A 53634-nucleotide genomic window follows, 5' to 3' on the forward strand; every position below is an offset into this window, starting at 1 on the left:
TGATTAACATGAACATTTCAATATCATCCTTATGAACAGATCAACACTGTGACATCAGTCTTCTGTGTAAGGTGACCTTGAGTGTTTTGAAAGGCGCCTAAAATAAAATGTATTATCATTATTGTTATTACTTCTCTATCCCATTTTCAAGGCTCCAGACTCTTGGCCTTGTTCAAAACCTGTCAGAATTTTTGCTAAGAGCACGTGCACAGAACTAATATGGAAAATCTTGTTGGTTAAATTTAAAGTTTGTCTTTGTGGGTAGGATAAAATACACAGTTTTAATGTGGCTTTTTATTGGGAGGTTGTAAAGTACAACAAAAAACTGCCCGGGTGCAGTGTTCCCCAGTAGACGGCGTGTGAAAAACACTTCCTTTTTCTTCTACATTATCTTTCGAGAACAGCTGTCATATTTGTGAAACTTACTGCATAATAGGTTTTTTTTGCGTGCATGCACACTAAAATGTTAGACGGGGAAGTTTTTAAAGCTAAAATGGGGCTTATTTGTCCAATAATGGGCCATTTTAATGCAACCCCTCAGTTTATCTTCTGTGTAAAATATCCTGTTTTAGCTCACTTCACCTACCTTTGAGCCAACTTTCTGTCAGCTGGATGCCTCTCACAAGGGTTAAACAGTAGGTGGGCGGGGCTTCTGTGTTCTTAGTTTTATAGCTGCGATGACAGTAATCGTGTCCCCTCTAAATAATATCACACAGAGCTGAAGCGGAAATGTCTAAACCTTTGTCTCTTAACTAACAACTTGCACACATGAGGACACATTATTTGTGTGTGTGTTTTCAACTATTGTTCAGCTGTTTGTCTTGTGTAAATATCTGATCATGACTGCAACTCAATGCATTTCAACATCTAAGTTAAACTGGTGACAGAGTTTACAGAAAATAGGTCTGAAAAAGAGAACAAATCCCATGAACTTCACTTCTCTAGGTTAAAATGCTTTGTTGATGCCAGAGGTCAGAGAATGGCCAGACTGCTTCGAGTACATGCAGAGATGCAGAGGTGCAATCTATTTCTATGGCCTTATTAGTAATCCTGTATATATTTCCACTCACATTTCAGCAGAATCTGTCTTCTGCTGTCTTTTACCTCAGCTGCAAGTTGTAGAACGTGTTATCTGTGGAGATTCAAAGCTTATATATAAAGTGTGTTCAAGTCAAATAGTGCAGATCAGTACCTTTGACTTTCTTGTTTGAAGGAGGAACCAGAAGTGAAAATATGTCAACCGCTTTGCGTTTAGCATATTTTTATGAAAAGCAAGCAAATTACTTGCAGTACACTGAGGACTCACAAAGGTTTATGTGCGTACTTTTCCATAAATCTAACCTTCACACCCACAGGATGACTCTTTGTTTCTGTGTATTTATTCAGCACATTTTGTGCAGACACCTGATCGCCCTCTTTTGGATGCTGGATTACAGACAGCTTGTAAAATTCTCACGACCTTGTTTGGCTATAAACAGCAGTGCCTGAGCGTCATGGAATTTTTTTTTCTTTTCATGGGAGGAGGAAGGGAACAAATGGCAGTGGGTGATATTTGGGTAAGAAAGTGAACAGAGGTGGCATGCAGAGTAGAAAATGCATGGGAAAGTTAGGGGAGGCTGTCAGTGATAAGAAAGGAGGATAAGGACTGCAGATAAAATGAGAAACAAACTGAGTACCTACTAAATTCTTACTCGGGGAAGCTTACACTGAGCTAGCAGGTTGTGCTTTAATTGAAGGTTTTCTTCTAACAGGCTCCTTTATGTGTGGACATAGTTTGGATTTCTGCACCTTTTTGGTCCAACAGTATTTTTCTTTGTCCTTTAGGTGAAGCCGAATATTAAAAATAACATTCAAAATTTAGGAGTTATTTAAATTAAGCTGATCAGATTGTCTTTGCTTTAGTGGCATGTTTACAAGGTAATAAATAAACCAAAAGGGTACAAAAATATTACTCGAATGAAAGTAAACTTCACAAATAAAAGGTAAGGACAGTCAGGAAATGTTTGCACACGAATAACAAAAAAACATTAATTTTGAGTCTGTTAATGCTTTAGCATGAAAATGAAGATTGATTTAAATCATTTCAAGATGACTGGAGAGACATCCTGTGATTGATCACAGAAACATTCAGCCCTACAGTTTCAAACGCAGCACACAAAAACCACTTTAGTTTTCCAACAGAGTAATTTATTGTAAAAGCTGAGCCATAGTTGTTACAGATCTTAGTAAAGTACCACTAAAAGCACAGACTGACGCACAGCCAGCCTGTTAGTTTACAGAGTGACAGGAAATGGCAAGACATTTTTTATCTAATCTACTTTCTTTCATAACTGTGCCATGTCTCTTTCTTCAGTGTAGTCTATACATTTTAAAAAAACAAATACAAAAAACCTACTTAAATACATTTTCTATAAATAGTTTATATTTTACATTTTCTCTACAAAAAAGGAACATTATTACCACTTTAGTCAAATTGACAGGAACGTATGCTGAATGAGTTGGTCCTCTTAAATAAAAAAAAATGTGAATATCATTTGTTTTTCATATTAGCGAATAGTTGATGTGAGGGAATGTAAGAGAATGAAAGAATAAATAGGTTAATAATTTAGGTTTTATAACATGATACTGTTTCACTGAATCCCTTTGGAGCTGGACAGAGTACGTTATACTACAGCAGGAAATAGTCAAGAGAACTTTTGTCCTAACACAGTATCTGTGCAGTGTAAATGTAAACAAAGCTCATGTGTGGACCAGTTTCCAAGCTCATAAGACTAAAAAGTTTTGCTAAGAAAGTAGTTCATCATACTACAAGCATTGTGCTTTAAAAATTGCTTTTAACTAAGCGTTTTGATAGAAATCCTCTAGCTGTGATGCAGAGATCAAGTGCAGTGATGGTGGCCACCAGGTCATCTATCAGTTATTGATGTTATGATCCAGCTGAGCCACAATGGTGGACACCAGCTTCTCCATCTGCTCGGCCCTCAGCCTGCCCGTCTCCAGGACCTCTTCGTGGTTGGCCTTCTCGTGGCTGTCGTAGTCCATCACTGCGCGGTTGCTGATCAGAGACAAGGCGAAGCAGCGCATCCCGGCGTGGCGGGCGACGATCACCTCGTGTACTGTGCTCATCCCTGCATTAAAAATTGAAAAGGTAAGTTATAACACTGACGTTCTCAATATACTTAATTAAATGGCATAAAGCTTATGCTTAAACTAGAAGACCAAATATGAAATTATTGTCAGATTTTATTTAGTATTGTACATATGGAGCTAGTTTTGGGGGCAATCTTTTTCTATAGAGGGATAAGACGTTTCGTCTGTGTGAAGTATGCTGATATGTTGATTATTATTTTATCCATTAAATGCCTTTTTTGTGTTTTGCAGTCCCTAACAAGAATTTTCCTTTGCCTTACATCTGAAAATGGCCTATTCTGCATATTGCATCATAAAAGAAACTGCTTAATCGATTAAAGCTTAGTGAGAAAAATATTAAAGCAGCTCTTTAAGAAGTAAATTAATCTGATAAGACTTTCAACAGGCCTCCTAAAAGCCCAAGCACCAATCCTGAGCTCCCCATGAGTAACAGAGCTCTTCACCTTATCTCTCAGGGTAAACATGGATCTGTGATTTTATTCTTTCAGCCACGACACAGTTTGCAGACACAGATGAGAGTAGGAACCTCGATCAACCAGTAAACTGACTGCTTCACTTTTGAACTCTGCTTCACCCCCCATCCTGAACAAGACTATTATCTGAACTCTTCTCCTAAATAAGCAACTAATATCCATCCTAGAGCAAGAAATCCATCCTTTCTGACTGAGAACCATGTCTTCTGACCATTCCCTTGAATCCTTACTGGCTTATATGAGTTAGCTGTGACACTAGAGCCTTTGTTTCTGTCTCCTTGCTTAGCTAGTTTTTTTTGACAGTCCCTTTTGGAACTAGTTCTACCTGACTGGTACGAGACTACCTGCCTGTGTATCGTACTATAATGTGTATCAGTGTCTACACTGTAATAGGGCTGACTCCCAAAATAATCCTTTTGCTTTGGTAATCCTTTATGCCTTTGTGAAAACTTAATGTATATATTGAAATTGGGGAGATTTTGGATCAGATCAGATCTCCACTCATTCCAAAAGATATCTGCTTATAGTTGTGATGATTTGGGATAGGGACAATGTGAGGAGCATAGAAATATTAAAACAGAAGTCGATGTGTTTTTGTGTGAGAGAGCAACATTTAAAACTCACCGACAGCATCAGCGCCTAGCATGTGCAGCATGCGGCACTCGGCGATGGTTTCGAAGGAGGGGCCTCCGAGGACGCAGTACACACCTTCACGCACAAATTCACTAAAGTCCAGCTCTGCGGCCACGTCGTGCGCCAGCTGCCGAAGCTTGCGATCGTAGGCATCAGACATGCAGGGGAAACGCAAGCCAAACCTGAAGGGAGAACAGGAGTGTTGACGCAAAAGAATCTACACAACAAAAGACAGGAATCTACACAGCTATGACTCAATACTGAAGTTACCCAACAAATAGATACTCAGAGTTTTTTAATGTGATCATGAGAAGATAAAAAGCTCACAAAGGATATTTTTCATCAGTCAAATCGTCTTATCTTTCAGCATCTCTTACGGAGATAAGAATGTGCTATGTTTATTATAACAGACCAACATAAGCTGATCATAATTTTAAATAAATCACAACATCCCCACTTTGCAGTTGTTAATGTCTCAACCTGGCTCTGTGGCCAGCATTAATAAAGTGTCATACAAAGCCTCCAGTGTGAAGCCATCCTAAACAACGGGCATACTTGCTGACCCTAAAAATCAAATGCCTATTGTTGTTAAAGGTCTGAAGAGTCACAGTTTTGTGTAGGAGGGCTCAACAATGCACATTTGTCATGGTGGAGGAGGGAACTTAGAACAGCTCAGTTGTTTGCACAGTGACAGTGTAGCCCTCACTTGAAATATTTAACCAAATGATTTGGGGACCATGAGTTGCTTACAAACATTATATCATTTGTGATCTTTAGGAGGACAATAGTCAGTTATGATAAAATAAGTAACAGAATGAGCAAATTCTGTTACTGCAGCGCATCTTTTCTAACATTCATGTAAATGTGTTTGTACCAAGGTTAAACCTGAACAAACTTAAGTCCGAAAGGTGACTCTCTTGTGGCTCCAGGGCTACTTTTACTGTGACTAAATTTCAACCATGTGTACGCTGAGAGTGTAGCGCCGTGTAGCACCAGGGTGAGGCATTTTCCGAGGTCTTGTTAATGATTTTAGCGGTCGGTCTGTCTAAATGTTTATACTGAGCTAAAGAACAGCTCATTAATAACAGTTTGGTTTTAATTCAGAGGAAATCTTCTCCAACGCTTCTTGTTACACAGGTTCACATTCAGCCTGCTTTATTTATAACAACAGAAGTGCACAGCCCTTAGACTGATAGTGGACTGGTTGACTTTCCTAGCTACAGGGAAATGTTAACAATGACTGGAACAGCAAAATTTAATGCTTAATGTACTGAGAAAAAAATTAGCTAGAAAAGCTTCAAACCAAAAAATGCTATCTTCAATATCTGCTTCTACCCCTCCCTCACCTCCACCTACCTGTCATCATTGGGTCCAGACAGCGGGTTGACCCCAGCAAACCCTGGCATGTTGATGTGGTCCTTGATGACCATGATGTCCCCCACTTTGTAGTCCTGGTTGAGGCCTCCGGCTGCATTGGTCATTATCATTGTCTCTACGCCCATCAGCTTGAAGACGCGCATGGGCAATGTGATCTAGTAGGAATAAGTGAATAGAAAACACACAAAAAACGTGTGTTAACATTATAAGATAAACAAGCAAACCTCATGCAAAGCCAACACTGAATAACACAAGAGAAATTAAATGTGTGGAAGGAAACTGCTCTCAGTTATCGATTTGCCACATTCACCTTCATTTATTAACACACTGATGTAACAATAGACACAAAGAAATTTCCTACACTGATAACCTGAATACAGTTGTCTTCTCCCGAGAGCAGTTGACATAACAAACTTAGATCAATATTACATTTAAGGAGCCATCCAAGTCAGAGAGAACAATAATTTTCTCATTGTTTAGTCTCCATGCGCTCCACAGCAAAAGTCTGGGACTGAGTAATCTTCCAGAATCCTTAGAAACCTGAGATTTAGATTTGAGATGCTCAGCAGCTGTTTGTTTCTGCAAAGCTCCGAGCTGGCACTTTTTGTGGGAATAACTTTCTACTAGATAAACTGTTCCACTGTAAACACTGGACAGAAAAGCCCGTAGATAACCCTGTATAACCCTGACCAGTGTCTGAGGGGAAAAACGTTCCTGCTGAGTTTTTAAAATGTTTTTATTCAAAGCTTTCTGGAGTACAGACAAAATTTTATTCATCCACATTTTGTATCTGTATGATTGGAGGTATACTATGAGCAAATCTCTCTAAAACCTTGAAAAACAAATCTAAGTCGTCTCTATTGTGGGATTAGGTAAAACATACATTGGAATAAATATCTGCTGTGTTGTGTGAGGGACACAATCCTTTAGTTTAGCATTTTATAATACGGACTACAAGGGTTTAAAGTACTGGGACTTAAGTGCTGCTAACACGCACAAACCACAAAGCTAACATCAGGTGTGGAGTATCGATACAGAACATTTACAATGTTCAGCCATCCAGAAATGACTGTGACTGTGTGCTTCCTCGCCCCACCCCTGCCTCAGGTTTCCTTTTGTCCTCTGACTGAATACAACTTATTGACCCTGTCAGACTGATATGGAAGGTCCTCTAAATGGAAGAACCTGCTCTAGACCAGAAGACTCTGATAACAAAAAACCGACAAGCTTTTATTGCCCTTGTTAGCTTTTTGTCTCTACTCACCTTCTGGATGGGGTAGCCCTCGTACAGGTGGAACCTGCCCTGCATGCATACACATGGCTTCCCTTTTAGTGTTCCAAACACGAGCCGGCCAGCATGACCATGCACTGCAACACACACACACACTGTTAGACACCCAGTGCAATTCACAACACAGCCCAATCTTATGGCAAAGTGTGAAGTAGTCATGAGTCAGCACAGTTAGAAAGCTGGATTTGACAACGAATAAGAGGAAGCTCTAAAAGTAGGAAAAGTGGCAACTGTTATATTTTAACCCAAAACATGATCTTTTTCTACACCTAATACAGTATTTGTACTTCCTAATTCTAACTGAACAGTTTATATGGATTAACTCACCCTTTTTAAGAGCAGTGTAATGAAAATTCATGTCCAAGAATAAAAAAATCAGCAGATTAAATCTTATGACTGTTTCATAAAGTGCCATGGGACTGTGTTGAATCAAGGTCACAAGCACGCACGCACACGCACATGCACACACACACACACACACACACACACACACACACACACACACACACACACACACACACACACACACACACACACCAACAGTTGTATTTCCCAAACAGCTGGAGGCTGTGGATACCTGTACTCCGGGGGAAATTGGGAATATCGCTGTATTTGAAGATCTGCGGGTCCTTGATCATTTCAGCCAGACCTCCCAGGCCTGAACCGCACACGATTCCCACAATCGGCCGCACCTGTGTGTTTGACAGCAGCCAATCAGCTGTGGTCTTGCATTCGTCATAGCTGACGCTGGAAAGCAAGAGAAGAAAACAAAATACATCAGCCAAGTGTGTGGTCACATATGAAAACAAGAAGTTATGCAGTGTTTCAAAGCAGAACATGACCTAACATGTGAGGACACACAAACAAAGTCAGTTTTTATTTATAGTATTTATCTCAAAGGTCTGACATAGAGGCTTTAGTCTTCTTACACACAAATTCATACAGCATGCAGCATTCCTTTACCAGGAAATAACAGTGATTTGGAGGAGTATCCTGTACAGCTCCTGAGCTGAAATGAATGTCTTGAACAGACATGTACAAACACACTTAATATCCTGTTATTGTGCAAACATACAGTGTGTCACGGTCAGGTGGTTGAGTGAAATGCCTGTGTGATGTAAACAGTATGAAATGTTTCTCAACCAAACATCGATGCACTTTTTATTGTTCAGTTTTGTTTGTCTGTACATTTGAGGAGTCAATTCTCACATCAACACTGACGGTTTTCTACCTTCTTTGCTATGATCTCGCCCACCAGCACGACCCTTTAACTTTACTTATAACCCTGTTAATTTCCTGAGGATGGCTACGTTTTTTTTTTAACTATATAAATAATAAAATGTTGTAAAGCCACTTGATTACAGCCACTAGGTTGTTCCACATGAAATAGAACCAATGAAATAACATAAAACCTTAAAAACAACCCCCAAAGCAAATAGTTTAATCAAAAGCAAACTAAATATTGTTTAACCTGTCTGTGCTCGTTTCTACAAACACTTTATCTTTAACCGGATCAAAGTGAGCTGTTAACAAGCTCATCCGATATATAAGCCATTAACAAAGACTGTGGAAGTGTCTTATTAAAGCACATCCAAGCTGAATATTAGCATAAAAAGGGGTCAGCAAGATAGCATCAGAGAACTTGTTTATTCTGCTTATTACACACCAATTATTGCCAAATTAGCTTCACTGCATGCTTGCCCACTGGCCACCCCCCTCATCCTATGCAGTAGATGCAGAGGCCTTAACCACATATGGTAAGGCACTGATTTGTAGAGTGGATGCCTATCACCAATGGAAATATCACATGTAGTTTTAAATATCACGTGTTTTAAATCATTTCATTAGTGGTACAAAACATCCCAACCCTTCCCCCACTCACCCACCCAAGTGGAGCTATTGTAATTAAAATCACCACAGTGTAATTACCACAAGAATAACCAAAGACTCTGGGGGAGTTTGGGAGTTAATCCCGCCCTTTGAATCCCTAAAGCCCTTTAAAGACCTTCTTTTTCGTTCAGAAAGAAGCTTCACGGTAGTTGGAAAAATCGTTTTCCTTTTGATTTTGTATTTGTTGGACCAGCTGTGGCCCAGGTGGTAGAGTGGGTCTATTAATGATGCTACTTCGATCAGGTGTTTTAAGCAGGACAAGATTCAAGATTCAAGATCCTTTATTTGTCACATACATAGTTCTGAGTGCAACACGCAGTGAAATGTGTACTAAAAAAAGCACTATAATAATGGCAGTATATGCTTATTTTATATAAGGATAAAAAAACGATAATAATATAGAAATCGAGGGAAAGTTAAGATCTGTTCTTTTTTACTCGATCAACATTTAAAAAAACAGAATAAAACAAACAAAAATCATGTTCTAATTTTTCTGCTCAATCGTTTCCAATGTTTTCATTCTTTTCCTCTTTCAAAGTGGTACGTGCGCTCCGTCACTAACCCAGCCCACACTTTTATGTGATGGTGGTGGAGCCTGTAGCTGACTCACGGACACCTCATTGGGCCCACATGTGGTCAAATGAAACAAACTGCGACATGAAGAAAGCATTACGGCAACGAGGAGATTACAGTGTGTGTTCACTGTGAATAAACCACCTTCCTGTGCCAGTAATGGGACAGCGGGTTGCCGTGACGTCACGGAGGATCTCGTGTGGGGTTTTTCCACCCCATCCATCAGTGCCGGTGGGCACGTTGTAGCTCTTCCGCGCGTAATTGCGCTTTCAAAGACTGCGGAAGAACTCGGGAAAACTGCCAGCGGAGCGGAGAGATGTTAAAGCCCCAGGCAGTTTTATTTTTTTTATTTTTTTATTTTTTTTAAATTAGGACCACCGTAATTAAGCAGTTCGAGGATATTAGTTTCCTTATTGATGTTCGACAGAAGCAGCTATACACACTGAACAGAATAGAAACCCGGTGATGGACTACACAAAGTTAATCCAGCCTCCACACAGAAAACGTGTGATAGAGGTACGAGTATTTGGTATTTGAGGGAGTAATACATCATAAATACAGTCTGCCTACACGAGTTGTTCTAATCACACACAGATGTCTTTAATACGAATACAAAAGGAAAGTACGAATAGTTCACTCACCCAGAGATAAACTCGGACATGATGGAATGTGATTCAGATGGAGTCAGCAGGTTGTTCTGTGTTGGAGTGAGTCCTGTCGGTATTATCCGGGTTTCCTGATGTGGGACCGGTTTTAGGTTTACACCCCCACCCTTCTATGTCACTGCTGGCATAGCATGGCATCGGAGGCTGTGATTGGTCCACCCACAGGCGTGTGCCTCTGATGCGCTGGTTAACACAAGTAGTCATAGCAATCGGTGCTGCGTTCAGGATACAGCGCGTCGACATAAGGAAGGATGTGTGTGGACGGGAATTAAGACAAAAATCCACACGAGGCAGCCTCTTGAATAGCCGGGATCCGTCCTCTGTTTTTGTTACAAGAGGAAATTAGTGAGACTGCTCTCACTTTGACTGAAATACACCTCTAATACTTAAGAATGAAACTGAAAAAATAACTACAAATTATTAATACGCATTTGTCCAAATATACCAACTGTAAGACATTCTTTATTAATTATATATAATATTCCCTTAAGATGAGTTAAACTTGTTACCCTTTTATTATAAACCATTTAAATGTACTTACTTAGCTCATATATTCTTTATCACCTCACTTTATTAACTTTCTCGAGCTTTTATTTCGCGCGTTTTTGCACCCAAATAAAACTAGCTGCTGCGCCACAAGAATATACCCACTTTGGGATAAATAAAGAACAACAACATTTTTAATAACGGGATCAAAAACAAGCAAATGTTTCTGAGGGATATTAATATTATACTATTTGAAAAGGAGATGGAAGGTAAGATGTTGGGAGTTATTCTTTAGCTTTTTGAACAAGCATTAAAACTAAAGACGAATTTCCCACAGGACTTGAAGGCAGCACCAAACCCTATTCAAGAACGTAGTCGTGCTGCTTTTGGTGCTGATGCAATCGCTCTGCACGTGATACAAAAAGGACCATAGGTTACATAATATCCGGCATATTTTAATTTCTTCTAGTATTTACTAGAAATATTAGAAGGAATAAATTGTCATAGGGAAATGGTAGGGAAAGGAAAATCAACTTTCCAGCGTAACTTAGCCACACGTGGTAAGAGTACACTGTAAAATGTAATTCTAGATGTTTCTAGATGTTTGTTATTTTATATTTTACAGTGTAGGTATTTCTTCATATACTTGAAACAATGAAAATTTCTAGTTTATCATCGATCTGTGTTTGGAGGGATGAACTGATTCACAGGAAAACGAACTCAGAAGATTTTAAGCTGTAAGTGTTGAGATAGTGAGGGGGCGATTGTGGATCAAGTCTCAAGGTTGTACATTCCCATGTGGCAGTACTCAGCAGTGTGAGCTGCCCTGGCTCTGCGTGCAAATGTTACGCTTTTAATAAAGTTTTTATGAAAGAAAAAAACGGTTTTTTGTTTGTTTGTTTTTTTTTGTTTTTTTTTAAAGCAACAGCTTGCAATTATTTCCTAGAGATACAGTCATTTAAAAGAAAAAAAAAGTAAACCCACTTTCAATTCTAAGGTTTTATCTTTATATCTATCAGGACATTTAAAAAAAAGTAATCTGTCAAGGGGGGGGGGGGGGGGGGGGATGCATTTGGATTTGTTTTGTAAACACAAGACCTGGACACCTCGCGGTTAATGAGTTGACCATGACCTGCACTGTATACCAAAGTATTCTACAGTCAGACAGAGCTTGGGCCCTGCAAAAGGAAAATGATCCCAAGCACTGCAGCAAACTGAATGGTTGAATGGTGGGTTGTAATTAGTTTTTCACTCACTGCTTCAGCATTTTGCTGAATTTCTCTTTGATATATAATAACACTGTAATATATCATGTACTGTCAATCGTCTAAAGTTGTACTTAAATAATTTTAGAACCTGCTGAGAATTATTTTTAATTGTGTATGTATATGTACTCTTTTTAATGCCGTGTATTTATAAGATGAGTGTAAGTTTTTCAAGAGCTGAAAAAACATTTTTCAGCCAGTTCAGATTATTTTGTCAGTCTGCTATTTTCCTACAGCTGTTGCTGCTTACAGAAATGAACTGTCACGACTGGGGACCATTCCTCTGCTCATGGCTGAACATACACTTCTCAGGCATGAGGGGACACTTGGGTAAAAGGGCTGGGCGTCTTTAACATTAAAACGTTTCATTTTATTGGTAGCGAGGAGTTCAGCACTAAATCTGCCCTTGGGCTCTTACATAATGAAATACTACACTTCAGAGAAGACATACTGCAGATGTTGGTGGAGCTAGAAGAAAAGTATATGTTCCAAAATGGAGGATATATTGCTGGGATTTAGTGAATATTTTCCATGGGTTTTACCACAAACATTGGGTCTAAACTCCTAAAGATCATTGCAAGTCTTGCCCCAAATTTCACCAAAATCTAGTGAGCATTGTTTAAGCACCAGTCATTCTTTAAAGTGTTGACTAAGTAAAAATCCTAACTTGATGTTTTTACAAAAGGAAGGCTGAACACTTTTCCAAAATAATCAGGAATAGTCCTTCAAGTACAAATTAATTGGCAGCCCATTTGTAAGCATGTGAACATAACAGTAGCTTTAGTGAATAAAGAGTTTTAAAACCAGATTTTAAAATGACAGGTTCATACACGTATAATGTATGCATGCCAGAGTTTATGTGTTCACTATATCACAGTGTGTTATATACCTGCTTTGGCAGCTGTACAGAGCAGCCAGTGTTCTGTTACATACTGTTATGTAACTGCTGATTTGTATTCACACGGCTTCCTGACGTGCCAGCCAAAACCTGCTGCTCTCACTCTGAATATAAATTAGAAACAGGGCACAAGTGCAAGAATTCTGCTTTGATAACCCAAAGCAGATTCGAGCTACTGTTTAATTGTAGGTTAATTGTCCTTTGACGTCCTTTTAAGGAGCAACAGCTTCACAATGAATTAACCAGAATTCCAGATAATATTGAAGTTTATTATTTAGGCCCGGCCTTAATGAAATTTGTTACATGCATACTTTGTTTTACTCTTTTTTCCCTTTTACATCCTCCACAACACCCACAATCTCAACCCTTCATGTTGAATTTATTACACATTCATGTTATTTCCTGTTGTTTGTAGGCCTCAAACCTAACCAAGCTAACCAGTTAGATTTGATCTGCAGTAGTGAGGCATCCATGCTCATGTGGATATTTTATATACGAACACAGTCAACAGATAGGTAAAATACAAAATACTGAATGAATTAATAAATAAAAAAAATCAATATTAACAACTTAATTTAGCAAAGCAGAGCTATGATTTGTTAATTTGAGTGTTGGATCCTGGAACAAAGTATTGTTCTGCAATAAAAACCTTTTTCCCAGAAGCGGGAAACTCAAAGTCGGTACGCAAAGGCTGGAAGTCGTCAAGCACAAGGATGACTGGTTCAGCTGTGGCTCACCAATCAGCCTCTTAGATGATTTAACATTTCGGTTGAGTAACTTTCTACTTTCTGTTCTTTTACAGATAAACTTCCAAACCACGATACCAAGGGAAAGGATAAAACAAACTTGATCTTCTTTTGCTTTCTGTTGTTTCCTGTAGGGGTCGCCACAGCCCTCTGATAAAGGAAGAATGAGGCTGAACTGTGAAGCTGAAGAAACGTTTGCCTTTAACACACATTTATGTGTTTCAGTGTGTCTTTGAAGGTGTCCTACTGGATACAATGCTTATTCTGTAACATGCATTTCTTAACAATGAAAGAAACTGCGTCATTTTTTGTGTTCTGACTACAGACCTATGAGCTGACTTTAGCCCTCATGTTGTGTTCATTTCGTGTCAAATAATTTTGTGTTCCCACTTTATTAATCTCATTAATCTGATCTTATATGTCTTGAATTTGAGTTCTCAGAAACATAATTTCTGTCTTATTTTGATTATAAGAAATAATCGGATGAAACGGTATACTGTGTATTAGAGACTACTCTGGGTCAATATTATAATGAACATTTGTTTTGAAACCATTTAAAAGTTTTATACAGTCACATAATGTAACCTGTTGTGTTCCTGGTCAAAAGTGACCAGGAATGTTTTATTTGTGCACCGAGGAAAGTATCCCCAAACTACACTTGCTTCTGACACAGCTCCTGACCAAGACTGTAGGAGATGAAGAAATTATCATCTTATGTCCCTGAGACCTCCAATCAATCTCCAGAACCACAACCTTTGCTTGTTTCTTTTCAGGAAATCCTCTTTGTGGACAAAAGCATGGAATCTTAGGTCAGTCTGATAAGTCAACTACATTTTTTGGAGGTAAAACTTTTAAATTTGTCAAATTTGACCTAACACAACATTGGGGTTAAAAGCATCATGTCACTAATGATGGCAGTTTTGAATAGTTAGATAATCAACTTGTATTCCCATTATTTTGTCAAAATAAAGAAAATAATAAGAAGTATCATATCCATCCCTAAAGACGGGAGGCTTCGTGTTATAAAGTGGTTGTTATGGTTGCTTTCATCATCTTTCATGAAACCTTTAACAATGAAGTCACACACTAACGAGCATAAATTGAGGGTTGGTGCCTTTTGCCACCAGTAGGGGGCGCTCCAGCCTTAAAAGCTGCTGATTCTGTAGGAGACGCTGATGCTTCACCAGGTACTGATTTGGAATTCAAAGCAAAATTCTCATACTGAGCAACTGTGGTTCTAGCAGCAGTGCCAGAGGTATTAGAAGTGTTGTTTGGACACCAGATCAGAGAAGTTTTCATGAGGACTTGCTTAAAATTCCTTGCTCTTGGACTTATTCATACAATAATCTTGCATCTAAGGTACATTGCAGTAATATATATGTCTGTATATACATATATATTTCTGCAATGTATCTAAAGTGTTGTTGAGGAGATGAAATACTATCAGGTGTGAGTATTTGGGCCTGCAAAGAGCATAGCAACTGGTGGCCTGAATGTTTGCTGTAAACACATATAGTACCTTAGATATTGAGGTCATTACCCAAACTTCCTGTTCCTGTTAAGCACATTTTCACCTTAACTTTATCATATGGAAACTTGCTGTTTTTTCCTTGCAAGGGAAACAGGTCCCTATGATGTGGTTGTGTGAAGAAATAAAGGTCATCTGAAAATGAGTAATATGTGTACCACACACACACACACACACACACACACACACACACGCACACACGCACACACACACACACACACACACACACACACACACACACACACACGCACACACACACACGCACACACACACACGCACACACACACACACACACACACACACACACACACACATTTCTCAACCCTCACCGTAACCTAAACCACGGTGAGTTATACTATAATGACTTGTTTTTGATCTTAAAAGGGAGATCATTCTTCAAATGATCAATAGTAGGAAATACTGTCATATGTTTCCCATCCATCCATCCATCCATCCATCCATCCATCTTCTTCTGCTTTATCCCGGGCCGGGTCGCGGGGGCAGCAGCCTAAGCAGAGAAGCCCAGACCTCCCTCTCCCCAGCCACGTCATCCAGCTTATCTGGGGGAACACCAAGACGTTCCCAGGCCAGCCGAGAGATATAATCTCTCCAGCGTGTCCTGGGTCTGCCCCGGGGCCTCCTCCTCATATGTTTCCCTCTGCTGACTAAACCTGGAATTGCAGCAAGAGTCAAACTTCTGCAATTGGCCTTGCACAGCTACTATTTTTTTAAACAAAACATCAAACATCCATCCATCCATTTGTCCATTGCCTAAAGCTTATCTGAAGCTGACAGATATTGAAAGAAACATACTATGATAATGTATTTTTATTGTTATTATTGCGGCATAATAATTACATAATGCTGGATGCTAAACATAATGAATAAACCCTGAATTTGTAAGTCTGTCATGAATATTGGCAACAAGTTTTTTTTAAACTCTCTGTAACCTGATGTCTGTGTTTTCACCTTAGCGAGTTCACCAAGCAGAAGTGAGAACCGGAAGGAAGTGGGAAAAACAGCAAAACAGCAACTAAATGTGCAGAGAAAATCAGATAAAAGGCTGCAGAGAGAAAAAGGAGGGTGAGAAAAAGAGTTTCTAAAGAACGGAGGTAAGTTCACCAACACCACCACTAACAGCTAACATGAGCCAAGAGCACTGACTGACCCCACCACACACACACACACACACACACACACACACACACACACACACACACACACACACACACACACACACATACCCCTACTTTTCTTTCCTAGCATGCGCATGAAGAGAAAAAGTGGTAAACAGCTGATTTTTTTTAACAGCTTTTCATACTGAAACTGAATCATATACCTGCACGCATGTATGCCTCGATGTCTCGAGTACTTAGCACCTTGAGGTTTTAAATGATCAAAGTCATGCTCAAAAAGAGAAGACGGTGAGATCATCACTTTTTTTGCAGATACCATATTTGATGACATATCTTCAATTAGAATATGTTGATACTAATTCTTTTTAACTAAGCGAGAAAAAAATTTATCAGTAAGTGGTATAATAAAGATAAAGTTTTACAGTAAAAGGGAAGCCATATTTTTATCGTTCCCCCTTGCTTGGTCCAACTTCCTAGTCAAGTCAGAAGTACTGACTGTAATTTACAAGAAATTGAACGTGGGTTGAGTGATGCTCGTACAGGGCTGTGTTGGGGTAAAATTAGCACTGAGGGTCGACTTCACATCCAGTGCACAAACTTACATATAATTAGTGTGCTGCACAGCAACTTTATTTGAACAGATACTTTCCTCACATAGTTACATAGTTGATAAAGGTAGTTTCCGCAGCGCTTTGCACATAATATACCTACCAAAAACAGATAAACACTAGACTGCAGGGCGATTAATGCACAACGGCCGGTGCAGGTTAGCATGCATTAATTTGACAAAGTGAAATACTTGGCTAAATGCTCGAATGTTGTTGTGTTGTGATAACTGGATTTTCAGGCTAAATGACTTAGAGCTTGCTGTCACTGTGACCACAAAACAACCCTTGAAGAAAACTATTACTTCTACTTTTACTTCAAACTTTATAAACAAACACACACTTTATAATTCTTGCGCTCATACACTAATGTTGAAGTACAAGCAGAGATGCCCTGCAAAATGCAGGAACAAATAACCAACTAACTGCCACAAATGAGAAGAATAAACATTCATGCTGCTTCAGCCTACGCTTTGATTTTAGGATTCTTGCTCCTGCAGCTTTATAGACTTGCATGCAAAAACTGAATGCATAAGAAAAGCTCACACAGCGTGGTTTAATCTTATCTTTTTCCTTCCTCTTCAAAGGCCACACGCTTGCATCGCCATGATCACACATATTTTCCGTTTCTTTTGAATACGCAGAAAACTTTTACACAGTTTCACAGTGGTTATTTAGTTTCCATGGTACTGACTTCCTCTTCACATATGTGTCTTGTTTTTTTGGCGGTGCGGGGGTAATACAGAAAGGCTCCAGTGTTGCTTTAAAATAGAACATCTTGATGGCAACAATAACAACAAAAAAATAAAGTTCAGGACTGATCCTGCACTTTGTTCAAAGTGGACTCTTCTGCACATGTGACCAATGGTCCTCATTGACTATCCCTCTTTCTATTAAATAATGCTTTGTCACCCTCTCCTGAGCCAAACCATGGGGTTGTATTCACCTCACGGATGTCCCTCTTTATGTGGCGGAGCTTAACAGGATGCTCCGTACAGACGCTCTTGGACACAGCAAACGCCGGGCACAGAAGAAATGAATAGGGTGCTCTGTGGTTTCCCCTAAAAGAGTGTTTGTGTGTGCACTTGTGTGTGTGGGTTTGCTGCAGGGGGTGGTTTGTTAGGGCCATTTGTTGGCGCGTGCACATGTCCTTGTGTGCGTTTGTGCAGAATGTGCATGCGAGGCCCCGAACATGTGTGTTTATTTCTCTCTGCATGAATCTGGTGTGCTGCCTGTATGATGTATTCATGGCCCTTTGTGTCATTTTAATAAAAAAAAAAGGAAAAAGGGGAGACTGTGGGGAGTGGCGATCAATTATTACACCAATTACACAGACTTTCAGGACACAACAGGGATTCAGGAATGAGAGAGCTCAGAGGGAAAAGTGAGAGAGGGGCCTGTTATAAAGCCAAGTCCTGTCACTTTGGGAAGAATTTGTACCAGTGAGACCGGGCTTTGGGTCCGAAACAAGAGCCCGATGAGCCAATGACTGTCTCCATAATTCTCCTCAGCGGTGTATCAGTGTCGTGGGACGCAGGTTGTTGAAGTTACTCCTGCAGAGTTACAGTCCCAATTGTGTCCTGTGAGCATGAAAACAAAGCAGCCATGTGGACGAAAGGCTGAGGCTCCAGGCTCCTAACTCCTCTCTGTACGGGTCAATTAGATTGCAGCCTGCGCTGAAAAGGTAAGCAAATTAATTCTCAACAAAGTGCACTGGAAATACCAAAGAAATAAATCAGAGTCGGACACGGTGATCATTAGACTCTTAAAGTAATAATTCTCCATGGAATTAATTCTCCAGGACAAAGCGATTATAGTGTAGATGTAATTATATATTTGAGCTTATTAAATTGATTTGATTTTTTACTGCATGTATTGTTAAACCTAAAAAATATTTCAGAAAATGCTGACATACTGCAAATTAGATCATGAGAGCATTGCCTTGCACAATCAGAGGTTGCAAAACACAAAAATCCATGACAGTAGCATAAACGATCTTGAATATATCATTTACAAAATAAAAAGTTTACAAAGGGGACATTATTTTTTGTGCTGCATTTTGAAGTAAAGTTTCACAGTTCCTTAAAGTGTTTCTCTAAATATCTTGGTTTCCGGAAGATGATAGATAGACGGACATTTTATCAGCAATCAGTTTGTCAGCAATCATCAGTTTGTTCTTTCCATCTCTGTAAAACATACCACATAGAACAAACTTAAAAATGCTTTGAAAGCTGTGGATACAAATCGAGTTCAGTTCATTTCACAGTGTAAACCAGGCAGAAGGTTTATTATTGTGCATATTTGCTCCAGTTTATTATTTCAGTTTACCTAAAAAAAAAAGTCCAATGCTGGCTTAAAAGAGGTAAATCAACAGTTTTGGTGAAAATTTGTTCAACACTAGGAGAAATTTACACTTCTCTGCATCTCAATCGCAATGAAACTATAGCATGAAATTGTTGATTATATTTCCCCAAATCTGATCTTTAAAGAGGGAAAACACGTCTAATACATGAACTTTAGATTGTCAGTAAAAAGACGCTTAGAGGATGAGAAAAAAAGTTTTTATTTCTTAATGAATCTTATGTTATTTGGGAGTCTTATGAGATTCTGTTGAGGTGAAGTTTTTTAACAGAAGGAAAGAAACAGAAATAACAAATAAAATAAGAAGGGGGAGAAAAGTGTGTGTGAGTGTGTCTGGAAGGGAGGGAGGGGGATTACTCCTCACTCCAGAATACTAATGAGGGCCTTTTGTCACAGATCTTTCTCTCTTTCCCCTTCTGTCTGTGTGCTCTCATTTTCCCCTTTACTCATTTCTCCCTCTCTTTCATTTTCACACACACACACACACACACGCACACACACACACACACACACACACACACACACACACACACACACACACACACACATGCATCACTTCACAGCACATTCCCTTGACTTTCACTCTTTCATTCTTTCACTCAAAAAACAAAAAACAATATAAGCTTCCCCACCTACAAGCCTAATTCAGCCAAAATGTACTGATTTGTGTTTACATTGTGATGACTTGCTTTTCTTCCATCAGTGAAACGTTGAGTCCTCACAATGTGAAGACGTATTTATACTCATACAACATGGCTGGTACACATGCATAGCTGTGCACTTGTATTTACATGCATACAAAATGACACACCTACAGTCACATAAAAGACACATGTAATTTCAATCCTACTCTCACATAATCACACACACTCTCACACACGCACACACATGGATGGGCACAGAGTCGTTTTTGTCAATGGCGCCTTTTGTTTCTTTTATCTGAGCTCGCAACAAAGCATTCCTGTGTACACAGAGGGGAGAGAGATAGAGAGAAGGAAGGAAGGCGAGAGAAAGAGGAAAGGAGAAGAAAAGAGAGGAAAAGAGAAAGAGGGAGATCAGGAAAACATCCACCGCTCTTTCTGTCAGACAAAAGTTTTGATTGAGTTCTTGGATTCGGCTCACTGAGGCTGCAGGTACAGTAAAGTTGTAGCGCTGCCATGGAGATGGAATACATCCTGCTGGAGAGGTTCGTTAATAGTTTCCCTCTCATTTACTCCCATTTACTCTATTAGTTATCTGATACATGGCTGTAGTGGAATTTGTGAGCGTATTCGTGTGTGCGCGGCTGACAGGGAGAGGGCTGTGTAAGAGGGTGATGCAGAGTTGAAAGAGTGAAGTTTTCAATTGATCCATTGTAAGTGCAAAGCCTTTGAATGGCTCACAAAAGTGTGATGTAATTAAAGCTGATCGGTTATGTAATCCACGATCAGCAAAGGAGCTATTTTTGATTTATGCTACGAGGCAAAAGTATATGGACACACCTGGTCTAGAGATAAGAATGGTGAATAATATTTTCACATCTGTGCAAAAAAGTAAAAAAATGTTTGCAGAAGTTTAGAATTGATCAAAAACACTGACCTCAGCCCTATTCAATGCCTTTGGCATAGATGCTGGCTACAGGCTGGGCCGTGACAGAGTATAATAATTAAGTCCTTTACTGCACTTATATGCAGTTCACCGGAAATTTATTTGACATTGCAGACGAGTAAGAAAAGTGTTTCTAAACTCATTTGCATGCAAACTTCCTCAAAAACATCTCTGGGCCTGTTGTCTCGTTGCAGATGTTTGTGAACTGTTACAAATTTCAGCAAAGCGATTTTTCATCTCTGAACTGTTTATATGAATTAATTTTATTTCGCTCAAATTTTTAAGGGGCAAAATCTGTTATTTAGAAAAAGGAGAGAAATTAAGAGCTGATTGTTTTTCTTTCCTATACCTTTTACACATTTTTGTTTTTATTGTGAACATCCAAGTAGGGTCCAAACCCTAGGCTGAGAATCCAAGTAAATGATCATTTTCATTCATGCTATGAAGATGACACATGTAAGTGTCCCTAAATTGAAACATAGGAGACAGCAAAACAGTCCCCAGCACAGCAGCATTATGAAGGCTGAGACTTTTGAATGAGGATGTTTTAAAGTTTTGCTTTCAGATTCTGTTTGGCAGTCTTGCCATTAATTCCTTTTATGGAGAAAAACCCTCAAAACTTTGCTTTGTTGTTTGTGTGATGTGATGGTGATTACACCAGACCTCATTTGCAAGACAGCTGAAGCTTGCCCAACTTATGCTTGCTCAAGTAATTTACATTGTCATTTTCTGAGGAAGTTAGTCTGTCAGAATTAAACAACTGCTTTAAAAAACAGCTGAAAACAGTGTCAGTTTGACTAGCTACAAGAATAAAATGCTGTTAAGTCACAAATTCACAGTGTTTTTAGTAATATGTCTGTCACACTGATCATTATATGCAGAACATAATAAACACAATTTTATTACAAAAGATTTCGGTTGCATTGCAAGACTTCTTCTTACTTGTAATACATCTGTAATACATCTGAGTACTACTTCCACCACTAATATACGTTTGGAGCTCACCGATGCTTCTGTCATTGAGTGGGATCAAATCCCTGAAGCCAGGCTCCAAAATTTTATCAACAATCAGGAAGCTGGAATAAGATTCCCAGTAATCACAAATTATCATGTTAACAGGTGCCCACTTACTTTTTGGCCTGAGAGGAACATGAAGACCAGAGAGCTTTTATACCCTTTTACATGAGAGGTAGAATTTTACATTCTGCTTTAATGAACGTGAGAAGTTCTCACAGAGTGATCTTCTGAGGATCCAGAGTGTAAAACACCCGAGAAAAGACTTCACAGGAGTCAAGTCTCAGGCTGAACAAGGCCAAAGCGCACAGAAAGCTAAACTGGCCCTTTCCCTATCCATCTCTCACTGTCTCTTGCTGTCTCTGGTTTCCAGTCAGAAGTTCACTCTTTGTCCACTAAAGGTCTCCCTGATCAGAATCAACAGTAAGCTTTTAAAATAAACTTTATCTTGATAAACGTCTGAGTTTCCAACAAAGATTTTGACCTTAATTGACTCTTTCAAGTTTCTTTTCTGTCCTTTGGATCACAAATGAGTCTCTGTGTGGGTTGTTTGTTGTGTCAATGAATGCATCCTAATTACTGTCTTCTTTCTTTCTTTCTTTTCACCTTCTTCTTCCTTATCTCCCTCTTTTGTGGCCTATTCTCTCACTTGACCTCCATCATTTGTTGAACGTAAGTGAGCATGTCAAATTATGCAGGAGCTATGCTGACTGACATGAATTGTGTCTAAATGTACTTTCATCTACACATTCATGCAAACATACCAAAATATAAAAACTGAAAAACTGAAATACTTGCTATCAGATCACGGGGACATTTGAATTTCAATTTGTCTTTCTAAAGACAGAAATAAACAGGTCTTTTATGTTAGATGAAGGTTAGTCCAAATATGGGACTAAACATTGATTAGCAGCTGTTTCTCTTCCTGTTTTTCATCTCACATCAAGTATACCTCGTTCAAACCTGGTCTTAATAAAGATCTAACCACACTAACAGATGTGTGAGCTTGTACTTCCTCTTATTAAGTCTCTCCTCTATAGCATTCACCATCATGTTAACTGACACAGAGTGGAGCTGACAGCTGATAGTGATGGAGATGCTGTCAGTCTGAAGAAATGCATGAATTTCAAAGAACATGCTAAAGGAGTTAGCATCTATGAGTCAGAAATATCTGTCAGAAAGCTATGTGACATTTTGCTGATGTGTTTGAGGACATACAGCCAGTGTTAATCTGGTCTGAAGCATGCTACATACTTGTGTGTGTAGTTTATCTTTCCATCACTGGTCACATGTTTGTTAGTTTGCTTTTTTCTTTAGTACTTTACAGCTAGTGATTCACAGGCACAACATGGTGAGAAAATGTTTGACTTCCATGCGTAACTATACTTAGTCACTGAAATGTACTATTTGAAACCACATTTTAATGACTCACTCTACCGTTTAACCACCATAAAAAGCACCAAGCAGCCCACCATAACTGAAAAACATGTACAGACTATTCTAAAGAAATAATTTACACAAGAGGAGAGTTCTTTATCTTCTATATGACACAACACATGAAGCTGAAACCCCTTAAGTTTTGAAACAGGTGAGGAAATGTTTGTTCTTCCTGTTTCAGGTTTTAGTTTCAAAAATCACAATCAAAAGAAGAACAAAGCGCCCCTTTTGGGGCACACAGTGACGGCATATGTCACTTCTTCATGAGAATATTTCAGTAAATTTCCAAACACCAAGAACGCCTATTTACGGAAATAATGGGCAGGGTACAGAAATTTAAAATGTGTTAGTATTAACTTGCCCTTTAACGTATTTTTCTTTTATTTCTCACATTTTTTTAAAAGGTGTTATCTGTTGTATATTTTTAGGGTTTACACAGTCTAATGCATCCATACTATAAGAACAGCTAGACGGCACTGGCCTTGCCTTCTCATAATCCTTGATTTCCTGGCCCCATACTGTTGGCAGGGTGGCACTTGTCATTGCTGCTAAAATATTCATGCTTCAGAAAAATTTCCTTGAGCCATGATATTGGAAATGAAATATATGGTACATGCTAACATGTGTATTTATTCATTCTTCTGTCAGAACTATGCACTGAATATCTGGTGTTCTAATATTAACACAGTGAATTTTAGTAAATTCCACAAACTATTATTACATTCAGTCGGTTTCTGTTGGAGAGTGACTCATGACCAGAGTGGATTCCTGTCTGAGCGAACTCCCAGAACAGTTTCACCAGCTAAAGCACTTCCCGCAACAACATGTGTGGGTCTGCATGACCTTTCATCTTTGTTATTCTGTTATTAAAAATTATTACCAGGCTGAAAAACCCCCCCACATATTAGAAACGTAGTTTAAATGTGTTAATGTGAGAGCAGATATCTGCAGGGAAGTTACTAACACCTGCAGCTAGTCATAGTGGGAAGTGTGTAAAGTCTGTACACAGGAAGTCACTGTTATCAGATTGGTGGCTCTACTTAAATGTGAAACTAAAGTTGCTCTAACATAGAAGTGACAGATGTCACACTCAGCTTGTCTCTTTTCAGCTAGCAGGCTTACTGTTCTGAAGGAACTCAAATCATGAGCTTTTTTAAAAATCCAACCAATTAACTTTGTGCCTACACCTAAAAAGAAAGTAAAAGCAAAGTAAAAAGCACAAAACCACAATATGCAAAGGTTTCCTGCAGCTTACACCACAGCTTACACCTCCAGACCCCTAACAAGGATTTTGCAGATCCTGTATATTTTAAAGCACAACATATTTTGCGCTCCAGGATGAGAATGTGTACTTTGTGTCAGAAAAATGACAAATAAAAATGTCTTATTCCATTTTTTTCTATTTCCCAGATGACATCTGCCACACCTCCTTCCTCTCGTAGCTCCTCGCCACATAAAGTTTGCCACTCACAGACACAGACAGATGTCTTAAAACCTTTACTTGGTGGTGGCATATCTAGTGGGGGAGGGTCTCTGAGGAAGAGGAGACGTGTCCTGTCCAAAGATGGGCGAAGCAACGTGCGCATCGAGCATGTCAGCGGACGGAGTGCTCTGTACATGCGTGACCTCTGGACAACATTTCTGGACATGCAGTGGCGCTACAAGTTCTTCCTGTTCACTGCCACTTTTGCAGGGACCTGGTTCGTGTTCGGGGTGCTGTGGTACCTGGTCGCACTGGTCCATGGAGACCTTCTTGGTGAGAAAGCAGGGAGAAATTTAAAAGAGCAAAGACCAGGCCATAGGTTCATACTGACACGCCTCCCCGGCCTTCAGTTTGACACATGGAGTCATTCTAAGTGATCTACATGCGGGTTTTCAGTTAAAAGTTTCAACTGACATTAACAATCATTCACTATTACACCTGAAAAATGTGTTTCAGTTACATAATTAGTAACTGAATCATACAGAAAGTTTCCAGTTTTGACTTCAAATCATCTGCACAAAAAGTACCTAATCTTCCTGCGCAGGTTTGTGGTTTATTATGGGTCGAACACAGGAAATGTCTGAAAAAATGTCAGTGCTGACTTTAAAACCCCAAATTATTTATACATTTGAGAAACACTAAAACTTTCGGGTCAGTGCAAAAATATCTAACTATTCAAGTGTTTCAGTTGTCTTCCACTGACGGTTTAATACTGACTTCCTGCTGACTTCCTGTAAAAAGCGAAAAACCGCTGTGCTGTGTGTGTGAGTTCAAACCCATTCAAACTGAATGCACACAGTCATTGCATAAACTGAAACAGGTTTGCTAAGAAGCCTCCAGACTTCAGGTGTTCATTGCTCTTTACACATCATGACTTCTTGCAGAACCTCAGTCATGTCTGTTTAGGACATTCAGCCTCAATGTATGTGCAACTGAGGATTGCAAGAAGTGTGAAACAGTTCTCATTGCCTTCTTCACACCAAAACAAAGAGACTACATAAAAGTGTGAAAACAGCCATAATAGTGAATATAACCGTGACTAAGGCAGTGTGTTGGTGCACAGCAATACTATAAGGGAAAGTGGAGCCAACAAGATCTCCTGTTCAAATGAAATGAAATCAAAGTTTATTTCTATAGCACATTTTCAAAGACCGGAGTACATCAAACTGTTTCACAATATGCGGGTAAAATTCAGGGCAGAGCATGACATGTAAAATAAGGTACAAACAATACAATTACATAGTGCAATGCAGCGGGTCAAAGTAAAACTAATTTGCTTCAAAAGCCAAGTTAAACAAGTGGGGTTTTTTGGCGAACAATTGAACGGACTCAGCTGTACGGACATCGACTGGGAGATTGTTACAGAGTCTAGGGAAGGCCATAGCAAAGGCAGGGTCACCTCTGGTCTTTGATCAAGACCTTGATTGCACTAAGAACAGTTGGCTAGACGATCATAGTACTGTCTTAGGGTTATACAAGTTGAGGAGATCAGTTAGGTAGCTAGGCACCAGGTTATTTAGAGTTTTAAGAGTAAGCAAAAGTATTTTAAAATCACTACGGTATTTAACGGGGAGCCAGTGTAAGTTAGCTAGGACAGGGGTGATGTGATCATGCCTTCTCCTGTCTTAGAGCTGCCAGTGCTTTTCATTTTAATTGCTCTATATTTTGTTATTTGTTTGAATTTGAATTTAATCATGCATTTAATAATGCATTTTCCTTACAAATATGGAACCATTTAAGAGGCTTTCCAACAAATCTATTGCCAAGAAGCATTGTTAAACAAAAAAAATAACTAACCAATGTCCTTACTTTTTGTGCTAACCAGGATGCATATGCAGTGAGGGTGAATGTTATAGGAGGCTTGTAAAGAGATGCAGAGGTTGTTGTTTCTTTTTTTACTGAACTTATCTTGCGGTTAAAGTGAAGTTTTAGCTATAATCTGACAACTATATCATATCTTTATTCTATCTTAGTTTTCGTTTAACACATGCTTCTCCCCCTCTTCCACTCGTGTTTCAGCAGACAGTGTGTTTAACAGTAAATAGAAATATTCCTTTTTTAGCCAGACTTTAAATATTCTGGTCTGTTGTTCCATAATAATGTGTATAAAACTAAAGAGTAAATAATAATAAAAGTGTTTATTTGTATATTTTAGGATTACTTAAAAGAGCTTTTGATGCTTTTTTAAACATGTTCCTCCAGAGTTTGACCCTCCATCAAACCACACGCCCTGTGTGATGCAGATGCAGACGCTTACGGGGGCTTTCCTCTTCTCCCTGGAGTCCCAAACAACCATTGGATACGGTTTTCGCTGCATCACTGAGGAATGTCCAGCTGCCATAATCCTTCTCATAGTTCAACTGGTTATCACCATGCTCATGGAAATCTTCATCACTGGTACCTTTCTGGCCAAGGTAGCCAATACATGAAATATCCATGTAAGATGCAATGAAAAGAGACAAGTGCCTTGTATCAACAAAGCCATGCAGGCCTTAATTTGTGTTTTGAAAACATTTTTTAAAAAAAGCAGAAGTTGTCTAATCTTAAACAACACATGCAGAGCAGCATGCAGCACACTGCAGTGTGCATGTGAGCTGCAGGTTTACTCAATAATTTTTATTACATAATCATTAACAAAGATGACTCTGACCAAGTTCCTCCTGATCAGGTTGCCCGGCCAAAGAAGCGTGGTGAGACAGTGAAGTTTAGCCAACATGCTGTGGTGTCCGCCCACGAGGGCCGACCCTGCCTCATGATCCGGGTGGCCAACATGCGCAAAAGTCTCCTGATTGGGTGTCAGGCAAGTATGCATGCAGATACTGTAAGTATACAGTAGCTGGGAAAGGTTCCACTTGTTACGGCTGGTCTAGCGGACCCAAACGCAACAAGAGGAATGATCCACCCCCAGTTCGACCCCAAGCAGCGCATCACACCATAAGTTAAAATAAGAGATGGTTTATTTACAAGAACGAAAGAAAAATGGTTTTCACAGGAGTCACTCAGGCATCGGGGTGGACCCACACCAAAATAACAAACAAAAGGAAACAAACTCAGAGGAGCGACTGCTTGCCTAGCCCCAAAGAAACATAACCAAAGGACAATCACTTACTTCCCTGACTAACAAAACATGAGAAAACTGTGCCCAACTGAAAAGGCAATCCACCCCTACTTCCTCCTGGATTCACAAAACAACACAGGGCATGTCGCAGCCCCAGCCGGTTGGGGGTAAAACCGAGGATGGATGGATTGCCATCCTCAACCGTGCCGTTTTATACTCCATGTAACACACTCCATACGTGTAAAGACAATAAAAATAGGTTTAGAGTTCATAATTTGTAGATTAATGTGAATGAGAAATTTGTCAAACTGGGAACCAGTTGAGCTAAAGCAACATGTGCACAATATTCCTATCAGGTGACTGGAAAACTGCTCCAGACGTCTCTGACCAAGGAAGGGGAGACGGTTCGTCTGGATCAGAGAAATGTTCCCTTTCAAGTGGACACTTCCAGTGACAGCCCCTTCCTCATCCTGCCCCTTACCTTCTACCATGTCATCGATGACAACAGTCCCTTGAGAGCCTGGGCAGCCAAGGGTGAGTTTGGTGATGAGAGCAGTAGAGTCGGTGGGTGGTGTCACAAACTGCATCAGAATGCCTTCTCTGACATTGACCTTTGTGTCTCATTCCTCTGTCATGCAAACATCTGGCCCTGAAAAGTTTCTAGCATAATTTTACCTCCTTCCAAGGTGCTTGGAGGAAAAGGCAAATGATTTCAGCAACACTTGTGTTATAGAGAAAAACATCATCCCTCATTCCTCCCTTTCTGGTGTATGTGGAGGCTTTAACAATAGGCCTGCTTCCCACAAATTGTAGTTAGTTAATAAGCCTAGTAATGAACTGTTAAAAATAGCTTCAGTTTCTGAGAAATGTCATGACTAGGTTTACAAAAATTGAATTTATGCAGAAATAAATTTCCTCTTTTTGGTTGTGAAGTCAGAAGATTAAAAGAAGAGGTTAAAAAAATGAAGCCACTAACTTGATGTTTTACATGTTGCTTGATGCTGTATTTGTTAATGTAGTAAATATGTCACATTTTTCAAGGGTGTCAAACTCATTTTAGTTTATGAGCCACATTATAGTTATTTCTTGATCATCTATTAAATAGAGCCTAAATAAACCCACCAATTTTAAAAACAGATGAGCATTTGGAGAATTTTAACAGTACTTCCAGCAGAGACAGTTTTCATAGTTTTGTTTCATTAAAAACGCAACAAAACTGTCTCAGTTCTTCCATAAGTGTCTGCAGTCATCTGAAAAAAAGAAATGTGAAATGAAACAGCATGGTCTCTGATTCCCAACCAGACCATGAGTGATGTCCTTTCAGTAATTAAATGACTGTAAAGCTGATGACAGTTCTGTCTCTGCCTCAGATGAAAATTACGCAATTACTCTTACAACGTAATTCTTCGGCAGCACAATGTTTTTTAGGGCACAGAACAGTGAAGAGGCTCCAAATCATCAGCCTCCTCTGTAATTTCCAGTCGACCCTGTGGAGGGTCGATTGGCCATGGCCATGGTTCATTTTCAAGACTTAGTTTGACATATTTTGTATGTCTATTACTTCTTTATCTGTATGGACACTTGTTTTTAACACCAGTTTTCATCTGTATGAAGATTCACTAGATGAGCCAATGTCCTCATTTTAGGTTTGACAGCGTTTTAGTAGGTAAAGGTGAATGCTTGGACATGAATTGAACTGCGGTTTGGGGAAGGCCTCGAAGGGGACTGTCGATGGCTCCCGGGCCTGGCAGATCCCCATGTACTAAATAGAAGTGAAGAAGTTAAGAATCGAAAACAAGGAGGGAGGTAGGTAGGGTGGGGCACGTAAATGAGAATGAACAGCTTGCAGAACTGAGGTAACCTATATAGACGACAACCAGAAGGAGCGTGTTTGGAGGCGTGGTCCCGCTCATGAAATTCCGATACATAATCTCCAATTAAAAGAAGAGACACACAAAATGCTCATAATAACACAAATTAAGAGCACTACTAGTGGTTAAAAAAACCCTTTACTGTGAGTCTTTAAGTTAAATATTTTTATTACTTTCTTTCATCCATTTTGTCCTAAGGATATTCTTTAACTTTAATGTGCCATTTCTTTCCATTGTATGTACCTTCTTCAGGTGGTGGCTGGACTGACCCAGAATTGGCTGACTTTGAGTTGCTGGTGATCATGAGTGCCACCGTGGAGCCAACCTCTGCCACCTGCCAGGTTCGCACCTCCTACCTGCCAGATGAGATCCTCTGGGGCTACGAGTTTCCCCCTGTAGTTTCCCTGTCTCCCTCAGGGAAATATGTAGCGGACTTTGCCTTCTTTGACAAAGTGGCCAAAACCAAGACCACTCCCATTTTTAAGCCATCCAGCCCCCAGCACGGGTACGAGAGCAATGGAGGGGGGACTGTACCTGAGGCGACTGATCCAGAGAAGATTCGTCTGGAGCAGAGCTACAGGGAGCAACGAGGAGAGGACCGAGGTCGGGTCAGGGACGCTCCTCTGAGTGTTCGCATCAGCAACGTGTGAAGAGTTTGTTTAAACAAGAAGGTTTAAAAAGCAACAGAAGACGTTGCCAAGTTCAGTGTAAATAACAAATTAGTGAAACATCATATCGATGAACAGAACAGATTAATGTTGACTACTGTATGAACATGTGGAGTATGTTATTGTCATATGCTTGCTGGGTATGACATATATAGATACACTCTCTTGACTGTATTCATATGAAGGAATAACGTCATAACTGGCATAACTACAGCTCTTTAGACCTGATCACAAAGTCCATTCACTTCACATACACTACATACAGTTTGAACTCAAAAAACTACAAAACAAATGATACAAAAATCAAGTTAAGAAGTTGGAAATCTCAGTGGGCACTAACCAAGTTACAAAAAGGTGTGAGACAGTGGTGTTTAATTTTCTTTTTTTTTCAAAAGTAGAGCAGAATAAAGAGTGGGTTTGGAGACGTTATTATGACGAAGTGAGATGGAAACACCCGCCCACTTAAGTAGAAGCGCTGAACCGTGTATAATACGCCTAAAATGCATGTAAATGTGTGGTTAATATACATACCACGTTACATGTAAACATTTATGTACAAAGGTCATATGACTCTGAGTTTTTGCTGTAAAACACATCAGCCATAAAAGCAGTTCATTCTGCCTCTTGCAAACCCCTCCCCACCCCCAATTTTCTCTAAACGAGTAATGTATTTTTATATTTCCTGGTAAAAAACCAAACATGTACTGTAATATCTCCAAAAGTTGATTCTGTTGATCTGGACGTAGCGTTTTGTGAGAGAAACGTTTCGTCACTCATCCAAGTGACTTCTTCAGTCTCAGCTGACTGCAGGTTTCCCAAATCTTATAAACAGTACATTTGCATAATGACTGAAACCAGCCCACTGAAGGAACAATGGGCTGGGAGGTCAGTTCCTTAATCATAATGACTGAAGAAGTCACTTGGATGAGTGACGAAACGTTTCTCCCACAAAACGCTACGTCCAGATGAACAGAATCAACTTTTGGAGATTTACTTTCATGGATGATTGAGAATGCATCAAGACATGTACTGTAATAGTTCAATTAAATGTAGCACTACAACTGAAAAGTAGACAAAGTTGATACATTTTGTCTTCAGGATTCAGATCATGAGGCAGTGTGACCTGTATGTTGGTAATGGTGTTTCATGATTTCTGTCATGCGTGACTGCTGTTGCTGCTTCAGAACATAGCACTTTATGTATGTGATGTAAATTTGCACCTTGAAAGGTTAAGATGAATGTGTGTTAAATTCTGAGTCTACTGAAAGCACTCAAACACTGAAAATAATTGAATTGTTAGTTTTATAAACATATGATTAATTTTTAACAAATCAAACTGTAACTGTTTTATATGTCCCTGTAGCTCTAATAATATTAATGTGCCCAGATATGCACAAACATTAAAGGAACTCTCGTTTATGTAAAAAAACAGTAGCCTACTGTTCCTTGAACACTTCTGTAATCTCTTTGTTGAACTCCCTTATTTTTTTTTAGTGTAGAAATCACAGACAAAAACTGGAACAATAGGATGAATACATGGCAGGTGAGCGCTGAGATGCAAGAATAGTAATAGTAAGAAATTAAGTAATCCATGTAAAGTGTCTTTAAAGACCAGCTCAGTGATTTATTCTTATATTTGCTTTTCTTCATCCTCCACTAGAACAAGCCACCCTGGAAACGATCTCTGGAAGAACTCGCTCTCTAGGAAAACTCATGTGCTATGTAGACTTTCCACTGCTTATCAGAGAATTCTCATCTCCTTTTGCACTTTCGTAAACATTTTTAACTTTGTCTTTGAGCCTGTTGTGAGTCTGCCAGTTATCTGTTTATCTTTGACAGATATGCTCTTATTTTAATTAGTTTATGAATCCACATATAGGCAATGATAAACAGCATTTTTCACATTTGATGTACATAACTAAAATGATTGTGTATAGGTCATAGTCAGCTTCATGCTCATGTGGAACCATCTGTTTAGACTGTAAGACTTAAAATGAAACTGCAATTGAGGTGTCACGGCTAGCGAGGCAAGCCGTGTGGAGTGAGAGAAGGACCCAAAGATGCAGGCACTGACTTAGATGAGAAGAGGGAGCTTTATTGACACGGGGTGAAAATACAGAGTGACACGGAGGTGGTGAGGACAAGAACTAAGAAGACTAAGGAGACACGGCTGAACCTAATTGGCATGACAAGACAGGGAGGCTACAAACTAAATACACTGACATTAGACACGGACCTTCACAATAAGACAGGAAACTCAACTCACATGCAAAGACACAGACACAGAGTCACAGGCTTTACACAGAGACCTGACTAAACTGGAACAGAGGGAACACACAGGCAGAGACACAGAAACAGAGAGAGCACAGAGTAAGATGAGGGGCAAGGGGCCCAGGATCTGGAATTACAAAACCAAAACACAGACAGCAATGATGCAGCAAATAAATAATAAACAACTCAGCACACTGGGTCACAGACCCAGGACCGTGACATGAGGTTTAAGTCTTACTGGTACTATGTTAACCTCAGCTGCATCCTACTGAAACCCTAATATCAATGTTGGGTCTGTTCCCACAAACCCCGCTAGTTCTAGAGACTTATTCATCATGAAAGAAAAACAAGGCAACAGCGTTCGATCGATTACTTGCGCAAGGGAGGCCTTTGGTCAAGAACCAGCTCTTGGAGCTCACGCTCCTAACCTGTCTCCAGCCCAAAGTCCTTCAAAGAGCAGCTTCCCTCGCAGCTATTTATTGAGAGACAGTTCACACAATAGTTTACAACACGTACCTCCCCTCTTAACCCCCCTTGGTTACAAAGACGAGGCACTGTGTGTGTTTGTGTGTGTGTGTGTGTGTGTGTGTGTGTGTGTGTATGTGTGTGTGTAGGTAGGTGTGTGTGTGTGTGTGTGTGTATGTAGGTGCCCTCCTGCTGATCAAAGGGTCATAAACCCTAAAAGCAGGGGGAACATCCTTGGTCATAAAGAGGGTAGTCTCCCCCACACCCAATGTATGGTTTACCATAGGTAACACAGTGAAACCATACAAAGGGCAGGAAGCTCTACCAAACATCAAACAGACCTCCACAAGGATGTTCCCTGTGATAAAACACTTCAGCCTCACAGTTAAACAATGTAGAAATGGATGGCAAGCATAAAAATGACAAACATTTAAGAATCCACTCTAACAATCACTTTATCAGCAAGTCTGTACATATGTAACATATCTCCTAAACACAGCTTTGCTAACATGATCATTTGTCTTTGGTCCAGTCATAAAGGGGGCGGATCTAGTTAGATGTCTTTGTCTCTCTTTGATGCCATTTGTGACACTGACACATGCCAAAGATACATTTGTATAGCTCAAATCACTTAAAAATAACCTTTTTATTACTTATTTTGTAAAAAATCATGACTGAAAAGCCTCTTTAAGCTATTTATTACTCACTGAAACATTTCTAATAAAAACTAAAAACGCTTCATTGAGCCAGCACAGAACAAAAGAAAAGGAACCACAAGGGTGGTCTGAGATAACGTTATGCTACTTCCTTCATTGCTCAGTTGAGAGAATCATGACTCGTGGTGTAGTCCTGCTTGCGCTGTTTTTGCTCTATATTATAGAATTACAGGGTAAGAACTTGCTATTTTTTTCCACAGCTACTGTGTTGTTATTTTTAAAGACCTTTTAGCAATAAAAATCAAATAACAAAAATTACTATGTTTTTAGTAATGTCGGTATTTTAGTCATGATGATAATCAAATTCAATATTATGCAGTTAAATGTAGTTTCTACTGAGATGTTCAGTTAGTAGTGTGAATATCTGCTCACATTTGTTGTTGGGGGATGGGAGGAACAAAAACAAATTAATACTGCTTTACTAGGATAATCTACTCAATATTAACATTGTTTTGTAATAATACAATGGTTAAAATGTAGTACTTAATGTACTTTAAAATACAAAGTAGCGATACAAATGAATCATGGAACACTTGTAGGTTATATATATTTGGTAATACTGTAAATATAAACAGAAATTTCTTTGAAAAACTTTATGAGAAGGAGACACCGCTCTCCCTCCCGCATTGTCGTTGTCGCGTTTTAGTCAGTGTGCCGCTTATGCCAGAATGCTGGTTATTATGTGTACTGTATCTTATATCTTCTTAAGTTATGCCTTACAGTTGGTATCACCCTGAGACTGCGGCATCACAGTAATTTGCCTCAGTGTCGTGATCTTCTCTTGATCCATCACTTACCTCAGCTAACTTGAAGCAAAAATATATTTATGATGATGCAAACTGAATTATAAAGAGCCTTAAATACAATTTGATCAGTCAATGTGTATCATAATCTCATTTTAGAGATATTACATAAATCTTCTCAATGCAAGAAAACAATGTCTAAGATTTTGCAAGTTATGGCATTAAATTAAATATGGAGTTATAGTTAATGTTTACATAATCTATGTTACTTTGCACCACCGTCCAGTCATTTGCTTTCACAAATCCTCAGCTAGTCCGTCATTATCAATTATGGGACAGTATTTTCTCCTCTCGTTTCATAGAGTATGACTGCAGTGCACCTATTGTTAAAGTTAAAGGAAACACTAAAGCTTCCTTTCCTTTGCAGCTGAACAGTTGAAACAATTCTTATTATGTCCACTACACAGATACTCATATAGCTCACTTCACTCATTTTGGAACCTTCCTAAGCAAAATGGACTATTCAAAATTACCCAACATGTTTCTTATTTTAGTAATCTTGCACAGATGAAATAAGGCAGTCCTAATTTTTTTTAAATGAGCACATTCCTGGGTTACTAAAGAAAGTAATCCCTTTCAGTATGTATCTGGTTGAACACCATGTTTAACCAGATGCAGTTTTTTTTGTCAAATATTTTAAAAACTAGTTTTGTCATGGTAGTTTAACTAGTTGATATGATCTTCATCCGTAGATTAAAAATAAATGGGTATCATCTTAATAGCAATGAAAATAAATCCAGTGTTTCATATATAAAGTAAACATGAACGTAACACAGCAATACCTATTGCTATATTCTGATAACTGTGGTAAGATGTTGTTATTGGCAGTATTGGATGGTGAGGTCTAACAGGACAAGCACAGAGGCCAAACGAACATTCACTGGTGCCATTTTTGTGTTATAGTGAATCTCTGCAAATGATCACAGAGCTGTTTTACAACAATTTGTAATTATTATTATTTTTTTAAGGAAGATGACAAAGTAATCTTTAATTCGCTAAGCCTTCAAGAAAAAGATTTATGAGTTTAATTGAAGCCACCTTAAAGGCCTGTGATACATAAAACATAGAATAAGATAAATTGATCTTATTTAAAAATAAAAACAAAAAAAAAACTGAAGCAATAATTAATGGTAAGACTTATGTAAACTGTTTTGTAGGGATGGAGTCCAAAAAACAGTAATTCCTGAGGTTATAGCTCAGGGAGATCAATGGGAGAGAAGCAGTCTAAAACTATATGAGAAGTTAATAAATTTGCTGAACAGCCATGGGAAGGCTGTGATAAATAATTTTTTAATTTTAGTATTTTATTTATAAAGATAGTCATAAATTCATTACAGAAGTAATACAAGGCTCAACAGAGCTCTGACTCTTTTCAACGTTGTAGCCTACCCAACAAAGAAATTTGTAATCATTTCTTATTTTTCCAGCTAGATATTTTTTGTTTTTCACAGTAAACTAGTTTATCAGACAACGGTCTTCCAAATTACTGGAAAGCCACTTCCTTTTTAGGTTCTTACTTATAAATTGTATGAATGAATCAATCAATCCTGGATCCAGAGTATTCTGGTATAGTCAGTGAGGCTCCAGCACCATTAATAAGATAACTGATGTCTGTGGGAGTAAAGTTTTGGTAGCTGCTCTGCATTTTTCCGGCATATAACAATGAAAACAATCAAAGTGGAATAACTTCCTTAAATCAGATTAAAACACTTTATACTTTTTGTTCATTCATTTTAAGGGTATTTTGTTTTCTGGTTCATTGTCTGTGGTTTGTGGTCTCTGTGGGAATGGGATCTTGGTGGGCATTTCACGAGGACATACATGTAAGTAATGCTGCATATCTGTTTCCCCCCTCTCAACTCTGCATAGATATATTCTGGGTGGTTTCCTAGACAAGACTGCTTTTTTCAAAGACAAAAAGCAATTGGATGTGACTATACAATAATAAAAATAATCAAACAAACAAATAAATAATAATAAATAATAATACAAAGCTGCATTTGATTTAAGAGGATTGTTATTGCATGCTCACTATTCTGATGTTCTGTCATGGTCTCAGGCTTTTGAATTTTTCTGATATCATATTTCTTTGGTTTTTAAAGTGTGATTTATGCTTGAGTATGATGAGTATGATATTGTTTCTTGGTGCTTCTGAGTTTGTTATTTTTCTTTTGTCCTTGGTTCCTCATTAGATGATGTTGATTTCCTTCTGTCTTCAGTCTGTCCCAGTCTTATGTCCGTGTTTTGCCTTCTGTCTGTGTCAAGTTCAGTGTCTGGGCCAGTCTTGGTCATTTTCTGCTTCACTTTGGTGACCTGTTGTCGCTTGTGTTTTGTATTTAGTTCTACTTCCCAAATCTAAATTTCTTCCTGTTCCCTGGTTATTCTGTGTATGTGTATTGATTTTGTCAGTCTCCCTTTGTGCATTGTTGTCATTCCTTGCAGCATGTTTCTACCTTACGTTCAGCAATAAAGCTGCCTTTTAGTTTACCTCTAGTTTTCAACTTCTGCATTTGGGTCCGACTCTGCCTGCCACACAGTGAGCACTGATGTGTTTGTTTTTCTGTTCTTTTAGGGCTCAAGCATGTGTATCGGCTGCATGGACAGGACTTACTCTTGGATGTAAATAAACCTCAACTTGACCCAAAGACAGATTTTCACTGGAAGTTTAATTCCACATACTATGTTGGTAAAATCAGTTATGGAAAAGATCCAATATTGGATGACAACTATGAAAGAAGGGCTAAGCTCTATATACAAAATTACTCTTTGCTATTAATGAATATACAACGAAACGACAGTGGAGATTATATTGCAATTGTAGTTAAAGGAACAGAGAAAAGAATAGCTGAATACAAGGTCATTGTTCAAGGTCGGTTTCTTTTTCATTATTATTTTGAAATGTTCACACATCATAGACCGGTTTTAAATACTTACACACCTCTTGTTTCCCAGATCCAGTGACTCCTGCTGAGCTGACAGTGCAAGCTGTGTCCAAGAGCTCAGACTCCTGTAACCTCACTGTGACCTGCAGCACAGTGGACTTTAACATCAGCAGCAGTTTTAGATGTGATGGCAAAAACTGCTCTCAGGCAGAGGAAAAGGATTTGAATGCCACAAAAATGTTTTCCTCTCTAATTGTTTACCTGCAGCAAGACACCATTTACTGTAATCACAGCAACAAAGTGAGCTGGAATCAGACCATGAAGGTGCTCAAATCTTACTGTGAAACAAAGACAGGTAAGAATAAAGGTCATAGTAATAGTAACTAAAATTACCACCTTTTCAAAGGCCTTTCTTTGTGGCATTTGCATGTTCTTCCCATGTCTATGTGGGTTCTCTTAATTACCCCAGCTTCCTCCTACAATCAAAAGACATGTAATTACAGTGGCTTGCAAAAGTATTCGGCCCCCTTGAACTTTTCCACATTTTGTCACATTACAGCCACAAACATGAATCAATGTCATTGGAATTCCACGTGAAAGACCAATACAAAGTGGTGTACACGTGAGAAGTGGAACGAAAATCATACATGATTCCAAACATTTTTTACAAATAAATAACTGAAAAGTGGGGTGTGCGTAATTATTCAGCCCCCTGAGTCAATACTTTGTAGAACCACCTTTTGCTGCAATTACAGCTGCCAGTCCTTTAGGGTATGTCTCTACCAGCTTTGCACATCTAGAGACTGAAATCCTTGCCCATTCTTCTTTGCAAAACAGCTCCAGCTCAGTCAGATTATATGGACAGTGTTTGTGAACAGCAGTTTTCAGATCTTGCCACAGATTCTCGATTGGATTTGGATCTGGACTTTGACTGGGCCATTCTAACACATGGATATGTGACAAAATGTGGAAAAGTTCAAGGGGGCCGAATACTTTTGCAAGCCACTGTAGGTCGGTTAAGTTATCTGGTGATTCCAAACTGAATTTAGGCATGACTGACTGACTGTTAATGGTTGTCAAAAAAAAAGAAAAAAGAAAAAGCAAACTGTCACAACCATATATACGTCATTTTATACTGTAGTGATCAGTAAAACATTTGCTCATGTTCTAAATCTTTTTTTTTTTTTTTTTTTAAATAAATCCCAGTACTGAATTTGGTCAGAATTTCTGTAATATAATATTTTACTTTCTTCACAGTTGCCAGTTTAGCCACCATAATTACAGCTTCAGTGTGTGTTTCCTTGTTGACTGTCTTCATTACCTTTGGAACATGGAAACTCCTAAAATGTAAGTTCCCGTGGTGTTTCTTTTCAGCAACATCAGTAAACATACGGTTACGGTGTAACCTTGGTTCTCTTAGTGAGAGACTATCGCTCCACACCGTTACATATGCCATATGTACGGGGTACGACCCCCATTGGTCAAGGGGTGTGGATATTTCTTTAAGACACTCCGGCACGCCCGGCTACACCCCACAGCTTACGTATAAAACAGCTGTGCGGACGTGACACCAGTGATAGTTTGATCGGAACGCGTCTCCGAGTGGCCTCACCGTAACCGTACGTTCTCTAGCATATTGAGACTATCTCTCCACACCGTTACATATTCCATATGTACGGGGTAACTCTGTAAGACACCCTGCGAGGAGACAGTGCACCGCCGACAGTGAAGGTGCCGGGACTCAGTGACAACGCACCAATAGAGACACCACCCTGGTCAGGGCTTCGCAATGCGAAGGCCGAGCCACTGGGTGGAGGCAGCAGTCTGCAGATGCTAGACTGGCCTGAATCGGTTGTGCAGGACACAGGACCGCAAGTGATTGGCCTCTCAAGGTCAGCCCGGGAACCGCGAGGCAGACCGCCAGGGACGCAGCACACTGAGCTGCCAAGTAGCATCCCGCTGGTTGCATAGGCCTACGACATGTGGGCAATGCCAGACAGAGAGTCGGCGCTACAGGCTGGAGAACTCTCACTCGCCACAGCAAGGTCCGACTAGCGTGTACGCCGGCGAAGCGGGCAACACGCCAGGAGAACACAGCCAGCAACCGCAGGTGAAGCTTGGGATGTGACCCGTCCATCCTCAAAGCCAAAGCCACCCCGAGCTGTGAACTCGCAGTGAGACACTCGAGGTCAGACACATAGCCCCAGCTACTGGGCGTCCCCGTGCTGGCCGTGTAAGTCCGTGACACACAGGCAAACCCGCGACTCGCAGGTCGCCCCAGGGCCAAGCGGCACAACACACTTGCTGGCTGGCTTATCAGACACAGCGAGGCCCGGCCAACATGTAATGGGCAAAGCGCCTGCAGGGAGCCTGGCGCTGCGGGCTGGAGAACACTCACTCGCTGGCTGAGGATCAGACACAGCGAGGTCCAGCTGGCACGTAAACCGGCGAAGCACGGGCAATACGCCAGGGGAACACAGCCTGCAGCTGCAGCAGCAGCAGCAGCAGCGGCGGCTTAAGCTGCAGTCAGAGTCGAGAAGCCGCCCCACTCGAGCAATGACAGGAGCCCTGCTGGACGTGTGAACCGCGCACTGCGGGCAACATGCCAGACAGAACAGGCTACACTAGGCTAGAGAACACTCACTCGCTGGCTGAGCATCAGACACAATGAGGTCCAGCTGGCGCGTAAACCGGCGAAGCGCGGGCAATACGCCAGGGGAACACAGCCTGCAGTTGCAGCAGTAGCAGCAGCAGCAGCAGCAGCAGCTGCAGCGGCGGCGGCGGCGGCTTAGCTGCGATCAGAGCCGAGAAGCCGCCCCAATCGAGGAACGACAGGAGCCCTGCTGGCCATGTGAACCGCGCACTGCGGGCAACACGCCAGACAGGACAGGCTACACTAGGCTGGAGAATGCCACTCGCCACAGCGAGGTGCGACTGGCGTGTAAGCCGGCAAACGCGGGCGACACGCCAGGGCAACACAGCCTACCAAGCCACTCGAACACAGCAGTTGGCTATCGCTGTGACAGCAGCCCGCGATATGCGGATGACGCCCCAGAAGGGAAGGCGGAGCCGCCAGCTGGAAAAGTCAAGTCACAGCAGATCCCTGCCTGGCACTAGGAGTGACACAGTGCCAGGGAGAGAGAGCGTGTTGCAGCAGCTCGGCCACTCAGTGGATGGCCGAGGTAGGACGAGGCCCAGGGCCTGTCCCAGGAGTAGAGCAGCTGACCTGCACCATCCACGACAGGGGAGGTGCTGGTGGCTCAGGCCACTGAGGGCCCAAGTGGGAGCAACCCAAAGTTCATCACTAGGGCATAGCAAGCACTCTGCGGTGTCTATAGACAGGGGGCCAGCAGAGGGGGCCTGATGAGACACTAACGGACAGACAGGAGGTGTCAGTTCACTGAGCGGGCACCTGCTGGCCATGTGACCCGCAATACAGGGGCAACCCACTAGACAGAGAGCCAGCGCTGCGTGCTGGAAAACACCCGACTGACGTATCAGACACAACGAGGTCCGACTGGTGTGTGAGTCGGTGAACCACGGGCTATACGCCAGAGGAAAACAGCCCTCAGCAGCAGTACAGCTGCAAAGACGTAGGGCCAAGGCAGGGATGCGACCTGTAGGGTCCATCCAACCACGGAGCCGCCCAGCAGTCTGCAGACGGGGGGGGGGGGGGGGGGGGCTGGCAGTCCAGCCCGCTGAAGGCCAAGCGGGGACTTAACCCAAAGGTCTGCCCCAGGGCTAAGCGGTCGCTAGTGCTGTCCGCAGACAGGGGAGCAGCAGGAGTGAACTTCGAAATGAGACACTCGTGCACAGCGCTGCAGGCTGGAGAACACTCACTCGCCGGCTGAAGAATCAGACACAGCGAGGCCCGGCTGGCGTTTAAACTGGCGAAGCGCGGGCAATACGCCAGGGGAACACAGCCAGGAGCTGCAGCAGCTGATATGCCAGAGAGAACCCAGCTAAAAAAGGCTGGAGAACGCACACTCACCGCAGCGAGGCCCAACTGGCGCGTAAGCAGGCGAATGCGGGCAACACGCCAGGGGGAGACAGCCCGGAGCTGCAGTGCAGTCAGGGACTTGACTCGCCGGGAGTGGCAGCTCACTGAGCGGGCCCCTCCGGCCACGTGGACCTGCAGCATTTGGGCAACGTGCCAGACAGTGAGCCAGCACTGCAGGCCGGAGAGCTGTCAACCGCAAGCCGAGCTGTCAGACGCAGCGAGGTCCGACTGGCGTATGAAGCCGGCGAAGCATGGGCAACAGGCCAGGGGAACATAGCCTGCAGCAGTGCTGGCCACTAGGCCCAACTCAAAGGATGTCAGGAGGGAGGAGGGCGGCTGGAGGACAGCTGAGCCTAGGCGCAGAGTCCTCCCCGCCTCAACTGAACACGGCCATCTCCGCACGCCCGCATAGGCCCCTCAGCTTCTTCATAGCAAGGTGGCCGCAGGGTAGACAGGCAGTTCCATCAGGCAACCCTGGTCGGCTGACCGGAGCCAAGCGACACGCCAGACAGGCTAACAGGCTGGAATGCAACTTGCAGGTCGGCTAACGATTAGCTGGCACGAACCGTAGCATAATTTCCCACTGTTTATTCCCCACGGTGTTAAGCAGGCCAACAGCGAAAGCTTGGAATGCTGAAGCAGTATCCCCTCTGTGTTAACACACATAGCAGCCGAGCTGCACAGTGCCAAGGCGACTGCGTATGCTTGAACGCTGAAGCCGTGTCCCTGCTGTGTTTCCTCACTGTAGCCGAGTTACTTGCTAGCCGGCAGCTGCACAGCGTGGTCCGTCCGGCGCATAAGTCTGTTTTTTTCAAGGCGATATGCCGGGGAAGGGGGACCAACCAAGGGAAAGCAAGGGCCAGCTAGGGGGGAACCAAGCTAAGGTATACCAGGGGAATACCGGGGAACACCAGGGCATACAGGGGGAATACCGGGGCTACCAGGGGAAAGGCAGCGCCCACGGAGGATGCCGAAGCACGCTCCTGACGGACGCACATTCATACAGCACTCTCAAGGCACTCACTCACTCACTCACTCACTCACACACACACACACACACACACACACAACACAAGTGGAGATCAAACGATCACCGGTGTCACGTCCGCACAGCTGTTTTATACGTAAGCTGTGGGGCGTAGCCGGGCGTGCCGAGTGTCTTAAAGAAATATCCACACGCCACGACCAAGGGGGGGGGTCGTACCCCGTACATATGGAATATGTAACGGTGTGGAGAGATAGTCTCGATATGCTAGAGAACTGCTACTACTTAAAGTACACACAAATTACATTTTGAATTCAAGCATACACTTTATACAAATACACATTTGTCATGTGATTAGGTAACTTTTAAATGTGTTCATTTGATCTCAAATGAGATTTAAAAAGTAAATTAAAAAGGAATAACAATCTTAAGTAAATAATAACAAAGCCATAATAATTATAAAACAAAGGTGGACAAAGTGCTCAGAAGGAAATTATTAATTTTCTCTTTTTCCTTCCCCCTTTGAAAAAAGAAGTCAAAGACCACTGGAAAGAATGACAGGGCGTGGCTGGGAAAAAGGTCCCCAGCTGTGCCAGTGTACTTGTTAAATTATAGACTTCCCTGGTTTTAGTTGCTATCCAGTCTTTAAGTCTGACGTCATTAGCCGTTTCCGGGTCCAAACTCAGCTTCTGGTCCCAGCTTCTGCTTCTTTTAAAACTTGCTTTTGGTTAATTTTTTGGTTTTATGTTTTAACTTGTGTGAAGCACTTTGTGATGTTTGTCTTGAAGGGTATTTACAAATAAAATTTTATTTTGCTTTACAAAGTCAAACGAACACTGCGGCATCACTGAGAGTTACAAATTGTCTAAATTCTTTCGTCTGTAATGAAATGATCAGTGTGGCTGCTTTACCAGATGGAACAATGAAGTTAACATCCAGTCATCCACGAAAACAGAATTTATGAAGTTTAACAGAGTTCAAAGTTAGTGTGCTAGTTTCCATCTAAAGAGGAGAACAACTGAGATAATTCATCCACAATATGAGGTTCGTCATTAATATACTGCTGCATGGGTTGGGCTGTAGTTACATCGTAAAAACAAAAACAACAACAACAACAACAACTCAACTTTAAAACCTGCTGATGATAAATAGTGGTAATAAAAACTCACTGATCAATTGAACAAGATACAAAGAATTAAAATATGTTAACAACACAATAGCCTTAATAAACGCAGAGTAGTTTGGACCCGGAAGTAGGGTTCATACGTCATCACTTAACAACCGACTGTTTAGCTTAAATAGGATATTTGCCACTAGACTTGAGCAAAGACCGTTAAATCAGAGTGTGACCATTGTAAAAAATTGGATCCGCTACTCTTGGTCAACAGTCACTTAATTTCCGTGTGTGTGATACAGAAGAAGTCAGTGACCTGCCACTGCGGCTAACATCTTGGTGTCATGTTTAGGCTGTATGCAGGTATGGAGGACCCACAGTGCAGACTCTGGAGACAAATTGGGCGTTTCTCAATATGCGTACTTGTGCGTACTTGCGTTCTCGTGTACTCGTGATATGTCATCAGTCGGAGACCAAGTACTGTTCCAATTCGAAGTACACATCACGCCGAGAACGCGAAAAAGTCCCGGATGTGTTCTCGATCCGCCCGTTTTATCGAGCATGCATCGGTGTAGACTTGGGACAGCTAAATATCCCAGAATGCATTTCGTCCAAAACTCAACAGCAGACTCCCGGCACATCGTTTCCAACCCCCCCCCCCCCAAACCGCTCGCGGACTTCTCACTACTCAGGTTAAAGAAACCCCAGCAGCTGTCTATAGTATTGAGTGTCCACTAGAATAGAAATAAAAGCGTTCTAACATCTCACCTGCTTGTTTTTATTAAGGTATGTACACGTATGTACATGTACACTATTTTTATTAATAGAGGTTTCACTACTGAGGTTAACAATGATATATAAGTCACTTAGATCACTTCTAAATGTTGATGTTTGGTTTATTTCAGTGTTTTATTTGTTCCTGAGTAAACTGGTTTGGCTGTGATTAAAGTTAAGCTTCATAACATGTTACTTACAGTTAAATTAAGAGGGGACGGCAGTAAAAACTCCGGACCTGTGACATCATCACGTACGCTGGTGTTCCGACTGTACAAATCACGAGTCCGTGCTCGCGTACTTGAGAATTGAGAAACGGCCCACGAGTCCGTGCTCGCGTTCTCGGCGGGTACGTACTCCCGTGCGTTCTCGGCGGGTACGTAGTCACCGAGAACGCGAGTACGTACTCGCGTACTTGGGCATTGATAAACGGCCATTGTGAACTCAAAAGGCAGGCTGGAACACAGCTGGGGCAAATCAGGGCTGACGAGACAAAGGAAGCAAAACCAGATACATTAACATGAGACACGGACTTTCAAAGTAAAATAGGAAACATAGCACAGAGACGCTGACTTGACAAGGGGATAAAGCAGACAGGAGAGACAGCAACTATGGATCACAGACAGAAAACCAGAAGACTAAAACTCTAACAAAACCCACATAGAGAACCTACACTTAAAATAATCCAGCAACCCATAAGACAAAGAACACGGACTATAAAGAAATAAACAAAATCAAAGAACCAAAAACACAAAACACGGGGCAAAGACCCAGGCACCCTAACACTTGGGGCTTTGTCAGTCACTTGTCTCCCCCAGTCAGAAGCTTCTACTGGGGTGCATCTATTTCTAACAGTAATTATGCCCATTCATGTTACCAAAGGATGCCACTTCCTTCACAAACACTGTTTAAATAAAACTAACTTGTATAAAGCCTTTGTAGGGCAGGCAGTATTTCAGTTATTTTCTATTTGCCAAAATTTGTGTCCCCTGTGCACCACCTGTGTGTACCAAAATTATCTGAAGAAGAAAAAAAAAAGGAACAAAAAAATATTGTTTTTATTAGCTTTAAGTCGTTTAAGTCATTACTCATTAGAAACAACTGAAATTTGCACTGCCTATGTAAATATGCACTTTCTTAATATATCCTTCTCAATTCCAAATTGAAAAGTTTAATATTTTGAGATATTTATCAGTCTGGAGATTGAGTAAATGATGATCAGTAGACTTAGTTTTAAAATTAGCTGTGAACTGTAGGGATTGAATTGGTGAAACATTTTTGTAGATGAATGACTTTCAGGGTTTTATGGATCTCCACAGCAGAAATGAGTCCCTTGTCCCTTGGAAAGGCAGTACAGGACTGAAAAATTGGCCATTTGCTGGCAAGATTCTGGTTTTAAACGATCTTTTGTTATCTGCCTACTCTTTAACTCTCCAGCATTTTTCAATATCAAGGAGCCCACTTTAAAAAAGAATGGTGTCATGTTTGTTTATTTAAAGAAGGATGTTTTGGACTTTGTTCATTATTAGACTCCATTAGTTCCAGATAAACCTTTTCTGCATTATAAATGGATATAATTCAAACTACTCAAACATTATATAAGAGGATAAATGTCGGTGCTGAATTGATATGTAACGTATACTCTGTAAATACGTGGGAATAATGGTGCCGTCATCACAATAGTATGCAGCTGTTTGTTGTTGTTGTTGTTGTTGTTGTTGTTGTTGTTGTTGTTGTTGTTTGGGAATTTTGGGACTATGACAAGTTCCATAGGCATGTTTCTAAACACTGCATTTCTTTCTATCCAAGAGTGAAAGCTGTAAAAATATGAAAATCACTTTGCCTGCAAAGAGGGATGAGTTTTTTCTTTTTTTTCTTCTTTTTTAAAGCAGACTGATCTGTTTACAGTCTACTGGCAGAACAGGGTTGTATCAAAGTTCTATGCAACAATGAGTTAACATACAAAATCTGGAATTAATCTTATTCTGTTTTAGTCCACTATATCGCTTCTGTTTAGCTACAGCAAGATAATTTTTTTGTGTAAACACTTTAATAAGGACATAAAATTTCCCTTGTAAAATATAAATTTCAAGCAAGTCAATCTATTTTTTATGACTGACTTACAGATAAAGGTAGAAGAGGGAACCAGGAAAATACTATATATGCAGTTCCTGAGGTAAGCATTTTTTTTTTTGAAAAAAAAGAAAAAACTGTCCCACTACAGCAAAACTGTACAAACAAATTATTTAATTGTGAGGAATTAAATTATTGAAAACAGATTTGTTTCTGAACAAAATCCTTTTAATTTTAAACTGAACTGAAATCCACACTTCTGGATTTCATAAGTCTACAACTACACATGAGCAAACATTGTTTCACAAACTACTTTCTAAACTCAACCCCATCTTTCTACACCAACTGTTCCATCTAGTCTACTGATGCAGATCCAACCGTATGCTTCTTGCCACATTTAGACATCACTGTTTGTGATATTTTCTTCCTGGGTTATTGTTGTATAAACATGCAAGATAAATTTTAAATTTCCTTAACAAAGCACTTGTGATTTATTTGCAGGAGATCACGCCAGGCCAGACTCAAAATCAGACTCCCTCACGACATGAATCATGTAATTCTCCAACATCTACTTATGCTTTGGTGGCGTTTCATACTGGACAAAAATCTGAAAACATCCCTCAGCCAGAGACGGTGTATGCTCAGGTTGACAGAGCTGCAAAGCCCAATTCTACAGTTCAACAACAAACACCCAGACCTGAAGAAAACCAATAACTGTATTTATAATGATCAACAGTGTTGCCTGATCATATGTGTAAAATGTGGATGTTCATGTTACTGTGATCAAGAGAGAAACATGTTAATCAGAAGGGAAATGAGTCTGTTCACTCACATGTAGCTCAGTTTAGACACGAGAGGCTGGTTGCTGAGTGATATTGTGGTCTAACTTAAAGGTAGCTGGATATTTCTCTTAATTTGAATTAGCAGAGAAAGTTGGCCCTGTTTTTATTCTTTAAAAGTCTTGTTTTTGAGAAAATTAAATGGTCACAGAGTTTACAGACATACCAACAGAGAAGGTAGAGTCAGCTGAGAACCAATGAGTCTATGCACATACAGGCTATTTTGCAATATCTACAATATTTAGTGTGCACTGTTGTTACATTAATAACATTAAATTCAATTTGTAACAGAAATCTAATGCAGTTCTCTTTAACTTTAAAAATGCTGTAAGATGAACCAGTCTTGAAAATGTGAAACTATCTATAACTGGGTAAAAATGGCAGAGTTCTCAAAGAGGAGGAGAATACATGAACAGTACATGTAAGTCTTAAAAAATGAGATGCCAATTTATAAGGATGCATTTAAACTTGAAACTATTCAAAGGCAGATAAGGTAACATCCCTTTTATCACACTGAGCTGCACACGTAATCATACAGATAAATACACTAATAAATTAGTCTATTTGGAATAAATTACCAATGGCCATTTTTCCAGACTTATAAAAAATGTCATGTGGTTGTGAAAAAAGAGTAACCGTACGTGTATAGTCTGTATGGGCTTTTTTGCAGTTGTGGCAGTGATGGAGAAAACAGTAAAGCAATTTTTTCTTTATTTTTTATTTGTCTAGTCAGACTGACTGCTGTAATGATGTGTTTTCTTTGTAGAGGTTGAAACAATAAAGAGATGAACATCAAGCCAGTTTGAGAGACTTTAATACATGTATGTGGGTGCCTCTAGCATGCAAAAAGGAAGAACAACATGACACTTTTAACTACAGTATATAGTGGCTTGCAAAAGTATTCGGCCCCCTTGAACTTTTCCACATTTTGTCACATTACAGCCACAAACATGAATCAATTTTATTGGAATTCTACGTGAAAGACCAATACAAAGTGGTGTACACGTGAGAAGTGGAACGAAAATCATACATGATTCCAAACATATTTTACCAATAAATAACTGCAAAGTGGGGTGTGCGTAATTATTCAGCCCTCTTTGGTCTGAGTGCAGTCAGTTGCCCATAGACATTGCCTGATGAGTGCTAATGACTAAATAGAGTGCGCCTGTGTGTAATCTAATGTCAGTACAAATACAGCTGCTCTGTGACGACCTCAGAAGCCACTGTATATAGTGTCCATCCCCTTTGTCCATACATATCCGGGAGATCGTGGCACCTGTATGATAACTCATATCTCCTAAAGGTCACTGATCACATGCTTCCCACTTATCTTTGGATGTCTGTAAATGCACCTGAAAGTATATGTCACATGAACCACATGAAACCAGATGCATCTAACACTAATTATGAGTGCATAGGTAGGTGTGTGTGTGTGTGTGTGTGTACACTTCTCAGTTTCAATTGGATTCAGTTGTTTCTTCACAGATGTGAGACAAGCCTCTGTGTTCTTTTTGATCAGCTGTGGGTTTCTCCTTGAACTCTCCCATGGATGCCACTTTTTCTCAGTCTCTTTGTTTTGTTGAATCATGAACTCTGGCCTTTACTGAGACATGTGAAGCTTGGAGATCTTTAATGTTGTTCTGGGTTCTTTTGTGACCTCTTTGGTGTGCTCTTGGAGTAATATTGGTTGGCTGGTCACTCCTGGGAACATTCAGCTCTGTTCCAGGTCTTCTCCAGTTGTGCATAATGGCTTGAAGATATGCGTAGCTTATTTGACAGTTTAGAAATGTGTTAGGTAGGATGTAGAATTATTGTAGAGACACTGACACTGCCCTTGATGTAATAAAGGCCTGAGTGTGTCATAAACATAGGAGTAGATTTCTAGGAGACCCTCCCCCACTTCAGCTGTGAAAGTAAGACAAAGAGAAGTTGATGCTGAGTGGAAATTCCCCAGGGGATACCTGAGTGGGGGTCTCAGTGTTTCTTCTGCCCTCAGCTGAATGTCCCTATCCAGCTTATGCAGAGAGCTAAACATTAACTGGCTTCAGTAAACACTCAGGAAACCGTGTGGCATTCTTCAGAGCTTTACTGATCCATATTTTTCATTTTGTAAAACTGTAACAACAGAAACAGAATACAGTGTATTCACTCTCCATACAAATACACAAAGATTACATTAAATATTGTTGACTTATGAAAAGAGTCACTACACAATCTCAGCATCAACACTGCACCCGCGTAGCATTTCAAGAGATACAGCTAACACCACATGCTGGTATGTTTCATGCTAGCAGGCTAAACAAAGGGCTAACAGCTAGCTTGTGCTAGTAATGTAACAGACTCGCTAAACACACAACAAACTCATTACTTTGCTGAACAAGGTACTAATAAGTGAGAACAATCAATCGTTTTGCCACACTTACAGATTATGCCTTTTCAAGAGCGCCAGATGCAGGAATTAACAGAGACACAGAGAAATGGACCTTCCCTGTCGAGTGCTGGGAGGAAAATCACTGCTTGCGCTCAAACATGGTGCTACCCTGTCAAACCACTAGATGGCAGGCTTTGACCAGACAAGATCAGGAATAAACATATTTTTCTGACATGTTGCTACAATCAATTACAGAACGGATGATTATGACCTGCTATATAACAAACTTATAAAAGGCATATCTTAGAAATAACAGGAGGGACAGAATAGTGTTTGTAATATGTTAACTGTGTTTGTATGTTGTCTAAAGGAATTTGGTGTGGCTTGGGTGAGGAGATTACTTTTATGACCGGCAGGAAGTCACATACACAGAGACACACACACAGTGCTTTAACTGTGACGCACCCACACCTACATGCACACTCACTCATGTGCACTCACATAGACATACGGGTACGCGCACACACAGGCACTCACGTGCTCGTGCATACACACACAGACACAGAGTTTGCAGCACACCATGGGGGTTTTATGATGGGGTCGCTTCTATAAAGCTGACTGTAACAAACAAAGGAATGGAGATTTTGCAGAGTGACACTGGCCTTGCACGTCTTCCCTTCTAGAAGATGCATGCTTAAATGAAGATGAATAAAGATGAATAAAGGTTTTGTGCAAATGACTACTGAGTCTCTGGATGCCTGAGGAATAAAAGAACCAGGGTGAAACTGATTTCGTAACACTCTCACTGTGGTTCACCGAGTCTCAAAGTATTAAAATGACTTTGTAACCCTTTACAAACTGATAGATGTCAGTGAATTTGTTTCTTAGGTATTTCTTTAGATCATGGTATGATTTATTGCTTTTTGAGATCTTAGCCTGCTGCGGTTTGGGAAACAGCTTCTATTTAAGTGAATCAAGAGGTCTGCCAGTAATCAGGCCTGAGTGTGTTTAGTGACACTGAATTCACCTTTCCAAAAGTTGCATTTGATTAGCAACACCTGGCTGCTAATTAACCTCTGAATTCTTATGGACGTAATAAGAGTATACTTGTTGACTGCATAGAGTCCAGTGAAAACTTTCTTTTTCAGATGAATATATACTTTTCTACTGAGACCACTTACACTTACCCTTACATTTACTTACATTTATTTAAAATTACTAGGGTAAGGTTAGGGGTTGCCAACTCGGCATGCAGTCAAGTCTTGCTAACTACCTACTAATTTTATTCGGGTGTGTTGCAGCAGCGACACATTTAAAAGTTTCAGAACACTGGCCCTTGAAAGACTGGAGTTTGATACCCCTGTTTTAAGGAGAAACTCTGCACCATGCTGAAATATGTCAGGTTTCTGGCTATTGATTGCGCATCTCCATATCAGTTTGAGGGATATGAAGAAATTATATATATTTTTTTGTTACTGGCTTCCAGCTACAAACTGTTTCAGGATACAATTTAAAATTGTCTCGTTGAGTCTTTGTAAAGTAGTCTGTTAGGTGTCAACACAATACTTATTCATCCCTCATAGTTAGACGCCTTTTCTATTCTTGAATGATTCAGTCACTGTTAAATAGTTTAACCGAATTTACAACAAAGAAAAAGAAAAGAATAGGAAAAAGGATTTCCTCTGAAAACGTTCAGGTACAAGGACTGGACTGAAATTGAACCACAAACTCGTCTCAAATTATTATACTACCACCTTCCATTCTACCTTGTCCCACAATAGAATTATGTTATTTTCATACCTTTTCTCTGAGTGCAAAACAACAGTGCCACTATCTAAAAAAAAAAGAAAAAAGGATACAGTTGAGGCTTTATCTTATGTTGCCAAAATTCTGAATCAATTTTCTCTCAGAAAAGCTTAATTGTACTGCTTTAAATGAGTGGACACTTATTTGAGTAGCTCTGTATTCATCCATTGATAACCATCCTTTTTTCATAGGTCTATGTTTCAACACCTCTTGCAGCTTCAGCTTAGTCTGAATGTTTGACAGATGTACGACCTATAGCCTTCTGTTGGTGACACTGAAGTAATACATATTTCAGTCTGTAAAACCTGCTTTCTTTAGAAAACCCTTTTTCCCCCCTCTATAGGGCCAGCAGTCCTCCAGTACAACACTAAAATGAAATAAAGTCAGCCAATTAAATCTGCCCAGGTGGGAAAAAAATCCCTGAAATAATCCAATGATTATCCTTTATATATGTCCAAATCCATTTGGTGTACATTCTGATTCAGTAAAAGGACTAGATGTTACAGTCCCTGATATTGCATTGCTTTAAATGGAGAGAATCTTGAGGGACACAGTGGCTTGCAAAAGTATTCGGCCCCCTTGAACTTTTCCACATTTTGTCACATTACAGCGACAAACATGAATCAATTTTATTGGAATTCCACGTGAAAGACCAATACAAAGTGGTGTACATGTGAGAAGTGGAACGAAAATCATACATGATTCCAAACATTTTTTACAAATAAATAACTGAAAAGTGGGGTGTGCGTAATTATTCAGCCCCCTGAATCAATACTTTGTAGAACCACCTTTTGCTACAATTACAGCTGCCAGTCTTTTAGGGTATGTCTCTACCAGCTTTGCACATCTAGAGACTGAAATCCTTGCCCGTTCTTCTTTGCAAAACAGCTCCAGCTCAGTCAGATTAGATGGACAGTGTTTGTGAACAGCAGTTTTCAGATCTTGCCACAGATTCTCGATTGAATTTAGATCTGGACTTTGACTGGGCCATTCTAACACATGGATATGTTTTGTTTTAAACCATTCCTTTGTTGCCCTGGCTTTATGTTTAGGGTCGTTGTCCTGCTGGAAGGTGAACCTCCGCCCCAGTCTCAAGTCTTTTGCAGACTCCAAGAGGTTTTCTTCCAAGATTGCCCTGTATTTGGCTCCATCCATCTTCCCATCAACTCTGACCAGCTTCCCTGTCCCTGCTGAAGAGAAGCACCCCCAGAGCATGATGCTGCCACCACCATATTTGACAGTGGGGATGGTGTGTTCAGGGTGATGTGCAGTGTTAGTTTTCCGCCACACATAGCGTTTTGCATTTTGGCCAAAAAGTTCCATTTTGGTCTCATCTGACCAGAGCACCTTCTTCCACATGTTTGCTGTGTCCCCCACATGGCTTGTGGCAAACTGCAAACGGGACTTCTTATGGTTTTCTGTTAACAATGGCTTTCTTCTTGCCACTCTTCCACAAAGGCCAACTTTGTGCAGTGCATGACTAATAGTTGTCCTATGGACAGATTCCCCCACCTGAGCTGTAGATCTCTGCAGCTCGTCCAGAGTCACCATGGGCCTCTTGGCTGCATTTCTGATCAGCGCTCTCTTTGTTCGGCCTGTGAGTTAAGGTGGACGGCCTTGTCTTGGTAGGTTTACAGTTGTGCCATACTCCTTCCATTTCTGAATGATTGCTTGAACAGTGCTCCGTGGGATGTTCAAGGCTTGGGAAATCTTTTTGTAGCCTAAGCCTGCTTTAAATTTCTCAATAACTTTATCCCTGACCTGTCTGGTGTGTTCTTTGGACTTCATGGTGTTGTTGCTCCCAATATTCTCTTAGACAACCTCCGAGGCCGTCACAGAGCAGCTGTATTTGTACTGACATTAGATTACACACAGGCGCACTCTATTTAGTCATTAGCACTCATCAGGCAATGTCTATGGGCAACTGACTGCACTCAGACCAAAGGGGGCTGAATAATTACGCACACCCCACTTTGCAGTTATTTATTTGTAAAAAATGTTTGGAATCATGTATGATTTTAGTTCCACTTCTCACGTGTACACCACTTTGTATTGGTCTTTCACGTGGAATTCCAATAAAATTGATTCATGTTTGTGGCTGTAATGTGACAAAATGTGGAAAAGTTCAAGGGGGCCGAATACTTTTGCAAGCCACTGTATCTGTTATGAGGAAAGGCAGCCCAGAAACTTTACCAGCGGCACACATCATTGTGTGCCTCAACTTTCGGTCTTTTACCCAAGATAATCTGGCATTTTTCCTTGGTTAGGTTTAGGGATTACAGATCTGATCTACCTTATCATATTAAAATTTGAGACACATCGTCAGTAGTGGACCTTGGA

At 40.5% G+C, this 53634-nt stretch overlaps 3 protein-coding genes across 3 annotated transcripts; 2 read left to right on the forward strand and 1 right to left on the reverse strand.

The window, feature by feature from the left end:
- Positions 1–2175: 2175 nt before the first annotated feature.
- On the reverse strand, positions 2176–10159 carry pnp5b (purine nucleoside phosphorylase 5b). Its single transcript, XM_063461652.1, has 6 exons — positions 10029–10159; positions 7502–7671; positions 6898–7001; positions 5613–5788; positions 4248–4438; positions 2176–3128 (listed from the first exon to the last, which is right to left on the reverse strand). The coding sequence occupies exons 1-6, from the start codon at positions 10046–10048 to the stop codon at positions 2914–2916; spliced, it is 876 nt and encodes a 291-aa protein (XP_063317722.1). The 5' UTR covers positions 10049–10159; the 3' UTR covers positions 2176–2913.
- A 7933-nt stretch (positions 10160–18092) lies between these two features.
- On the forward strand, positions 18093–31599 carry LOC134617383 (ATP-sensitive inward rectifier potassium channel 10). Its single transcript, XM_063462606.1, has 6 exons — positions 18093–18400; positions 24526–24871; positions 26801–27012; positions 27267–27398; positions 28013–28190; positions 29780–31599. The coding sequence occupies exons 2-6, from the start codon at positions 24526–24528 to the stop codon at positions 30175–30177; spliced, it is 1266 nt and encodes a 421-aa protein (XP_063318676.1). The 5' UTR covers positions 18093–18400; the 3' UTR covers positions 30178–31599.
- A 2163-nt stretch (positions 31600–33762) lies between these two features.
- On the forward strand, positions 33763–49226 carry LOC134617089 (uncharacterized). The gene is made up of 6 exons (XM_063462261.1): positions 33763–33820; positions 37023–37319; positions 37403–37687; positions 38590–38679; positions 46332–46381; positions 46780–49226. The coding sequence occupies exons 1-6, from the start codon at positions 33763–33765 to the stop codon at positions 46990–46992; spliced, it is 993 nt and encodes a 330-aa protein (XP_063318331.1). The 3' UTR covers positions 46993–49226.
- The last annotated feature ends 4408 nt before the right edge of the window (positions 49227–53634 follow it).

This window comes from Pelmatolapia mariae, linkage group LG18 (assembly GCF_036321145.2).
Source record: "Pelmatolapia mariae isolate MD_Pm_ZW linkage group LG18, Pm_UMD_F_2, whole genome shotgun sequence".
NCBI lineage: Eukaryota > Metazoa > Chordata > Actinopteri > Cichliformes > Cichlidae > Pelmatolapia > Pelmatolapia mariae.

Bases quoted from the DNA above. Each gene is read 5' to 3' on its own strand.
- LOC134617089 (XM_063462261.1), top strand. From the start codon at position 33,763: ATGACTCGTGGTGTAGTCCTGCTTGCGCTGTTTTTGCTCTATATTATA. The intron at 37,320-37,402 runs GTCGGTTTCTTT...CTTGTTTCCCAG, and splicing joins ATACAAGGTCATTGTTCAAG to ATCCAGTGACTCCTGCTGAG. The intron at 38,680-46,331 runs GTAAGTTCCCGT...ACTGACTTACAG, and splicing joins AACATGGAAACTCCTAAAAT to ATAAAGGTAGAAGAGGGAAC.
- LOC134617383 (XM_063462606.1), top strand. From the start codon at position 24,526: ATGACATCTGCCACACCTCCTTCCTCTCGTAGCTCCTCGCCACATAAA. The intron at 24,872-26,800 runs GTGAGAAAGCAG...ATGTTCCTCCAG, and splicing joins GGTCCATGGAGACCTTCTTG to AGTTTGACCCTCCATCAAAC. The intron at 27,399-28,012 runs GCAAGTATGCAT...TATTCCTATCAG, and splicing joins GTCTCCTGATTGGGTGTCAG to GTGACTGGAAAACTGCTCCA.
- pnp5b (XM_063461652.1), bottom strand. From the start codon at position 10,048: ATGTCCGAGTTTATCTCTGG. The intron at 5,789-6,897 runs GTGAGTAGAGAC...TATTCCTACTAG, and splicing joins AGGGCTACCCCATCCAGAAG to ATCACATTGCCCATGCGCGT. The intron at 4,439-5,612 runs GTAGGTGGAGGT...TTCTCCCTTCAG, and splicing joins TCTGGACCCAATGATGACAG to GTTTGGCTTGCGTTTCCCCT.